The 54,814-nt window shown below is 45.3% G+C and overlaps 2 protein-coding genes across 2 annotated transcripts; one reads left to right on the top strand and one right to left on the bottom strand.

Moving 5' to 3' along the window:
- Nucleotides 1–3,470: 3,470 nt before the first annotated feature.
- CHMP1B (charged multivesicular body protein 1B) lies at nucleotides 3,471–12,722 on the bottom strand. Its single transcript, XM_075435471.1, has 8 exons — nucleotides 12,629–12,722; nucleotides 10,113–10,210; nucleotides 9,243–9,389; nucleotides 8,485–8,553; nucleotides 8,019–8,126; nucleotides 6,986–7,029; nucleotides 6,052–6,124; nucleotides 3,471–4,667 (listed from the first exon to the last, which is right to left on the bottom strand). The coding sequence occupies exons 1-8, from the start codon at nucleotides 12,642–12,644 to the stop codon at nucleotides 4,623–4,625; spliced, it is 600 nt and encodes a 199-aa protein (XP_075291586.1). The 5' UTR covers nucleotides 12,645–12,722; the 3' UTR covers nucleotides 3,471–4,622.
- A 22,483-nt stretch (nucleotides 12,723–35,205) lies between these two features.
- TENT5D (terminal nucleotidyltransferase 5D) lies at nucleotides 35,206–54,493 on the top strand. Its single transcript, XM_075435814.1, has 3 exons — nucleotides 35,206–35,290; nucleotides 41,902–42,024; nucleotides 49,134–54,493. The coding sequence occupies exon 3, from the start codon at nucleotides 49,153–49,155 to the stop codon at nucleotides 50,329–50,331; it is 1,179 nt and encodes a 392-aa protein (XP_075291929.1). The 5' UTR covers nucleotides 35,206–35,290; nucleotides 41,902–42,024; nucleotides 49,134–49,152; the 3' UTR covers nucleotides 50,332–54,493.
- Nucleotides 54,494–54,814: the final 321 nt, after the last annotated feature.

Genomic DNA, 54,814 nt, shown 5'->3' on the forward strand with positions numbered 1-54,814 from the left:
ATACAAAAAATACAGTAATTTATGTAGGACCTCTGCAGAAACAAAGCTCGGGGCTCCCTCTGCCGGTTCCCAGACAAGGGAGGGGGGAAAGGAAGGCAGAAGGTGTTTAGCTCTAGGGAGGACAAACTCAAAACCGCCCCATCTCCCGCCAGCTGTCCACACGACCCCAAGCTATCTATGGTAGGGACAGAGAACCCTCTCAGACGTTTAAGCACAAGGGATACACTTTGGCTTCTGTATCAGACCAAATATTAAAAAACCCATAAAGTTTTAAATATATTTTATGTTGTTATGCTTAACTAACCACTAAACCATTGTCCCAAATCTTTCTCAATAGTACCCACCTTACTTTCTGCTTATTTTGTCTCCATAAAGATTTAATTTTCTGATTGTCTTCTCATGGAAAAATACTGATGACATTCTGACATCTGCTTGGTTGTCCACGCACTGAGCGCCGCCAGCACACAGCCACATAACCTCGGAACGCAGCAGAAGTTGTCTGTACAATTTTATTTACCACTTGCTGTTACATTTACAAATTGTCCCATACGAGTAAAGCGGTTTTCAAAATTAACTCTACCGCAGCTACAAAAATTATTCTCTTCTCTATACACGTCACCAGCTTCAGAATTTACTTCTGTACACAGCTGCTGATTCTATTTAACAAAATTTCACTATTTTTTTGGCTCTGAGGATCTCCACAAAGGCAACTTGATCGCTTCATCTCCTTGCCATCACGAGAGTTAACGTTCTGGTTCTTCCTCTCCTCCCCTCTCCTTTCAGCTGAAGCTCTCCATGGCTTTCGGGTTTGGAATTCAAAGGAATGACGCCTAACGCTACCACACATGAACAGGTTTAACAACCAAGGGAAATCAACGCCGAGCAAAACCATCCTGCACCATTTCAAGCAATGTTGCACTTCAGATGTGTCTGCTCATAAGCATCAATATTGAAAGGCCGTCTGGCAATCAGGTTACATAAAAGCACATACAATTTACTTAACAGGAAATGAACTTTGAGGAAAACACACAGAGCCAGCTACCAGGAACACGAGCAGTGTCGAGCGCGGAGCCAGCGTCGCTCAGCAAAGGGCAAATGTTGTGAGGAGAGCCCCAATGGAAGAAAGAGACGAAACTCAAATATTGCTCTAAGAGTAACTTTCAGTTTTAAGTATTTCCAAAACACTTGAGAGAAATATATATACACTAAAAATGTAACTGTTGCAACTTTCTGAACGCCGGCTCTCACACAGAAGTGCTTCCAACAAGGACAGAAACCATCCTGCCCAGGAGAGGGCAGGCGATCTGCACACAGCAGCAACCAGCACCAAAACCCGGCCGGCCGAAACACGCAGCGATTCTCAGGGGGAAGTCCGTGGGGGGAATAAAAAAAAATAATGTCATTGTTTCAAACACGTATTTCTTCCCCAAGTCAGCTAAGCCTGCTGCCCACCTCTCTGCATCACAGTCCCACAGAGGTAACGCTAATTACGTCAGTCGAGCCTTTATGTTTACTTGTTAATGCCTTTAAAAAAAATGATACCGAAAACTATTCTGGTACTGGAGTTAGCGAGCCTGGGATGAGCTCAGAACTACGAAACAGGCTGTGTATAGCCAGGAGGCTAACAGAGCTTATTCCACATTTACCTTCCAGCATTCTCATCAGTCTCATCTCCATCTTCAAACTCCTCCAAAGCCCCAAGGCTCATGACAAGGCAACACACTCTGAAAATCAAACACGGGGGATCTCAGAACTGCTGCCTACCCCCTCACGCGGTTCAGCATGGCCAGGAACAGTTAAAAGCAGCTTAAGCTTTAACGTTAAAATCAGCCAGACGAGCAGGCTGAAGTCGCCTAACACTAAACTCCGAAAACCTCAGCAGTTTATGGCACAGCTCCGTCCACAAGCAACCGCAACGTGAAAGATCTGATGTGGATTTCTTACCCAGCAGCAGCTTCCCAGTCCTACCATCAGACATGAAGTAACGGAGTTATCAGCAAAGCTAAACGAGCTCAGCAAGGCGAAGGCACACAGGCGAGCAGCTACCACCGCTGCCGGTAACCCTGGCTGCACAGATTTACCACTGTAGTTTTGTTCTACCATTCCGGAGGAGACAAGGACAGAAAGTGCAGGGTATGGTCCTTTTCCAAGATGTTTTACTAATCATTTCAAAGGCTTGTACCAAGACCACAGTTGTGAGTACGTGGTTTTTAAACACTTTCCAACTTCTCCTGTTTACAGGAAGAACATTGAAGGTGTTCAGAAGAAAGCTGCATTGAAAATAAATGTAAACAAGTGCAAAGATCATGTTTTAAACATTTTAGTTTAGGCTGCCAGTGTGAGAGACAATTCCACAACGTTTTAGGTTGCTTTGTCTGTCTTATTTTCCTTATCTCATTTTTACTGTAGCCTCGAATACTTCACTACGTAACCTCCTGCTAAACCTTCAAAGTGATTTGAATAACACATTCAACATACAGTTTGGAACTGCTCTGAAATAATTGTTGCATGTTTTCACTGAAAAAATCCTGCTTGACTGAAAAAGCAAAGCATTTTATTTTCTTAAATATTTCCCCACCACTGGACAACCCACATGATCCTGAACACCAGTGAATCAAGAACTAATTCCAACTCTAGCGCTTCACACCTTCCCTCAGTCCTACAAAGACAAAACAAAGAAAGCAGCCCAAGAAGTCAGGAAGAGAATTTTAACTTCACTCTGTGCCACAACACTTCAGAAGCAGTCTCAGCTACAAGTCCTACAGCCATTCCTTTAGTTCACAACTGCAGCCAGAGTCTGAAGCTACCGAAAGCAGCCAGCGGATACTCCAACAGTGCACAAATGTAAAGGGATCACTAACACAAACTAGCTTCTCCATACGACTGCAACATTACAAATCATGTGATTTTATTTACAGAGAGCAATATTACACCTCAAAAAATAAGTAGCTGTTCTTAATCCCACATAACCCCCTTCGAGCGAGCTGGCCTAGGCTACTCATCCTCTTCTCGCCTGCTGCGAGGTGCAGAGGAGGACACGCTGACTGAAGGGAGTGCCCCAGCTCGGAGGCAGGGTTGGGACCTCAGCTCGTGGAGGACGACTGTGAAGATCAGAACCTGAGGAAGAGCACTTCTGCATTTTTCATATACAAAGAACACTCCGGTGTGGAATATGACCACAAGACTTGCCCTTACGTTAAAAAACAGTGACAAGATTAAAAGCCAAGAGAGTGAGAAGGAACATACAAAAGCAGGCTTCGGTTACTTCACATAAGGCTTCTCAGCTTGAACCAACAGAAATGGAGAGCACGAGGTCCCTATCAGCAGGGCTAGATGTGGTGTCGGTAGAAACCGAGGTGCGAGTGGCCTAAGTGGCTGCACCCCACGATACCGAGAAGAAAGCAAAATGGAGCACCTAAAGCACTTGACACTCAACACTGAGCAAGCTGCAACACTCAACAGAACTGACAAAGAGTTGAAAAATACATTTTATTCCTCCTGTACTACAGTGATGACATCGTACAAGTTCCCAGTTATATGAAAACAGCTTTTGGTAACTCGTTTTTGAACTACACCATTCATTTCACAATTACCCTAGCTTTAAAAGACTAAAAAACTCAGAATCACAGAATGGTCAGGGTTGGAAGGGACCTCTGTGGGTCATCCAGTCCAAACCCCCTGCCCAAGCAGGGTCACCCAGAGCAGGCTGCACAGCACCACGTCCAGGCGGGGCTGGAATATCTCCAGAGAAGGAGACTCCACAGCCTCCCTGGGCAGCCTGGGCCAGGGCTCCGTCACCCTCAGAGGGAAGAAGTTCTTCCTCGGGTTCAGCTGGAGCTTCCTCTGCTTCAGTTTGTGCCCGTTGCCCCTTGTCCTCTTGCTGGGCACCACTGGAAAGAGTCTGGCCCCGTCCTCCTGACACCCACCTTTGAGATATTTGTAAGCATATATTACGTCCCCTCGCAGTCTTCTCTTCTCCAGGCTGAACAAGCCCAGCTCCCTCAGCCTCTCCTCGTAGGAGAGATGCTCCAGTCCCCTCCTCATCCTCGTAGCCCTCCGCTGGACACTCTCCAGCAGCTCATCATCTTTCTTGAAGTGGGGAGCCCAGAACTGAATGAATGAAGTCCACTTACTTATTTTAAGAAGCATATTTTCCATGAAGTCCACGCTGTCCACCTCTGCATGTTCCAGGAGTTTGGCTGTGTAAGAAAGCTATCTACAACAATCATCTGAACCGAGTACATCAGTTCTCCAACCATAAACACTTCTCATAATTTAAAAAAATCACTTCATAATTTAAAATATATATCAATGACATTCTGCTTTTCTTTCAGCTAGCAGGTACCAACATTACCAGCTGACTTAGAATATCAACTTGATTTTGTGAAAAGCTTGCAAAAAATATATCAACTTCAAAATGTACAGAAAAAGACATTAGAGAGCTGACATTGTTGGGTTACTTAATGTATTTAGAAAGAGCAGCAAGCTAGGAGTGAAGTACCCTATATTACAAATATTCAAACACTTAAGCCATACTGTATACACCTTTCTAGTGTAGTGAAGGGTTAGTCACAGAAAAGGTACTTCAAAAGCATGTACAAAGAGCTGCAGCTTTGTTTAACTCAAACTTGATCACGTAGGCGGGCCAGCCTCTGCGACAGCTCATCCTGCAGAATTGTAAAGCACAAAGAAACCAGCTATCAGCAATCTGAAAATTCATTTTTGCAAAGTTCTGCAATGGTCAAGCAATCTCGTGTCCAGAGGATACAAAATGATCTCACGTACAAGTCTTAACAAGATTTGATTAAGACTTCGAGAATGGCTGCAGTGGGCGAGACCAGAGGTCCACAAAGCTACCTGAGCTCCAAGAGTGGATACCTAGGAAGGAGTTTCAGAATATAGCAAGTACAGATATGGTGGTTTGGGGTTTTTTAACGTGCCGTCTTTGCAAGCATTGATCAGCTTTTACAGAACCGCATCCTTATTTGGATGCGGGCTGGACAGACCAAGGCTGGTACCCAGCAGAACAGCTACAGCAGGGCAGCAGTGGGTCTGTTTGTTTTACAGGGCCTGGTACAAGGTGAAACGGGACTTCTCAAAGAACGTGGAATACTCGGGGCTTCCCAAATTCCGTCAGTTAAGATGAGGCTCCCCAAAGCCTTCTCCACAAAGACACGATGACAGAAATAAAGCGTTCTCTTTCCATTCCCTCAAATATATTCCCCGAGAACAGGAAAAGCAACTCACAGAATCACAGAATGTTCGGGGTTGGAAGGGGCCTCTGTGGGTCACCCAGCCCAACCGCCTGCCCAAGCAGGGTCACCCACAGCAGGCTGCACAGCACCGCGTCCAGGCGGGGCTGGAATATCTCCAGAGAAGGAGACTCCACAGCCTCCCTGGGCAGCCTGGGCCAGGGCTCCATCACCCTCAGAGTGAAGAAGTTCTTCCTCATCATCAGCTGGAACTTCCTCTGCTTCAGTTTGTGCCCATTGCCCCTGTCCTGTCACTGGGCACCACTGGAAAGAGTCTGGCCCCATCCTCCTGACACCCACCCTTGAGATATTTGTAAGCATTTATTAGGTCCCCTCGCAGTCTTCTCTTCTGCAGGCTGATCTGTGCAACCTTGACATCAGGATCTGCCCACACACAAGCAACTCTAAGCTACCCATCTAGAGCATGTACGGAATCCTTTGCACTAGTCCCATACGATCTTTCACACATTAGAGAGGAAAAATCCAAAGGCCTCATCTATGCTATAGGAGACGGCTGGATTAATCAAATTTCAAGTAGATAAGAATGTCAACTGTTTGGAACTCTATGAAATAACTATGCAAAAGTACATCTGAAACATCCAAACTTTCTGGATTTACTAAGCAGACAAATGTATTGCTAAAACTATGTCGACTGCAAGACTGTTTCAACTACACACTGTTTCTTTTGGACAGCTAAAATCTCGCTACAATTCAGCAAGCTTGTTTTGAGCGAGTGAAGCGTTAATTCTGCTATCGCATTTCTCTGGAAACAGCGATTTCAATCAAATCTAACGTTTACCTGTTCTGCTGAGGCAACGCTTGTACCAACAGAACCCGTCTGTCCTTGAGGTAGTTCCATGTTCAGATCAAGACTAATAGGAGAAAATAAAACAAAAAAACCCCGAAGTGAGGCATACACAGCGAAAGGAAGCAGCACAATAATTGACAAGCAGAGCAATACTGAGATAGCATGAGGCCACCAGCACCCCACAAACCTGGTGCTCCAGCTAATTAGACAACTTGATCAGTAAATTTGACTCATTGCCAAGAAGACAAGTCCTATATTACAACCAGCAATAGCTAAATAAATTCTGCTTAATTAGGACTGAGCAAGATTTCTGTTTAACAGAGGTATGTCAGACACGGCATATGTATGAATGACAAAAAATTCACTCATTAAAAAAAGAGTTTTACTGAAAGATCCGTCAGATGTACTTCTCCTCCAGCAAAAAGAGCGACAATTCCACCTTGTGTGTCACCAAGCAGGCAAGTATAATTCTCTGAAATATTTCAGTATACCCCAAAGGCTTAACTATGTCATGATGACCTGTTTTGTAACGTCTAGCTGTGAGAGCAGAACTACAGCAAGTTTTAATGTGGTAAGAGGGAAGAAAAAAAAAAAAAAAAAAAAAAAGAGGAAAAGCATGGAGAAACATGGCGAGGATTGCTAATGCTAAAGCCATTTCAAGTAAATAATAAAATCCTATCCTGACATGACTAGTGATAAGATTTTAGGCTTTTGCACAACCAGCCCTGCATGCTGACATTCACAGTAGCTTTGCATGAAAACAGAATGAAATTCCGGCAACTTAACTATTATGAGAACGATGCCCAGATATGAAAGGGAAGGGACAAACACATATAAAACAAGGGTATCTGACCTCCAAGTTAATCAGGAAGGGCTGCTGGAACCAAGATTTATTCAAGAAATAGTCACTCAAAGTTTTACCTACCCTGCTTCATCTGCCATTTCCTGTAGAAGCATATCCACTTGGTTCTAGGGAAAGAAAACAAAAGTGGTTGCTGCGTATTGCATACAACAAGCTGCTCTCATAAATCTTCAGAGAAAATACATTATTTTAATAAAACTGATATAAACGTCTTTTAGAGAACATTTTTGTGCTTGACCACCAGAGGGCCCTGTATGAACTCAAAAATAATAAGCAGAGGTGCTCAGCCTGTTAAAACTCCTGTTCATCGAACTCTAGCTTCTGAAATAATGCTTTTAAAGTATTAAACTTCTCCATAAAAAACGCAAGGATATACTTGAACATTTTAAGTATTACCAACTGCTGATTATTAGCTACTCAGACACTGTTTTGCACAACACAGAAAAAAGCATATCTCCCAACAGATTTGGTTTATTGGATTTGGGTTTAGGTTTATTTTACTCAAAGCACTATCTCCAGTAAATTTCTTTCTGTTGGGCCCCTTGTGGAATAGCACACGGGGACAGGTTAGGAATTCTTAACTATTTAAAGCACCTTTTAATAATTTCTTTTAGTAAACGCACATCCATGAATTGAAAGCCGGTAATTACAACCTTTCCATCCCACGCACTACCACTAACGCGATGGCGACTAATGTCATTTTGTTAGTACCAGTGAGTTAGAACTACCGATTTTCTTACAGCATATTCTGCTCTGATAATTCACGCTGCGGTGCCTTCTGGTTCAGAAGTTCGTTCAGAACTCATCAAAATGCTGCTTATTCAGCAGGAGGGTTAAAGTTTTCAAGATATAATATGAAATAAAGCCTGCTATATAGCAGTGAAACAGACTAAAATACATATATGTGATCCTCTGCATTGGTGACTAGAATTTGAAACAGTCCCTTCATCTAAAAGCAGCAGAAAGCAAAACTGAAAAGGTTCCAGCTGCTGCTTTGTCTCACAGTAGGCAAAAAGAAGAGAATCAGTCGTTTCCACACAGTTTCGAAACATAATTTAAGTTCACCTCTTAAAAAAAAAAAAATTACTGTTCTTACTTGTGGAGTGGTTAGCGTAGTAGTGTTGCTCATTGTGTCTTCCATCTGTTGTGTCTGTACATCTAGTGTTTCAAACTGATGCTCAAATTTATCCATCAGTGCAGAAATCTATTAAAAATAGGAATCAAATCAATGACCTGCAGGTAATGGAAGAGAAATGCATCTGAACCGGCAAAACCAGAATCACACTGCAAAGAAGGCGGCAAGCAGCTTCTGGAGAGGAGCAGCTTGCCCCCCTCCCAGCACCAACTCCGACGCTGATCTAGCCCTGCATTCAGGCAGCCTGGTTGGGCCCCGAGCATCCCCGTTTATGGGGACTTCATAGCCACACTGGGCAACCTATTCCAGGATCTACCAAGCCCACTGCAAAACCTCTTCTCTTGATATGAATTTCGCTTCTTAAAACGTGTGTCCTTGGCCCTTTCTGCTTTTGATGTGCACCTCCAACAAAAGTAAGCCTATTTACCTTTTCCAAGTTCATGCTCTTCAGCGTGGCATCCATAGACTTCACTACCCCTGCCATCGACTTTGTTACCTGAAATGAGGCAAAGGAAATTATTACAAAGAAAGAAAAACGAGCAGTTTCTTACCAAGCTCTCATATCTCTATCCAGAGAGTTTCTACAGTATCAGGTAGTAGGGCACACACCACTGCCACCTAGAACACCACTTTTTTTTTTCTTTTTTTACAGCTCCCACCATTTCAAATTCTATAAATTAACTCAACCGCTTGAAATACGCGGTCTGGGCTGAAATTCACTTAGAACTGAGATGTACATGGCCCTAACTTTTCTGGGTCTCGAGACTCGTCCAATGTTAAGAGATACATTTGGTATACAGACCACATGGCAGAATAAACTCTCTGGCTAACGAGCAGTCCATAGTGTACCTGAAAAAAACTACCTGAGCTAAAAAAAGATTTCTAGAATCTCAAGTCCTGCGTCATGACTTTATGTATTTGAAAGGGAGCACTATCTCTGCAAAGTAATCTTAAGTGTCACCTGAAAAACACACTGTATCCTCAGGAGAGCCAGTAGTAACAGCTAACAGAAGTTACGAGTTACAAAACACACTCAGGAGCAGCTGCCAGGAGGACTCCAGTACCCGATTTACTGCTGGCTACATCTCAAACCAAAACTTTTCAGCTCATTACAGAGAGAGTTAAGTCGCTTCTAAGAAGATCGGAGATCTCACCCTTGTGGGAGCTGTGTGAAAACAGACTTGCCTTGCCCATCGTCACTGCAGTCTGAACTCTTGCTGCTACAGCATCTACCCTGGCACTCATGCGCAAGAAATTGATGGCTTGATTCTTCTGGCGGATTGCGTTCTCTGCATGTATTCGTGCAACTTCCATGTTACCCTTCTGAATTGCCTGTTGAAAAAAGCAAAAGAAAAAACGAAACCCAAAAGCATTTTAACATCCCCTGCTCTTGCAAACATGATTGACAAATAGCCTATTTCATTTTTTAAATAAGTATCAATTCATCACAGTATCGTTTCTATTAAAAGAGAAAATAAAACCCTCCCTCCTTCCCCAAATTTCTCAGACTTTTTCAAGACGTGAACCCCTAACTTCTTTCCAAGGAAGGTATCCAGCACGTGCTCCAAGTAGGAGGTTTCACAGAGCTACAGAAACGTAATTATCTCCTTCCTAAAAATGTTTTTGGTATCAAGACCCAAACACAGAATACAGTTGGTTGCATGTCATGGACAAAAAGACAGTTAAATAAACTTAGTCTCTCTCTTTACTACTTCAAGGACTCAAAAACTATTTTGAAGTTCCTCTTCATAAGCCCTTCTAATACATGATGATAAACACTAAAGATTTTTGAGAACAACAGCCTCTAACAAAACACATACAAGATAATTTTCTCAGGAGGCAAATGCCACAAGCCATGCAAGAGGATGCACAAGAATGTACCCTCACATTTGTTAATAAGTACGGGAAGATTTACAGTCATAAATTTTAGATTACAAGCATCTATCACAATATTATTAACTTGCATACCAGGAAAATCATAAAAACACTAGATATTTTCCTGCTACAATACCTCAACAACAGATCTAAAGAGCTTGTTTCAGACCCACTGCTTACCTTCTTAATTTTAGCTTTCTCAGCCTTTTCTTCTTTGTCGCATTTTTTTGAGTTTCTGTTGAGTTCCTTCGCTGCAAACTTCAAATTAAACAAGTGTTCTGCAGTGCAAGTTAAGGGTTCAAGAACAGGAACAATCTTTGCATCCTCGTATTTTGCTCTCCAGTTTGAAATGCCACCAAGCCTAGTATACACTGTGTTTCCCTGTTAGCAGTACTAAAACTTGGAAAATGTTACTTAAGTAAGCCCTTGAAATTCACACAGTAAGATCTACCAAGCTGCTTTACAATTATAATGCCATTTATCACCTGGGTTCCAAAACGTAAGGCCATAAAAAATACAGATCCCAAACGGGCTCCATTTAGCATCAAAGCTCCTTCAGGCTGATAAATACAACTAACCACAGCTCCCCCAAGAAGAACTGAAAGTCTGACTCTGCCAGCTACTTTCACTCGCACACCCAGAGTCCCTGACTCTCGGTGAAATGGAAAGGCGGTTCAGTGGCCCGCCTCGAACCTCCCCATCCGAAAAAAAAGCCACTGTGGAACAACAGCCAGATCAGCAGTGTAACAGCAAACCGGCTTGGCTGACCATGCCCAGGTACAAAGCGGGAGGCAGGGCTGCCCTTCCCAGGCACAGCGTGATCTCGGGTTTAAATCGCTCAGGCAGCTCCTTTACAGAGCAGCCTCCTGGCCCTGGGTCATGTGAGCGATTCCCAGGTCCCCGGCAGCTCTGTCACCTGACTTTTGGGGAAAGAATACTTAAGTCAGCAAGAGAAACTTTTCTTTTTGAAAAGTTGAAGTCCTGCTTAAGCTGAAAGCTCTACAAATACAGTAGAACAAGCCTTCATAGTGACTTAGAATGATTGCATTAAACTGTTACCAGCAGAGGATAAAGTACGTGCTGTGAAAATAACAATTAAACACCCATACTCTTAAAATGCTGTTGTTGAAAGCTTCCAAATAATATCAGCCTTTCTCAAACAAAATGGAAGTACAAAGCTTTATAGGCTTCTTGCATGCCACCTTTTGATAAGCTAAGAGGAACATGCAGCAAGTACCAAGATGCTTCACAGTTAAGAACATAAAGCTAAACATTACGAGGTACTTGAGGCTTAATATTTCAAGTCTATAAATTATTCCAGAACTGTTGTGGGGTTTTTTTGCCTTTAAAGTCCAGCCACGCATCTTAGAGCTCTGACAGTGACCTGAAAACATCAGGAAATTTGCAGATGTATTTGTTCTCCTGTCCTATGAACATCACAAGCCGGCTACCAAAAGGTAACAGCGGTGCCTATGCACCTCAGATCTCTATTAAGGCAGCTACCAGTAACACTAAAATCGCTGCTTGTATTTCTATTTCTTTGCTTTAAAACCCAGGCCACCATTGCTTCCAGCAGCAGTAAGTGTATTGCACTGAGTCACACATTAGGTAACTCGCCAAACAGGGAAATACCTTTGGGTTGATCGTTCAAGTATACTCCAGGTCAGAGACCACAACAACCACGTAAAACATGATGTCACCTCTTAACACCAACTGCACCGACACAGCATTTCGGAGCAGTTTATTCTGCAGCAACTTCCTCAGCTGCTCACTCGGGGCATTTACCTTTGGCATTAAACCAGCTCACCCTGCCACCTCCCCAGATCTTCCACCCCACGACGAGCACAGACTGCCTCCTCCCTCGAAGCGTCACTCTCCGTGTGCCGTAACCCAAGAGCAACCCGATTTCCACCGCCAACCATGACGCACCGTCACCCGCCCCGGCACTCCCGTCAGGCCTCACCGCAGCCACCGGCGATGCCCCGCACAACCCAACCGCACCGGGACCTCTGCGAACTTTAAGACTTTTCCTTTGCCCCCTGCGTGTTAAGATAGTTTCACACAGGAGGGAAGTTCAGAGCGGCCCGTGAGGGTTTTCCCTGTGTGTAACGTCTTTCCGATGGCGGGGAACGCAGCCGGGTCGCTCAGCTGAGAGCAGTGGCCGATCTGGGGGCACGGCGGGCGAGCCGGCCTCGCCGCCATCGCTCCGGCTTTCACACAGCGCTGGACGGACGGCACAGACGTCCCCTCCACCCCGCCAAACCTCACCTTCCGCCCCTCCGCCCGCCGAAGCTCGGCTCATCTCGCCTTGGGAGCCGAGCTCCCCACTCCCCTCTCCATCCACGAAGGGAGGGCAACGCCCCAGCTCCTCCCAGCTCCCCCACGGCTCCTGGCAGCACCACACGACCACCACAGGCCCTCCTCCTCCTCCCCCTGGAAGAGGCCCGCCGAAGCCAGCCCCCGGCCCCGCCGCCGTGAGGGAAGGGACTCGCTTCCCCCTTCCCACCGCGCCCTGCCGCGGCCCGGGGGCTCCTCCCCGGCCTCAGCGGCCTGGCACGCCGCCCCCCCCCCCGGCCCACAGCCGGCCCCGCGGCCCCACCCTGCGCCCAGCCCAGGCCGCGGCCCCCAGCCCGGGAGGGCCGCCAAGCCGCGGGGCCTCCGCCGGTACCGGGCTCCGAGCCTCGCCCCGAGGATACTCTCCATGTTGGCCATGGCGGCGGGCGGCCCAGCGGAGCGGAGACGGGAAGGGGGGGGGGTAGGGGGGGTCCGGCCGGCGCTCGGTCCCCGCACCCGGCGCTGCGGCGGCTCCGGCTTCCGGCTGCCCCGCCCCGCTATGCGCAGGCGCGCGGGGGGCGGGGCGGGGGCGCGCGTGCGCGGGGCCATCGCTCCCCTCAGGGCGGGCCGGCAGCGCCGCCCCTTCCCTCAGGGGCGGGCGGGCGCCAAGGCCGCCTGCAGGGGGGTGAAGGCCCCGCTCAGCAGCGGGCCCGGCCGTACCAGGAGCCTCACAGATTCCCGGAGTGGCGGGGGGTGGCAGGGCCCTCTGGGGATCCCCCAGTCCAACCCTCCTGCCCAAGCAGGGTCACCCAGAGCAGGCTGCACAGCACCGCGGCCAGGCGGGGCTGGAATATCTCCAGAGAAGGAGACTCCACAGCCTCCCTGGGCAGCCTGGGCCATGGCTCCGTCACCCTCAGAGGGAAGAAGTTCTTCCTCGGGTTCAGCTGGAACTTCCTCTGCTTCAGTTTGTGCCCGTTGCCCCTTGTCCTGTCGCTGGGCACCACTGGAAAGAGTCTGGCCCCATCCTCCTGACACCCACCCTGCAGATATTTAGAGGCATTTCGAAGGTCCCCTCTCAGCCTTCTCTTCTCCAGGCTGAACAAAAACCTAGTGGAATTCCTTTTCAAAGGAAGCGGGGTGTAATTCCACGGAGCTAATTCGATGAACTATAAACCCCATGCACGATTTCTGTGAATCTCGCGTCGCTCCCCCGAACCCCCGCGGTGGGTCCTGGCTGCGGCTGGCGGCTGTGCCGGGAGGGAGCAACCGCCGGTCTTCCCTTTGCGGCTGAGCAGAGTAGAACTAGACGGAGTTGCGTAGTTGTAACACATTGTGAATAAGAGAAATAACATGAAAAAAGATACCCATTTCCCACCCACGGGAGTTACTAGAAGAACTTTCACTGACTTGTGGTTAGTGCAAAAGTTCGCAGGAACAAGGTTAATATTCTGAAGAAACGAGACCTTAACCTTCTGCAGAGCACCAGGCATGACCCATCTAAAGCCGTTAGTACAAGCATCTGATACCAAACTGTATTGTTATCGTATTCATCAGAAAGTTCCAAAATTCTGCAGTTTATTGTCGCCTGGACAAGGTCCTGTGCAGCCTGCTGTAGGTGACCCTGCTTCGGCAGGAGGGTTGGACTAGATGACCCACAGAGGTCCCTTCCAACCCCTACTATTCTGTGATTCTGTGATTCTGTGATATTCCAGTGTACCTGAGTAGAAGATACGCCACTAAACGTGCAACATTGCTCTTCGGGTCACTTGGAACACAAAGATCAAACGCGAGTTGTGCTCGCTGTTGAGCTGCGGGAGGTGACACTTCAGAAGCTCGTCACAGTCTGCTGTAAGAAGTGGTGATTCCTCCAGCAAGCTGAATTATTTTCTTGAGTCACCTTGCTGAGTCACTCCGATATCTTGAGATGCAGGTTTTTTCCTGGCGGTGTGTGTTTCAGACAGGAGTTGTTAACACAAGTGCTGCGGTGTCTAATTATTAAAAGATTGAGAGTCTGAACCAATTATTTTGAAAGCACTAAGGAGGGCTCTCATTTATTGAATTACGTTAGCAACAGCACAACTTCGTGCACAGAGCTCTTGTAAGGCAGAGACCCCCACCCAAACCCCACCTCTCCAAAAGAGAAAGAACAGAATGACAGCAGTCTTCATCATATCTAATAAACTGTTCAATGTTCAGAAAAGAGTGAAATAAGAAGATCTTCTGCCTTTGAATTTACTGCGAGATAGAGCAGAATTATTGGAACAGAACTTCCAGAAATAAAGTTCACAAGCGTAACGTTAGCTGAAGGGCTTTTTTCACCCTTCAGATCACTTTAAGAGAACGTATTTCGGATTGCCACCAGCTTATAATAAAATAACTATTTTTAACAGGATGAAGTAAAATGAATACTTTTGCTAAAAAGTTACACATACTAGTTGGATACAAAATGCAGATTATAGGTGTTAAGTTGTAGGGGTTTTTTTTCATTGCCTTTTATTTCTGCAGATAAATAGGGCTAGAGTCTCGCCTGCTGGCGTTCCAAACAGCAAGTCACCATTTACCACAACTGGGGGGTTGGACTCTAATCTTTTACAATCCTGTAAGACCTCTGGAGTCACCCATTTATTAACTTTCAGCTAGCCACACAGTAAATCTCCGTGTCTGTCGCTGTCCCAGAAGCACACTGGGGTAGTTCATAATCCTCTCTCTATCATTCCCAGGAGCACAGTTGCCGTCACTACTGTTTGACTCTCATCTCTTCTGGCAGTGGCAAACGGGCAGGATCTCAGCTATCTGGGGACTGAAAGTGATACAGTCTTGACATCCCACATCTGAGAAGTGTCACGAGCTTAATGTCTGAAAGCACTTGACTTCATTCAAAACCGACAGCTACTCAGTCTGAAAGCTAGAAGTATCGTTATTCGTATCGAACGCGTTCTGCTCCCGAAGTTCGAACCCTACGGTCTGCGTGGTCAGGCTTGGCTGGCTGCAGAGGGAGTGCAACAACGGCTCTCAGAGTGACGTGCGCCGTGTTTTGGAGGAGCATAGCTTGCAGCTAGACTCAGGCCAAGATATTCTTCTCTTCAAGACCTGGTCTTCCATGGAGGATTTTAGGTTTCATTCACCATTTAATTTAGATGAAATAAATGATCAGACTTGGGCTTTTTTTCTTTAACAAATCTTTCTAGCTAACATAACTAGATTAATCCTGCTAAAACCCAAAGAACATTCTTACTGGCCTATTGACTGGCTCGCTTTGGGTGCCATTAGCCTTCAGAACAGGGAAGCAACTGCATTTTTCAAATGGAACGTGTAGAACTCTTTATAGTGTACAAATAGTCCTCGTTAATGTGAAGTCGTCTGTTTGTTATACAAATAGATGCAAAGATTCTACTTTTTCTTCCAAACTGAGTATAGTCTTTTAATGTCTTAGGGCTGCTAATTGGAAGCTGTTAGAAGCAGTGAAAATCAGAGGATGCTAAGAAGGTTGATCTTCGCTACTTCCATCAGAGGAGGCTTTCTTCAGATACCAGAATGCTATGGAAAAAAATGCTGATTTGTTACTTCATAGCTGACTAAGCTTTCAAACATGAAATCGTGTTTTTTCTTTGTGAGAATGAACTTCTCTGTCAGTCCTAAACACGGGTATCTGTACTCCTCATAAACAGGGTGTTCAGAAAAAGAATTGGAATAGGAAATTTAATCCTGCTTTGAGATAATTCAAGTCTGTATTTATTTATTAGGATCAATCTGTATGCCTTTTAAATTCTCAATAAAGAGAACAGGATTTCTGAGATGTGCCTGTGAGCGTTATTTAGCTGTTGCTTTTTATGGGAAGGCAGCAGGAGTAAATCCCTTTCTTCATTTCGTTGCTTCTGAAAACACCGTATAAAAACATCTATAAAGGAAAACCTGTCATTCCTGGAGCTGGGGCCAGAACACAAAGTTTGAGGTGAGGTCAAGGAGTGCAGAGGACTTCCCTGCCCGCTGTCTGTGTGTGAAGCTGGGAACTTCTGGGTGGGCAGCGTAGGAGCGATGGCCCCGCGGCTGGTCATGGGCGCAGCAGCACTGGGAAAGGCCACTTGCTCGCTGCATTTTTAATTTTGTGTTCTGCTGAAGCAAAAAACCCCTGCCAGTAAAGTGATGTATCTGAACTGACAGCTTCCTTGTCTGCCCCCGCTACGTGAGGTTTGTCTGGCTAGCTTGTAGGTACGGTAATAACGGAGGAGTTCTTATAGCAAATGAACTGTAATAAGCGTGGCAGAAGACACTTTTGAGCAAAGCTAGTAACAGTAATTATTCTAGCTTGTGTCTCAGGGGTCTGAATTCGTGATGATAAAGATTGCTGAATCCTGGCTGTAAAAGCTTTGAAATGCCTGCCGGTGACAGGCGGGCAGCGAGCAGCAGCTGCACTCCTCTCCGTTTTTAAGGGCAGAGGTCTGTGTAAAGCACCGTTTCAGGAGATGGGAAAAGACGCAATTACAGTGTCGGATTTTCTGGATCTGATCCCCGCTGGTAGATAATCCTCAGTCTCACTGGTTCACAGAAGCAAGTAGTATTGTCTGCGGTTTTAAAACCAAATCTGCGGAGAGAAGCAGCAGAGATTGAACATATTTAATAGAGAACTAATGGTGAGCAGAGCTGCTCCTGCGGGAACAGTCCTACTGAAATCAGCCTCCTGGAAGCTTGCGCAGTAATTCTCATGAGTAATAGTAACTCAAATGAATAAGGGTTTCCAGGGTCAGAAACAGACACTAGATCATTGAATATCCACATTTTTTTCCTATAATATTACTGGAACTCATTAATTAGGACATGATTTGGAGATGGCAGCAACATTGAATAGGAACTATTAGAGTGATCATCTACTTTGAAAAAAGTGATTCATTTCAGTGATGTCAAAGAGAAGTAAAACTGACCTAATTATCCACAACAGTGCTGGAGAACAAAGCAGCAAAGCTGCTCGGAGAAAGGAGCATATGAGGTTTTACCTCAGTCAAACCCGAAGAAGTATAAATCAGATTCACACAGCTGACACAGGAGGGAGCCAGCTCAGCTACAACCTCTGCAGAGCCGCTCAGGACGTCAGCCAGCAGAGCCAAATTCCAACTGAAATCCCTCTTCCCTTTTGACCGCTGAAGAAGTATCCTACTGGTGACGGGCTCCTCTCCGTCTTTCCCGTGTTCCGGAGAACTCAAGCCTCCTGCAACGCTGAGCAGTTACAAACCAATGCGTGGTGACTGCTGTCTGTCCTGTTCTCTTACGTCATTCACAGCAGCAGAGGTACTTGGGCGCTATTTCATATCCTTCGTCTGACGTCCCGCCTGGCCATGAGAAGGAAAAACAAGGGCAGCAGGGAGAGGACTTTATGGACACCCCCAAGAAATCAGTCTGACCACCTCTGACTTGGTTGCTCGCTGCCTCCTCGAGCTCTCAATCAGTCGTTCCCCTGTTAAAGAGCCAGAGTAGATTTAGAAAGATATCACCAAGCTATGAAATCCTGACAGATCCAAAACCGTGTTAGTACCGGGACACCACGAGCAGCGAGGGATGTTCTTTAAAAGCTGGGTGTTTGTGCAAGTGAAATTGAACATCACAAAGGTCAGAGGGGTGGTGACTCCAACAGTCTGAAGAATAAGCTTAACCAGGTAGAGCACCTGTGAAAAATTGCAGATTATCGCTTCCTAATTTTAAAATAGCAAATGTCTAGAGAAAGTGGCCTGTTGGGGTTTTTTGACTCACACTATCATTTGTTCCATTTTTTGGGAAAAAACTTTAAATGGCTGGAGGATTGTAAATGAAATACTGCCAATGAAGCTCAATCATTGCCATGGCAACATTGTGGTTACGGTTGTGTCACAAGAAAAATAGATTTTATTGCTTTGCAATTACTTGGTCGGCTGTATGTCAGTGTACAGTATGTGAAGTACTGGGGTTTCTGGGGTCTCACTGGGAGGTGGATTTCTCCCCGAGCACCGCGTTGTTGGAGTAGAGTTATGCCAGAGTACAGCACTTCACTGCAAAAATGAACGCTGCAGGTGGTCTCCACACTTTCATCCACCTCTTATTTTTGAGCTTATCTGCGAATGGCGTGGCTTATTCTCTACAGAGTCCTGTTGCTTTTAAGAAGATTAAACTGCAGAGCAGATTTTAAAGATTATTGACCTGTTTATTATCAAATCCTATCAGTCTTGCAGTGATTAAGAGACAAGCAGCATTACTAGGGAAATACGGTTTGTATTTTTTTTTACTGACATATATCACTGAATTTTTATGACTAAAAAGCCGTAAAGAAATTTGGAAGAGACACATTACCCAGCACTTATCTTCAGCAACCTGAGTTAAATATCTCATCTACAGTGGGTGCAGATGTAGAGTCATGCCAGGACATTAGTAAAGATTGCAATGAAACTTAAGTATTTCATATATTTGCAAACATTTTCATTACAACCACATACTGAAAGTACATTAAAATATATAAATTGCATATTCTCTGCATGCTGTCATTTGAAATTTACTGCTTCATGGAGAAGGGAGTAAATATTGCAGGGCAAATGATGTCAGCTGAGACTTCTTAAGATGCTGATCTTGCAGGTCAGGGGAATCTGCAGGTACGCAGTCCATTGCCGTTGCCAGGAGCGTGGGGATAATTCAGCTCTCCGTCCCACCTGGACATTCCTGCAGGAGATTGCCCCTGGAAGAGGCAGAGTTTGAACCGTTTTGGTTCCATGCTGTAAAGGTCCAAGTGCAGGCATTGGCGTGAGGGGAGCACAACTCTTCACCGCATACGAGGACAGGGAGACTGCTTCCCCTGGTTCTTGCCAGCAGCTGCTGCCTCCCCTGCCCTCCTCCCTGGCTCCCGCGGAGGGAACCCCATCCAGTTTCAGCCTACGCTGATGGATACATTTTCCCTGAGCAAAAACGGAGCAACTTCTGTTTCTCCTTGCAATGCTGCCAAACAAAGGTAATTCCATCGCTGCCACTGTAATTTGGACAAAAGCTACAGAGCTGAGAATTTACTTCTGAATTTCATAACCGTTTAAGGTTTGGGTTTTGGGTTTTTTTACTTAATTGGAGATCCAAGTAAAAGCCCAGTGCCTAGAAGACAGTAACACCTCTTTGTCTTAGAAGGATAGCAGTGTGGTGCTGCTTTTCCAGATTAAAAGTTTGGAAGGGGACTGGAAGAAGCAAGTCTCTCTTAAAAGCCCAGTCACCCTTGAAAGATCCAGTGACCGCAAACTCTTTTAGTTGTGTTATCACTTTGGTTCGTTTTACTCCCTTGGCGCAGCCAGCCTGCACTGCAGACTGCTGCAAGAAGCCTCGTGGCTTCTCTTCCATCCCCTTAGCAGCATCCCTGGTGCCAGGGACACGACGACGGCCAGAGCCCAGAGCACCGCACGCGGAGGGTGGCGGGGAGCCCTCCTCGCGAGGTTTCACCCTGCTGCTGTCTGGAAGGCTGTAACATGGCCCTGGGCGTGGGAGGGAAATGGCCCTCCTCTCGCAAGGTTTGCCACAGTGTAAATGCCTCGTACATACCACACCGAAACAAAATACCAGTCCCACGCAGCTTTGGGCTTTTCCAGTTCAGCTCCATTTTAGTAGCTCCTCAGCTGGCCAGAAGCTGTGTTTTGGGGGCAGAATGGGACCTCGCTTGCGGCAACTCCAACAGTGCTAAGGCCCTCCAGACTGTCTCGGCTAGGAAAAAGGAACAGTGGTAATTTTGACATTTGAGTCACTGTTAGTCGGCATCTGAATGACCTCTGTGAAGTGAATAAAGCTGTTGACTAATCACTGGTCTGTCGGCACAGACCTTCGCCTCTGTAAAATGAGAAGGAGTTCGCTGTATCCTGTGTTTTTGAAAGATGAAGATGCAGTTGTTGGCTTTTTCCAACCAATAACATTTTAAACAAATTGGTTTACTTCAAACGAATCATAGATTTCCAGTATTGACTGCTTCCTTCTCATTTGGCTGAAATCACGCTGCACTACTTCTGCTTTTTTCATTTGAATTCCTGATATGTCCATTTTAGAACCTCAGCCATTTTGTCCTCAGACTTACCTGCTCTCAATTCTCAAACCTCTTCCAAAAGAAGCAATTTAGAGTCTGCCTCCTGCTTCCTTCCCTTCTCTTCCCTCCTACACAATCTCCATCTCATCTTTGATGCAGCAAACACGAGTTTTCTTTAAATTTTATGGAGTTGTGAATTATATGTTGCTCCCTCCATAGCACTTTGGAGAAATAAAACTGACAAACGAAGCTGCACAAGAGGATGAGCTAGAAAAGAAGTGAACTGAAAACATGAAAAAAAAAACCAGTATTATTAAGTAAGAGTGCTGAAGAACTACAGTGGAATTCAATTTCCAGACACGACGGAGCTGTATGGGCTAGCCATTTTAGTGCATACACTTACAGGTGGTGATGGCTTTTAGGACAGGAATGAGGCAACGAGGTTTGAAACATTCATTACCTAAACAAAATTCTCCCACTCTGTCCATGGTGGTTCAGCTCAATCTTTCTCTTGCTCTTATTCTTCTTTCATCGTGTCCCTTTTCTATTTTTTTCTTCCCTTGCCTGTGTTCTTCAACGTGCAGGTGTAGACCAATATAGTAGTTGTCACAGGTTGGTTGTTCCTGATGAGCTCATCGGTGCCGTGCGCATTTGTTTGATGCCTTTCAGCTAAGCCTACAGACAGAGGTGTTACTCTTCACGTGTGGTAAGAGGAAGCAAAAGTACATTTTATTTGCACGGTACCTGAGCAAAGGTTTAGGGTCCCATCCCTAAACATTTGCTCTTGCTATAAAATGGCTCATTTCTAAAATGCATTCCAAACCAAATACGACTTTACCACTAGGTATAACGTACATAAAGACAGCCTGCTTTTTATTCTCCTGGTGATCCAAGGCTGTAATTTTGACATAGCAACAATTCTGCTCTACTCGACGAAACTCTCGCCATGTGTGATGGTTGCCAGGCCAAGCCAAACGAGCTCATGTGCGTTGGTTTGTGAACTGTGACGCCAGGAGTGCGTTGCAGTGAGGATCAATTTTAATCATCATAATTGATCTGTACTCTTAGTCATTCATTCCCAATGTCAGTCACGCATGATGCGCAGAAGAAAGTAAATGTTAAAAACAAATTCAAGGGATAGAGCACCAGGAGAAGTAAATGTAGGTATGGTACAAACACTACTGAGAACTTTAAAAGTAGTGCTGTGGAGAACGCTGTTGTAATTAAAATGCAATTTTCCTACCAGATGCCAAGTAAAAGCAATACAACATTTTGACTCACGTTTTATTTAAAGTCTACACACAGCAGAAGGAAATTAAAGTGATAAAGACGTCAGGGAATGTGGGATCTCGGCTAGCCAATGCATCTCTACGCCTCTGAAGCCAAAGCAGTTGGCTACAGAAGGCCGAATGGTGCTAGCCGTTGGGGTGAGCCAGGCAGCTTGGCCTCCTCGCTCTGTTCTGGTGGAGGAAGCCTGGCACGGGAACGTGCACGCGTTGCCCGCTGTCTGCTCTGCTAGTGGCAGCAATGTTCGCTACAGCAGATGGACGCTGGAGCAGTGACAATTACTGATGGCCCGAGACGTTGGTGACACACCAGATTTCCATCGCAAATGGCTGGCAACTGCAGCGAGTTAAGGTCAAAGAGTTAACGACAAAGTGCAATTAGTCCTGGTTCAGTGTGGAGAGATGATGAGAAAATACAGGTCTGCCCACTTTCTGTACCTGGGCAAACGTAGACGTTCTGACTTTAAGGGGCCACGTACCTGTGGATGTACAAAGGCTTGTTAATCTAGGCAGGTTTTTTCACCACACACTGTGTGATCATAAATCACAAAAGCAGCTTTTCCATGATTCGATACAATCGCTGTTAGTGTGAGGTGGCAACAGGAGACAGTGCGGTTGGCAGTGACGGTGACTTAATGCGAGTGTCACTTCGTTCAGTACTGAAGCCTTATTACCAATTCTTCTTTCACAGAGGTACTTCTGGAATATTTTGACTTAAAAGATGCCATTGAAAGTGGACAAAACTAAGAGCTTCTGTTCCACAGAACATTCACCAAAAATTGTTTTCCCATTTAGAGTGAATACTGGAAATTGTGAAACTTTCCGTGGAGAGGAGAGTCCGACAATTCACGGTTTAGAAAAAGCTCATTTTCTGTTATTTTTAAATTTTAATTTCCCCCCCCAAAAAAACCCTCCTCTTAGTCATATTTCATGCTCTGAAAGCATCGTAGGCTTTCTCGTTGAGGGAAAGACAAAGCCAGCTGGCGTGCCTTTTGCACGCGTGGATGACGAGAGCGGAAGGGCGACCCTGAGACCTGGCGAGGAGGCAGCGCTCTGTTCCCCACAGAGCGGAGCTGTGCCGGATCGTGCTCAAGAGGAGAAAGAACTGTAGGCAGAGAGGTGCATAGAGGTCTTTTGTTGCTCTGCCTTGGCCTTTTCTCTGCCAGCTGAAGTAAAGAGTGGAAAGATGCAGCGCTGAAAATAACAAATTCAGGAACAGCAGAACTTTCTGTGTGTTATGAGCCAAACTGATCATGCAGCAGAGTTTTATTTTGTCACAGCTGGTATTAATTCAATAACAAGCTGCATAAATTTAATCAGAAGACCCTGGAGTACATAGCATCAGTGCTAAACAAACAAACAACCCCCCAGATCCCTGGATTGCTATTTAGTAGCTCTTCTAGAAGACCTGGTGACAACAAGCAGCTTTTCTTTTACAGAACACACTGTAAATACCTTCACATTTTCATCCCTAATTCACACACAACCAAACTGTATTTCTGTGGCTGAAGAGCAAATTACAGCATTACAGTCAGGAGACTCTAGAGATCTAAAGATTTTGTGCATGTAAGACTTGAGTCCTCTGAGCCTGCGAATATTGCCGGTCACAGACCCAGGCTGACCATTGCTCGGGTACTTTTCCCTTTGGGCTATGCCCAGCAGCCCTTGTGGGAGCCTGTGTGGGGTCTGCGATCTCTGGCTTTTCCTGAGAAATCCCCCCAGGGCACCGTTTGTTGGCATGAAGCGACGTGCAGCCAAGGATCGACACCAAGAAACAGAATTTGTCTACTTGTACTGCCCAGCTTGTGCCTTTACAGGCAGGTTTATACACATTATCTGTAACGCTGGGCTAGAGGAGGCAGAAAACGAGTGCTTGGACTGTTAATGGCCAGTGATTTCCTATCACTTCAATAATTCATGCAGGTGGTGGTCCAAGGACAGGAAAAAGCACGATATGGGGAACTTGCTTACGGTAGATGCGGACACAGCACCTCATGTTACTGGTTCCGGGGTGCCTGGTGTCCCTTCCCGACATCCTGCTGTGCCAGCCTCTCCCTCTCTTTCCGTCTGGCTCTCCTTTGAAGTGTCACCCTCTCCTTCAAAGTTCCGTTGAAAGAAATCTTCTTCCAATACAGGCATTATTTATATGAAGTAGCAGAGGGATTTCTCCTGTCTCTTCGGAGAACAGTGAAGGAGAGCCAGAGTGTAAAACCTCTGTAGCTGGATGGACTGTTTAGGTATTCAGACCTCACCTGCCAGGATCCGCGAAGCAGGCAGCCAGCGGGCGTGAAAGAATCCGTTCAATAAAACCATTTAGCTCTCTGATATTGGCATTAATTATCTGATTCTCTGCCTCCGAGGTCCACCAAAGAAAAGCACTTTATTTGAAAATGAAAACAGGTCACTTTTTCAAAATATAAAGAAGGTGAAATATAATGGGAAATTATCAGGGAACAACCCGCCTGCTAACATTTGAGAAGGCTGCTCAGGCCTGGAGAGCCTCTCGCTGTTCCCCAGAGCTCGTTCCACAGCTCCTTCCAGCCGCAGGAGCTTGCTCGTGGTCACTTCGGGGGTGTAATAAAATAAGCCATGCTTACGTGCAGCGTGCGTGATATGGGAAAGGCAATCAAGATTTTTCATGCCCCCAGATCCTGTAGTTTTCAGAAGAACTGGTGTAAATCTAAGCTCGAGCTTTCTGCAGGTCCGTGATACAGTGAAAACCAAAGGACCTTACATCATCAGGGTGATTTTTTTTTAATAATTTTTGCCACTGCTCTATTACCATGAATGTACTCAGTAAGCTTCATTTCCAGCTTATCTCTGCCAGTAAGACCGACACAACCCTCTACTGAGCTATAATGGTTGTGTTCCGTAATGGGATATTGATAGTCAATTTAAACTGAGGACATGAGGTTTCACTCAAGTCAAAACCAGATTGAAAAAAATGGACTGCTAGTTCTGAAAAAAATCTGAAAGTTCATTTTTTCCCCAAAATGCTTCAGTTCTTTTCTTAAATAGATTAATATTTAGACTTTGAAAATACTCTGTCAACCACTGAACAAATGAGAAGCCTGGGACAGATTTAAGGAGAAAATTAAACTCGGTTAATGTGCAGGGAAGTGATTTTTCTTCTGGAAAAAGACTAGAGGAGACAGGCAATTAAAAGAACCTGCACAGAAATAAAAAAACCAAAATTATTTATTTTAAAAAATGAATGCTCCTTTCAAGAATAAGTCAATACAGTGCCCAGGAATGGCCCGACCAGCTTAACAGGTTGTGTAGCTGGGATTAAATTCAGCCATTGCCTTGGAGGAAGCCAAGGGCCTCCAGAGGCTCATGGAGACTGTGGGACACAAAAGCGTTTATCTGGAATAGCTTATTTTTTCAAGGGAAAAAGATATTTTTATGTCCTTGCTTTACATTTTTGCATTTTATTTTGGGGCGCTTTTGAGAGATAATCATATACAACACTTTCAGGGTTTTTTCACTTTCTTCACAGCTGAAATTATGTTTTCTCAACTAGCTGTCTCCTCTGCGAGGCAAATGACCCTATAAAGCTAGGCTGCCTAACTTAGCCAAGGTTTTTGAATCTTCAGTAGATTTTAACTTGTTATTATTTGCTGAAGGGAAAAAAAAAACAAAGAATGTTATGTATTTCTAAAATCAATTTTAAAACAGCTAAAATTGGTTGCTTTAAAAAAAGAGCCATTGTTTTTGCCACAGAAATATGATTGACAGAGCAGAGGGTAGACGGGGAGAAGACCCAGAGGTCCTTCAGGACTGGCTTTTCAGAGGCAGTGATGTCCTCAGCTCCTCATGACGGCGAAACCTCAGAAGTCTCCGTCAGTGCCATCTTCAGACCCAGGTCCACAAGCCACCGCTGAGATTGGCAGGTGCGCTGTAGGGTATGGGGTTCCTCGTGTAACACTTTGACCTTGTGTTCTTTGTGGAAAGGCGTGGCCATTCCTCACCCGCACGGCACCACCGCTTCCTTGGACGTCCGGCCGCAGCGGGACAAGCAGCAGTTCCCGTCGGCGGAGGCACCGCGCGTGCGAGCCGGGTGTGTTGCAGGGCCTGTCTGCGTATCCGGGGCCGGGTCTGCTGCACGGCGACCTGTGCCTGGTAAGGCACCTCTCCATCCCAGGGGGTCCCATCGCCTGAGCAGGGCATGGAGAGCACCATTCATAGTTTGTTTGTCTTGTGCTCTCCCAGACTCCAGCATTACAAACCTGGCTTGTAACCACGGGGAGAGACCTCTGATCAGAGCTGTGCTCAGTGTCTCTCTCATCCTCGCGGCAGCCTTGATGTCACGGTAATGGAAAGAACAAACCAATGCAATCCAGCTTGCGTAAGCCTTTGATCCTTGCTTTCATCAGCCTTTCTGTTTACAGCTCCCCGATAGAAGAACATACCTATATGAAAAAAACAAAGTGTGCTTTGACAATGTCAGCGCAGCTGGTATTAATGTTAGTGGTTCCTTCCCGCATAATCAAATGCTGAGTGGTTTCAAACAAGGCTAGAAGTTCCTAACCGTACACAAGCCAGAAGTCCCAAGCCTTCCTTTTGCAGATTTATGATAAGCATAGCACCATTTAGTTGGACTCTTTTGGATTCTTTTAAGCAGCTTTTACGTTTGCTTTCTCTACAGATAAAAAGCAATATCTGGTGCTGATAAAAAACAAGTTCATTTTTATGTATAAAGTTAAGCACCAGGTGGTGTTTACCACTAGTTTTTGAAGAACAGCTTTCAAAACCTGAATTTTAAATGATTCCTGACTGATACTCCAAGGGCTTCAGCTTTCTATGAAGCATTGCCTGGTGGTCATCTGGTTTCTAGCTGGTTGTACCAAAAGATAAAAAATGTGTTCGATAGGTCACTGCTTTCCTGCTTCTGGTGAACAGCACAGAGGTGTCACACGGCTGTGGCTGCGAGGTAGATACGAGAACAGGGTTTAGCAAGGTGGGTGCCCTCCAGTGCAAGCTCTCAGCAAGCAAGCGTCGCTAAGGAGCTACTGTCACACCATTTCTCAGTGGCCCAAGCATTATGCTGTTGTGTTATGAGAAAGCTTGTGCTACAATTGTGCATCGTGAACTTTGGGAGGGTGCTTGCACTCTCCGAGCTTCTAAAGCTGCTATTTTGAGAAGTCAAACAGGTATTGCACACGATGCAGCTCACACCATCTACCTTCAGCTCCTTTGCCGAAAGTAATTTTCCTCCAAAGGAGTTTGTTTTTTTTGCAAGGAGTTCTGAAAACATGGAGGTGGAAGCAATATAAGAACAAATGAACAAATACTCCCGTTGCGTCCACCAGAACACAACATATTGCTCAGGAGCTGCTCGGGGCACGTGGTGGTATCGCATTCCCACTGATCAGCGATGCCTCACACGTCTGTTTAATGAAACAGCCCAGGTGCTTGTGCCAGCACCTCCTAAAATTCCTCACAGACGGCCTGATAACTTCGTCATTATCATCAGCCTTTTCCATTAGAAATAAGCATTGTTGTTTAACAGTCAGTTAATCATTTTTCTACTGATCCCAGCATTCTATTGTAGCCTCTTCGGATGATCTTTCTGCTTGTTAAAGGAAGCTGCAGATTTCTATTATGTGCAGACAGCCACCAGTGGGGATCGACAAAAAGCATGAATCTTTATGGCTGAATCAGATAAGAACATCCTAAGTCAACTTGCCAGCTCCCCGTAAAGCAATTGCTGTGTGATCCATCTCAGAAATCACATAGGAATTCTTACAGTGAAGGGATACAGCATCTGGACTTTTTTTCCCCTCTCGAACTCTTGAAGTTTCGGTGGTTGGGTTCTTTCCTGCTGAGTGAAGCAATAAACCTGTTTTACAGTTCTGTCAGCTTCACTGCAACAGGTTGCAACCTGTAAGAAGAAAGCTGTGAAAGTAGCTTGCGAGCATAACAGGTCTCTCATTTCTGCACAGGGCAATATTTCGAATTTGGAGGCCCTGGTGAGCAGGAAGCCCTGCTTAGACACCTCAGGGTTTGGGAAAAGACTGGAGAGGGTGAGGGGAGAAGAAGGCGTAGCCTGACTTGTGCTACAGCTGCCCCATCCTGCGGCTCAAAGTGCTCCGTTGAGCTGGAGGTAACTCCAGCTATCCCCTGCTGCCTTGGCACACGAGTTGGTGTTTGCTGCCCTTTTAGCCTGGTACCAGTTTTAACAGGTCCAAACTCTCCAGAAGATAGCTCTCCAAGGAGTTATGTAGGGGCTTGTCCTGATGCAAGAGGTCTCCTGAGTTCCCTGGTGCTCTCATGTTCAAGGGGGAGGTAGCTACATGGCTCAGAAAGAGGTTTGTTGTATCCCTGCAGGGCCGGCGCATGAATTCTGTGCAGGAAGGAGGAGGAGCAGACCCTTGTTTTCATTTCCTTTTCGTCTGCAGCAAGGAAAAGCCGGCGGGAAGCAGCAGGCCTAGAAGAGCCTCACCTTCTCTTCCAGCTTCCCCAGCAGAGCAGCAGGTCACAGCAGATGTGATCCTTGCTGCTCGACGCTACACATGCTAGATCTCTGCAGAAACCACCAAACTTGCCCCAGATGTAGGGCTGAGCTGGCAGTTTCCCTGTCCCGCACGGAGTCCCACCACAGCTGGCACGCCAGCTCCGATGCCGGGGGGAGCTGACAGCCGCGCGTTAGGGTGCTGTGGCAGGGGACGTGACGGCTCGCCTGCTCCGGGGATTAGGGGAGTTTTGCTACCAGGCCTGCCTGTGCTTTGCTGAGTATTTAAAAAATGTTTTCTCAGTGACGATCAAAACAAATCTTTAGTCTCTGTACGGTATTTATTGAAATGGTTTGTTCTCTAAAGGAATCGCTTTTGCTCTGTATTCGTCATTCTTTCCCATTGCTACAAGGTTGCCCAGCGTAGTAAATAGTAATATCAAGCTCCTATATAGCTCTTTTCACACAAAGCCGGTGAAACGATTCTTTGTAGCACATGAACACTACTGAAGAGCCTTGCTGCTTTGCGAAGCCATTTCTCTGTTAAAAATACCGTGAAATCTGATCTAAGCTTTTCCCACTTTGTAAACGTGGACACCACGAACGCTGTTCCTGCCTACCCGGGTGACTCACGCGCTGCTGGCGTCAGGCACCGGAGCGGCAGCTGAGCTGGGGAGTCAGGGCATCCAGCCCGGCTGCGTACCTGTCACCGCCGATTGACCGCGCGCTCCATCACGGCGCAGATGCTCGGGCTCGAGTGCCATCATCACCACGGGCCCCGCTCCGGGGCCGGGGCCAGGGCACGGGCTAGCCCCCAGCCTCTGCCCCGCTCCGGTGCTGCCTGCGGGGAGAGATGTGAAGGGCCATCACCACTCTGTGTGCTCAGACGGGAGCAGATTTTACTCCAAGTCGTCTTCTAAATCACCAAATCCTTCCTTCCTGGGCATTCACTCCCCTGAATTTCTTTGTATGTCTTCCTGTACTCCCTGCCTGTTTTTGCTTTGCAGAGGTAGCCTTTGGGGCAGTATCCTGTTCTCCTCCTCCGTCCCTCTGGTAGAAAGAAAAGTTTAGGAGGCTGCTTGACTCCAGAGTTGTGAGCCCACAGGTCCTGTGAAGTCACCATCGGTGCTTCAGAAGTTGTGGTCCTTGAGGGATTTTTACAGGACCTTTACTCGTTGTGCCAGAGGACAGACAAAGGCTGAGACGGTGTGACATCTTGTGATGCCCAAGGGTCATTTTTTTTGCAAAAGGCATCCTTCGGTGGATAATGTCAATTCACAGCCGGCTAATGAAGCACCAACGGGTAGAGGACGCTACAAAATGTACAGCAAGATGTGCAACCAGGTGTGACCCCATTCGGGGACGTGTTCTGCTTTCAGTCCGCAGCTGAAGTGCGTGGTCCAGGTTGCAGAGCGGTCCCCAGTGCAGGAGCAGCCTGTACGGAGGGATGCAGTGCTGCTGCGCTTCATGCCGTCCTCCCAGGAGCTCCGAGATGGCTGGAAAAGCCCTACGGCAGGAGAGCACCTGGCTCTGCGGGTGACCAGCAGAAATCTCGTGACGTGGTTTGAGTGCTGATGCAGGAAGGCATTTCAGCAGCGTCTCCGCTCGTCTACAGCGTGTAGGGAGGATTTCATTCCCATCCCTCAGGTGCTCCGAGTGCCCTACGCACACAATCAAATTATTTGAGCTTTACTAGGAGAGAAGACTGGATTAGCAGCTGAACAAGCCAGATCAGGTTATACATTTCTGTGCAGTTTTATTTTCCTCCCACCGCCACCGGGATACATACAAATGGGCGTATATATAAAACCACTGGCATTTGCCGTACAGCGAGATCTCGTTGTAATGGCCACGCGTTTCTTAAGTGTAAACATTTTTATTTGGGATCTGATAAAGGAGTCGGAGGTGAAAGGCACACACAGAGCTTGTCTTTCCTTCTGACAGGACAGTCAGGAAATGGCATTTTTCTGAGCTTCCCAGCTGTCCATCAATGACGAATTACTGCTTGTTTCCATTTAGCCAGGCTTCAGCTGGTCTGAATATATTAGTTCAAGTTGCTCCAGACTTCAGTGTGCTGACGTTGGAGGAGAAAAACAGAAGTAATTTGCTGATTCACCATAACAATTTTCATAAAATATGAGTCAGGATTTTCTTCTTTCATGTAACGATGAAATTCGGTTAGCGTGCTTTGCTGAGCACTTAGCTCTGCTATGTGTGTTCCCAGTAGCATCGAATGTTCCTGTGGTGTATTTTTGGAAGTATAACCAGATTTACGAAGCCACATTCTCTCCTGTTTCCCTCGGCTTCCCAATAAACTGACATTCACCACTCTGTGTCTTGAATTAGAAGCCTCTTGCTCACTCCCTTATACAGTCATGATACCAAGTGGATTTTCTCCAGGCTCTCACCTGTTGGACTATTAAATCTCCACTTAAATTCTGTGCTTACGTGAGCTTCTCCAAAACTGGACAGCTGGAGGAAGATTTGCTAAATGTCCCGGGTTCCCCCTCAAATTACCGAGCAGGGAGACGCCTCATTCCTCAGATTTCCCGTTCATCCTGGAGCAGGGTCGTCTGCACATCCCTTTGGCACAGGACCTTGCACGTGCGTTGCCCCTTCGACGTGTCTCACAGCGTGCCTGCCGTCGCACCGGCAAGCCTTCCTCTCCTCCCGAGTCTGACGCTGCCTTGGTAGTTTCCCACAGTTAGAGAAGCAATTCCACATTGAAGCAGTTGCTGTAGAAAATGACGTCAGCATTTAAATAGATTTCCTGAGGAAATGTTTTAATGGTTATTTTTACAGCTTATTTTGTGCTTTTTAACTTTATCCTCTCTGGCCAAAGGTCAAGAAATTATTTCATACAGACCAGAGCTTGAGCATCAGTACAGGAAAAGAGCTAATTCTGACTAATCTCGTGGGTTTGATTGTTTTGATTCGTTTTCATTCCGAGCACCGATGGCAGAAGAAAAGTGAATTGCACTCTGCCTTCAGAGAGACCTTTTTGGATGAAGGAAAGCATTCTTCACCTCTAGGTTCAGGCAATAAATAAACTTAACGAGTCTCTTCACGTTTAAGAGTAAAACTCCATAAAAGGCAGCAGGAGCTGTAAAAAGTCTGACTTCAGTGGATTTCTCTACTTCCCCTTCCTTTAAGAGAAATTTGCACATCAGGTAGCTCTCTACTTTTACTCAGTAAGATCCGATTTTCCCGCTATGGCTACCAAGTTGAAAAAAGAGGCAGGGGCAGTATAAATCCCTTCCGAAATCAGGCCGAGCACTCAATCTGAGGTGCCCGGTGATGAGAGGAAGAGCTTACAGTGCTCTGACATTCGTCTGCAATCTGCTGGCTTCACGGTGGCAGTCTGGAAAGGAAAAATTCTTACGGTTCTGCTTCCCTTTTTGTGCGTGCAGAAGTGCCTCATTAACCTGGAACGCGCACTTCCACCCCCGCCGTGTTGTCTCAGAAGCCTACGCTTAAAACTAAGGGATTTTTTTTTTTCTCAGATGATTTCCTTTGAGACAGAATATGCATCATTCATGACATGAAATTCTGGAGTTTTGGAAGGGAAACATGGTCCTGCGATGGAATTTTCCAAAGGTAAAGATGATTTTCTTCCATTTCGCTGAACCACAGAGCAGAGAGCTAAATGCGCAGGGTATCTCAGATCTAAATACGCTTGAGAATTGGGGAAGTGTAGAGCAGGATCTGACCTTTACAGTTTCAAGCTTGGTAATCTTCAGCATTTTGCAACGCCCGCTATTGCTATCACAGCTTGAACTTCTTCTGCACATCAAAATCCCTATGAAATTGGATAAAATCTGAAAGTAGGGCTGGGCCCCATCGTCGCAGTTGAAGATTTAGGTGCTCTTATTCTAGAAAAACATGACCTTGCATTAGGTTATCCACTGCATGCTAGGGACCTTGAGCTTTGCATTCATAAAACCCGATAAAGGGCACCGTTCCAAGCCACTGGGAAAAATTGGCTGTGCTGCTAAAATTTTATTCAGCAAGAAATCAGTGCTGTGCGTCACTGGTCATAGGATGACTAAGCTCTGGTTATAAGTGATAGAAATGATAAGGATTTACGGCTAGATTATCCCACTTTTTACTCTTATGGAGTAGTACCTTACTTCTTAACCAATGAATTACAGATAAGCGAATCTTTAAACTAGGTGTTTGCTCAAAAGCTTTGCTGATGAGAGATGTATTTATGTGAATGGTAAGTGCTTTCTTGAATTAAGGCCAAAGCAGGAGGAGGCAGCAAGAGTTCAGGCTTTAGAGAGTGTTTCTTGTGCATCACCTCGGGAGAGGAGACCTGGCCTCAGCGGTTGCCTTTAAAATCCTCATTTCCAAAACAAACAAAGTGCTCCGGGTGAAATCCCGGCTTTACTGAACTCAGTACCAGAAGTCCTGGCAACTCCAGGCTGTCGTCATGCAGACGTCTTTCTGCTTCAATCAGTCTCCTGCCACTTTTCGACTCATTGAAAAATCTATTGCTGCTGTGACCGTGTCCCCGGCCTGCCTGCCTGCAGCCATTCACGGCAGCCCGGTGGCATCGCGGTGGCACAGATTTACATCCGCCGCTCCGAAAATGCGCAGAGAGGTAAAGGCACACTTCCAAGAAAATCCAGCTCTCCCTGCCTGACATTCAGTTAGGCCGATCAGCCATCGGACGTAAGCTTTTCTCTATGTATTAAACACTATTCCCTCACCCCGCCGTGCCGCGGTGCTGGCAATTACCTAGTGATATAGCGTGGAAAAAAAAGAAAGATACGTAGCTTTTACTTAGTAATTCACTGTTTTCAAAGTGCAGCAGAACCATTAGCTAATTAATTTGCCCAATTAATCACTCAAGAGCTACGCACAATGGTTGGGCAGAGCCGTGGGTTCCATCCTGGCGCGGGCCGGGCGTGCCGCTCGTGCAGGGCCACCGGCCTCCAGCTCGGTCCACAACCCTCCAACGGGAAAATGCGGTCGTCAGAGCTGAGAATTGAGTCCTACTTGGAGTTTGGGAGGGTTTAGGAAGTTACAAAAGTCTCCCGACCTTTTTTTTTAATTATTTTGACAACGAGAAAGATAAACTGACATAAGAATAAATGATAAGTAATAAATAATAAACTATTATAATAATGTAAATGCATTTAAATATAAATACTTTTGACAACTAGTAGTATAAACTAATACAAATTAACTTAGTGCCTATGATATAATATAGTTGGCTCATGAGCGGGATTCTTTAATTACAAAGCGCTTTGTAATTGCTGCAGTTGCTTTATCACTGGAGTCATAAAACTGTTCTCAAGAGGACGGAGGCGTTGAAGACGTTTTTAAGGGCCCTAAAGAATAACAGCTCATGTGGAGATTTTTGTGTTTAACGAGGGTCTTACTTCATTGCTGCGGATTCTTGTGAGAGAAAAGGTTAAAATCTTGCTTTGGCGTAATACCCAAGAGCCAGCCTGGAAGTGTCTGGGTGCTGCAAGTTAAAGTACAGGCACGGTTATTTAAGGTTATTGTATACATTTGTCTATGATAAAATGCGTCTTAAAATACTTTCATAACCTTTTTTTGCCAAGGTGTGCTCGTCGTTATGAGTCACCGCGGTACTAAATCTGCGCTTTTCTCCAAAAGAATCATAGCTTACCCATTTGGCATAGTTTCTCAGAACAGTAAAGTAAATTAGTTCTCATTTTCGTTCCGTGTACTTAGACACCGCGCAGCAGCAAATGTGCGGGGTTTGGCATTACAGCAGCACGAAAGGGACCAAAAAAGGCACAAATGCCATACCCTCACCCATGCAGGGGTTTATTCTGTCCAGCCAGTTACGTGAGGGATCAAAGGCAGCAAATGCAGGGGTTTATTCCACCCAGCCAGCTGAGGGAGCGATCGGAGATGGGAGGTTTTAGAGGGAAAGCCTGGGCTTCTACATCAGCTGTTTAGAACTAGAATGGAGTCAGTGACATCACGCATTGCACACAAAGGGGCTGGCATGGGGGACCCTCTCCTGGCAGAGCTGGGGCCCGGGGAGGGCTGAGCTGGGCAACCGAGTGACCAAACTGTGGGGGCTGCCGCTCAGGTCACCGATTTCTCACGTGAGTCCTCCTGTTCGCGTCCCTGAAACTTCTGTTTTCCTTGCTGGGATTCCCTCGCCAACTTCATGTCCTCTAGCTGTGCATGTAGTGATAGGACAAGGGGGAGCGGCTCTGAACTAAAAGAGGGCAGATTTAGATGAGATATTAGGAAGAAATTCTTCCCCATGAGGGTGGTGAGGCCCTGGCCCAGGTTGCCCAGAGAAGCTGTGGCTGCCCCCTCCCTGGCAGTGCTCAAGGCCAGGTTGGATGGAGCTCTGAGCACCCTGGGCTGGTGGAAGATGTCCCTGCTCATGGCAGGGGGGGTGGAACCAGACGATCTTTAAGGTCCCTTCCAACCCAAACCATTCTACGATTCTATGATATGTATGCGCAGTACGTGTGTATATATCCATATACAGATATATAGATATTTTGGTCAGGCGTTGGCCCAGGCTGCCCAGGGCGGTGGTGGAGTCCCCATCCCTGGAGGGGTTCAAAAAGCGTGTGGATGTGGCACTTGGGGACATGGTTTAGCAGGTGTGGTGGGGTTGGGTGGATGGTTGGACTCCATGATCTCAGAGGTCTTTTCCAACCTTAATGATTCTGTGATATAGAGTACCCCCAGCGAGTTCCGACCTCGGCCGATCCTTCCTCGCGCTCCTGGGGTACGAGCACCGGGGCGGAACCCACCGGCTCTCCGTGCGGGGAGGACCCCACGGCAGTTTTGTTCTGCCATCCGTCGGGGTTAGCGGGCCGAGGAACGGCTCACCGGAGGCCGAAGCCGCCTGCCGTCTGGGGTGACGTGGCCGTCGAGGCCCGGGCGGCCTTCTCGGCTGTTGGCGGGGCAACGGGTGAGGGCCGGTGGCGATCCCGCCGCTCTTAAACCCGCCGAGACCCCCGCGGGAAGCCGTTCAACGCAACGGCCCCCGCTTCCCCGGCGGTGTCCGGGGCCCTGCTCGGCCCCGGGGCTGCGGGAGGCCCGGCGGGACCCGGGACGCTCCGTACCGCTGCGGGGGGGGGGGGCGCTCTCCTGAGGCGGCGGCGCGCGGCCTCCCCCGCGAGGCGGCGGGCGGGAGCCCCACCTCGGGCTTTGTGACGCGCGTTGCCATGGCGACCGGTTTACGCGCCGAGGGCCGGCGGGGGCGGGCGGGAGGGGCGGGCCGGGCCGCTTCAGCACCGGGGCGGCCGCGGACAGCGGCGGCGGCGGTGGAGGAGCCTCTCCCGCCTCCGGCCCTGAGGAGGAGCGGGCGGGCGGCCCGGCCCGCGCGGTGAGTGCCCCGCGCCGCCGGCCTGAGGGGCTCCCGCGGCTCCCGCGGGGGGGGTCCGGTGGCCGAGCGCCCGTGAGGCGGCGGGGGGGGGGGGGGGGGGGGCTGTACGGCGGCACGGCGCGGGTGTCGGCGCGGCTCGGCCGCGCTGCGGGTCCGTTGGTGGCGGTTGGGCCGAGTTGCAGAACTTTGCCGTAACCTGGGACGGCTGCCTGGCGTTCGGCGCTTCCAGGGCGTTTTCATGAGGAAAAACTTTTAGCAGCTGGTGAGAAGGGCGGTTGGGCAAATGGGCAGCGCTTGGGGGGGTGGGGGGTGTCTCACTGCCTTACCGTGGGCTTCCGTGAATGCTAAAAACTTCTTGAATTTTGGGCGCGACCCGCCTCGGCACGGTGATGGCAGGAGCTGTGGGAGCGTGGTGCTCGCGGCCAGGTTGGACGAGAGCGGTACCGGCTCGTCCAGACGGTGTGAGGCAGCCCCGGTGTCCCGGGCCTTTCCCAGGTCCTCGGACAGGGCCAGCCGTGCTCCCCAGGGGGTCAGAGCCTGGAGGTGACGGGCAGCGAGCTGGGCTTCTCTGCCCTAAACTGCCTGGAAGTGCTCCTCGTGCCTGCGTGCCAAGCAGCGCCGGCTTCCAGCAGCTCGGGGCCAGGGCTCTGGGTCTTCCCAGCCAGGAGATCGCTCTCCTGCGCTCGCTGCCTGCTCCCATCCCCAAGCGCGTTGAGCCCCTGCATGTCTTTAACCATGTTTGTTATTCCATCAAAACGAGCACGGTTGACTAAACTGGCATACACGCTGTCTTCCGCGTGCTGCATTAACAGTTTGTTCATGGCTCCCATAAAAAGCAGCCAGGTATGTATGAATAGTGATGTAGATCGCTGTGAAAGGCCAAGAAATTAATAATAAATGAAAGAGCATCGAGAGCGGGGACTCTCCCACGCTTTATGCTCTTGTGTTCTGCTTAAACTTAGAGAGTCAGCTGTGAATCGTGTGTGCGTCCCATTCAGAAACGCAGAAACCATCCCCTTGCCCTCTTGTCCTCCTGCGTGCTGTGGCTGCAGCATCCAGGAGTAAGGAATAACGGCTGGATGTGTGGAAGGGAGGGAAGCAGAGTCTGGGTTATACCTTCTGCTCCTTTTTATCTTAGCCCTTTTGCATTCCCACAGCCGAGTTTAAGGAGAACTGTAATCATTCCTGTAATTTGCAGTTGCTGCAGACCTTTGACCTCATGGTGGTGTTGCTTGCGTGCTGTCCCTGCTCGGCTATGCATTAGAGACGTAACTTTACGGTGAATTTGGTTGTGGTGCCTCATTAGGCACCAGACGTACCGCACTGTAGTAAGGTCTATGTGCTCTGTAACGATGCAGCTGCCAGAAAGAGAGATGTCTAACGTCAACCCTTGTGAGCAAAGGCCTGGGTTTAAATCCCTGCCCCAGAGAGCATGTCAACATCTCCTGCTTAAGCTCGGAAGTAACTGCTGACGCAGTAGGGTCCAATAATTTATGAATCCACTATAAATCAGGGAGAGATAAGTGGACCAAGTTCCTTGAAAGGTCACATTGGAATCACATGGAGATTGAGTTATTTTGGAGAGTAAATTAAGCAGCATTTAGGCTGGCAGTGGAAATTCATTCATTAATTAACACTGCTTGCAGGAATGAAATTCTACCCGTATTTTCAAAATGCTCCTATTCCAGATTGGTCTCATGGCCTTCCTAGTTCTGGGCTCTGATGACCAGACGCCATCCTCAACTGCAGCTCTGGGACCCCCAGGCGAGCATCAGGGATCCAGGACAGGTTTGATCTGTGCCATCAGTGCTTGGCCATAGTGAAGGGTGAAAATGTTGGTGGCCTGTGCTCTGCTTTGCCTCTTTCAGTCATGCTGAGCAGCCCGTGGTGGGTCACCCCAAGGTCATTGACAATGCTTGTTGAGTTCCCGGTAGCTTCACAGTCATCTGCGTATGGAGATAGAATTTGTCTTGTGGATTTAAGACATATATGTGTCTTACATGTCATGTGTATGTCTTACATGTCATGTGTATGTCTTACATGTCATGTGTATGTCTTACATGTCTATGTTTAATACCCGCTGGTTTTAATGAATGAAGCTCGATGAACAGTTACAGGATTTGTAGGCAAACCCCAAGTCAAATTTCGCCATCGAACTGCAGGTAGCCTGGAGTGAGGGATGGTCCTCTCACTGAATTCAGATGCCCAGCCATGCACATACTGGGCCAGGTCTGCTCTCATTTACACCAGAGCAATTTCTGGTGTGAGAACTGAATTTATGCCATTGGGATTCAAACAAAAAGAAGAAATCTTTTGAAAGTTAAAGTCTGTCTTTTTCCCTTTGCCACCATGATCTTCGTGCAAAAATAATTATTCATAGCATCAGTACAGAATCTCAGATATCACAGGGAATCTGCAATGTACCTATTGTCTACTGCCATGTGGAATTAGAGCGCAGGGCATAAAAAGAGAACATAGATAGCTGTCAAATTTGAGCATAGTACTGAACATGGTTTCTTCATGTTGCAGAATTGCTTACAGATGAACCATCATTTCAGGTTTTTCCTGGCCAAGAAATTTTTGTGGCCCTAAAACCTGTTTGTTTCAGCCCATATTAACAAAGGAATGGTTTTCCTCCGTAAAGCACTGCAAACTCTTACAGCAGATGTCAATTTATGTCAACATCAGCTGATTTTCTTCTCCATTACCCTTTCTGCTGGATCTTTGCTTATCTAGCAGGTCGTCTCTTCTTGACATCCAATGTCATGTTGAATGTTTTCTCACATTTGGTGGTAGAAAACTTGACTCAGTCTTTCTCAAAAATTGGTGTCATCATCCGCATGATGGTCATTATGCATTATTGATAGTGATGGAAAAGTCACGAATACACACATCTTTGCTGCGGGGCCTTAGCCTTTTTCTTTGGCTTATTGTTGCTTTATCGTCTCTCTGCATTTTAGTAATAATGTCAACTGAGATATTTCATGCTGCCTTCTCCACGAAGGAGTAGCAGTACCCTGGTCCTGGTGCTGCAGCCATAATCCTTTTTCCTGCTGTAGTTTGAGTGGAGTTATGCGGGTTTTTACTTTATCACAGAACTCTAGGAAACATTTCAGATATCAAAAAGCTATTTTCTAGGGGAATCCTGGCTCTTACTGACGCAGAATTAAGAATAAAGTCTTGTACAGCAAGTACTTTGAAGTTAATAAATAACTCATACGTTTTCCCCCACTTTTACAATGTAACTCATAAAATTGGGAAAATAGCATTAAAAGGAAGTCCCAGTACTGTATCATGTAGTCAGGCGAATAACTTTTTAATATAAATATGGAAATTAATTCATATAAATATGAATTATAAATATGAATTATATGTTAGCATTATGAACACAAAGAGTAGTGTAAACAAACAGTGGAAGACCCAGTCACCTTTGAACAGGAGCCCAGCTTGCTCTCTTACCAGTTCTGTGGGCCACGCTTCTGGGAAGGGTGCCAGCCAAGCCTGGTCCAGGGTACAGAAGATTTTCCCAACTCAATTTAAACTCGCCACTTGCTGCAGCAGTCGTGGAGAGTCTTTATTTGGAGGGATCCTAGACTGCTTAACAAATCAACCTGGAGCCTGTGCCCAGAGTTCCTGTCTTCTGCCAGAAAATGAAAATACTTCTGGAGTGAAACAGGATAATTGCTTAATAGCGAATACTTTTATAAAGCATGCAGAGCAGAGCAGGAGTGATGCAGAGAGGGCTTTATGGAACAGGAGTGCATTTGTCTTCAGCTTTCTGGCTCATGCCAAGGAAAACTCTCCAAATCCTTTCTGCTACCGTATATACTATCAAAACCCACCCTCGATACTTTGATGGCTCAGTACTGATTGGGGGGGGGGGGGGGGGGGGGCGGGGAGGAAGCGTTGCATTGATTGAATGAACTAAATGCAGCTTCTAGCAAGGTACAGCAGGTTTTGGTATGACCAGTAAAAAAATAAATCTGTGCAATTTACTCTGTGTGTTGTGTCAGAACCCTCTCAAAACAGACACGACTGCAAACCTGGCCATCTTCTCTAATGCTTCCATGGCCAAAGCCACCCCACAAGACAGGTTCTTGGGGACATTCTGCCACTTTTGTAACTCGCTGGGTCTCCCTTGGTGTCGATGAGGGGAGGAAGCCTCCGGAGAGTTTCTGAGGAGAGCCTTGGCTTTGTATCACCCTCTGTCCCCTGAAAACAGCCAAGAACTGGGACTGTAATGGCACGCTGCATTGCTAATCACTCTTCCTCTGGCATTTGAAGAGGAGAGGTAATTATGGAGATGGTTAATAGATGGAAAAGGAGGATTGTTTCATTCTTTACCTTGCCTGCTTTTGATGCGATTTAGTCATAATGAGAGTTTTTGATAAGTGAGCTTCGGATTGAGTCACTGGTATCTCGAGTGAGTAAATAGATTTTGGTATTAGTCCGAGGAGCAAAGCAGAGCTGCTCTTGGAAGCTGGCAGGTGGAAAGGGGGAGGCAAGCATCTCTGGAGAGGGGAGAGGATCCTTGGCTCTCGGTCTTGCCGGCTCGGTGGAATCACCTTGAATGGCCCTGGGGCAGCTGATGAGGCGTCCGAGCAACCTCCGCGCTCGCTGAAGCCCGTGGAGATGCAGACACCCGATAGGTTTGAGGGCCAACATGCCTCAAGCGGTATTTGTGGCACAGTGTGTTGGAGGGGTGAAACCCAAGGCGCAGAGACACGCGTTAGCGCCTAGATCCTGCTGGTTCTCATTAGAGTCTTTTGCTCGTTATGCACAGAGACACCAGGGTAAAAGACTTTGAAATGAGTTTGTTGGTGCATAACATCACAATTCTGAATTCAGGAATAGGGAAATATTATCTTTGAGACACAAGGTAATTGTTGACATAGTTGTCTTAATGTTTGTTTTTATTTCCGTTAGAAAAATCCTGGAAACCATGAGTGCAGAATAATGAAATGATGCACTTTTTCTGGTAATGATGGAGCCAATAAAAGGCAGCCATTGAGAATAACGTCCCAACAGCCAAAGCACTTCATCAATCTCAGCTGCTGCTTCTACGAACATATTGTATAATAACGGGTGTTCTTCTACAAAACAATATAAAAGTCTCTCTCTCCTTCCCCTAAATATCACCAGGGGAAGCCATTAATTCTACTCTAGTGTTAATCTATTCTATTATGATGATATATCCATTAGTGGGTATCATGTATCCATTAAACTTTCCACCCTCACACATAAAGAAATAACAATTGTTCATTGTTAGAAAGGCTAAATGATGGGGGGTTTTTTAAGTAACTGATTATATACTTATCTGACTTTTCCTCCAGGAGGCCAGCCTCCACATGCTGAGACTTTTTTACCTAAGCAGTCCAGACCCTCTTTCCCTTGCTGCTGAAGACATAACTGGCTTCTTGCTTTCAGACTCACCAGACCTCAGCCCTTGCCAGACTTAACCCCATATTCCCAGCTGCAAACACGAGCCAACACTGCATGGATTTGGGGATCTAGCTGGGGAACATCCCTTCATTCAATTAGTAGCCCATCATGAGCTGGAACGCAAATAAAAGCCGCAGGCAGGTCCTGGCTCAGCAGGGCACAGAGTGAGGAAACCAAGCACTGGGCTTCTGGCAGCAGTGAAAACAGTGCATTCAGTGATAAATATCTGACTGCTGTAGCATGGGGGAAAAATCGATAATATTCTTAATAAAATGAATAACACATTCCATAGCTCCTTGGGCTATTATTTCAGCTTTCCCTGCAGATTATGCATATATTGACACTCAAGTCATGCTTGCAAAATTATCTTTACTCAGAAGCATATGTACTTCCAGCAGAAAAGTTGAGATTGTGGAGCACAACTGCAACAAGGAGTAAATTCACATGTATTTCAAATCATGATGGACAGGACCCTACTCAGGCTAGTTTAAGAAACCTTATGTAGGTGTTATGAACTTTGTGGGATGAGGTGCTGGAATGCAGGGCTTTGAAGGAAAGCCTAAAATAGGCTACCTAGCTGTCAGCACATCTTTGAAATGAGACCCAAATGTAAAAAAGTGCCTTTGTGAGAGCATACAGATATTTACAAACATAGTTGTAATTCCTGTGTAGCCAGTCAATGGGCCACTCGGTGCCTGGAAATCCCAGCAACAGGCTGAATCCTGGGCTTACTGCAAACGACCCAAAACAGCCTCATCTGCCAGGAAACGAGAACGTTCCTGTCATCTGCATGCACTTTTAGACACAATTCATAGTACTTAATTTTGCTGAGTTGTTATTAGTTCTGGGTTTTGTATGATTCCACTATGTCCCTGCTAATTTGCATGTCTATTAATAATATTAAATTCTTACTCAAAATCCCATAGAGAAAATAGCAAGTTTCCTAACATCCTTGCAGAGGATTAAGTGTAACCCAGAGTCTTTATGAGCACTCCTGTGTCTTTCCACTGCTTTTACCTTATCATTTCCAACTTAAAAGGCTATTGATAAGACTGCAGGACTGCCAAGGTATAATGCATGATTTATTATGTACAGTAGGTGACCGGTAGTTAACTTTTATCTCAAAATGAATGTTATTTTGTTGTTGTGTTTTTTTCTTCCCCCTGCAGCTTTCCCTGGGAGATTCGTGTTTTTGTCAGTGACAAGATGACAACTCGTATTTTTACCAAAGGAACCAGTGAGTCATCCTGTTAACTCTGCTGAAATACATGCTTGCCCATCGTCCTGCCACGGTAAGTCTGTGGGCTTTTGCGTTCTCTCTGGAAACATTATTCAGGACTTAGTCCGTATGTATTTGGTAGTACAAATAATCTTTAGGTAAAGCAGTAACTTCTCAGTGACGACCACAGACCAAAATAGACCAAATATTGCATATCACACCTTTTTTTTTTAAATTTATTAAAGTATTTGAGAGCAAATGAGAAGACTGACTGTGCCTCATACCATGCCATTTACAAGGGCTTGGTGTGTTTGAACCTGGAGGCCGTGTACAAAGGAACATCGTGTGTTGTGGGGACCGATACAAAGGAATAATATATCTGGCCTTGAAAACGTTGCCCTTGTGAGGGGATCCACATGCAGCTGAGAACAAACGTGCCGTGAGTCATGGTGGAAAAAGTTTGACATCCATAAAATCCCAGATCTGCAGGATGACATTACATGGATTATGTATTTGTACCGGTTGCCCGAAGTAAACTCCCTGTTCGTTTTGTCCCTCCTGAGAACTCCCAGCTCATTGAGCCAGTGTCCCGTAACGTTTCGGCAGACGCATAGGCTGCTCGGTTCCTTTCCCAGCTTTGTGCTACAGGAGGGTATGGCTGCCCTTGGGTTGTACTGCTCCGCAAACCGTTTTCGCCTGGGAGAAGGGCCGGTGCAGGCTGGTACACAGCTCTGTTGTATTTCCTTGTTCCTTGGGTTGGGTTGGAGAAAAGGTAGGACACTTTTTTGTTGATAAAGTCTCTCCTTTTCTGCTTACTCGTTCTGTCCTTGAAGGTGATGTTCTGTGACATAGTCCAAGCAAATTGCTTTCTGCTTAAGCGTTTTTTGCACAACACGCAACGTTATCTCACAGGAGAAGAGCATATGGCCTTGAGTTATTATTTGTTCTTTCAGGGTAACTAGACGGTAACTGTGCTGAAAACTCATGGCAAGTCACCCGTTATCTCATGATAACAGAATAAATAAACTGTATCTTCACTGCCTGTATTAACATTAATGGAAGGAAAAACTCATGAAAAACACTGTCAAACCGGTTTAAGTATGTCCCCATTTAGGATACCCCAGATGCTTTACTGCTTTGCTTGTGTCATACACATTTAAATTATGGATGGGACTCCTTCCGCACTTGACATTCCTCGCTTCAGAACTAATGCCAGCTGCAGTCCTTAAGTCAGTGGGCATGGAAAGTGCTTTAAAATGACCAGCTTAATAGAGAAATGTATCTTTGGATTAAACTAAAGCTTTAGCAAGGTATCATGGAAATCATTAGTGATGTGTATGATGTGTACGCAGCAAAGCCAATACAGAGACCTAAGGGGAGAATTGCAATGGTTACTCTGAGCATCTCCAGTGTAACCTCAAAAGCAAGGCTACTGCAGCAGCTGACAAGGTACTTTGCTTGATCTGTAAAAGGTCCCTTCACAACTGATTTCAAGTGCAAAATAAAGACAATTGGAGCATTAAAGTATTCCACATAATTGCTGTAAAACAGAGAACTAGGGGAGCAGATAAAAGCGAAGGGGAGAGAATGGAGCTATCACAGCTGCACAAAACCTATTTCAGATGCACTCTGCTTGAGAAGGGCTGCACATTGCAAACCCTTTGAAAGTACACTGAAGCAACATTATAGCGTATATAAAAAGAGAATCTGAAAACGGTGGGTAAAATGTGAGCTAAATTTGATGAGACTGTCCTCTAGACTGTGTCTGTTTCTATGAAAGCTGTGTGGAACATGAAAGCTATCATTAGTGTGGCAAATTTTCTTCATTCAGATGTAAAGCCAGATCTGCTTTTGGTTTTTTGATGAAGCTGTTGTATGGCAGAGTGCTGAGGTGGTTGACTAAATCTGTCAGCTGAGGGTGACGGAGCCCTGGCCCAGGCTGCCCAGGGAGGTTGTGGAGTCTCCTTCTCTGGAGATATTCCAGACCCGCATGGACAAGGTCCTGTGCAGCCTGCTCTGGGTGACCCTGCTTCGGTAGGGGGGTTGGACTAGATGACCCACAGAGGTCCCTTCCAACCCCTAACATTCCGTGATTCTGTGATTCTGTGATTCTGTGATTCTGTGATTGTAAAACCAAACTTATGGTTGTTTGGTCCAAACCCTGCTGAAGAAAATTAAAGCCTCTAATTTCAATACAAAAATAATCAATAAAAATTAGCAAAACTATGTTTAATGATCCCACAGTAACTAAACAGTTTTCCACATTGCAATCACTCCATCAGCTGAAGGTGACAACTCAAGGACAAGTTGGAACTTGAATCAGGGAAATATTTTTCTAACCTTACAATAAGGATAATATATCACGAAACTTCACTAGGTGTGATCCATCTTATTCTGTGCTTCTTTAGACAGCACATGTGAAAGAAAACACCCTGAAAACTACTTTTCCTCGTTGCTTTATGTGGCAGAGACCTTAAATCAGGCAGGATTCAGAGTCCATTGCAGTTCATAGTAACATTTTAAATCCCATAAACAAATAACTACGAAAAATCACTAGGAGAGAGTCTCTGGAAGTTACAAATCCTGATGGAGTGACGAAAACCCCCTCTTTTCCAAACACAGTTTCAAAGGCTGTTTGTTCCTTTCTCTGCCACGGTGCTAGCGTTTATGCAGCCTTTCATTTGTCAATGTACAGACTTTCAGATAGGGAAACGCTGATGGTAAAACATGAAATGCTTTTAGGTATTTGTGTAGGAGAAGATACAGAGGCTGAGTTCTTTGACAGGGTGCAGCAGGGCAGACCGAGGGAAGGCTGGGAGTGTGGGTGCCGGCGAGCGAGAGGTCTCAAAGTCTGTGTCACCTGTATGGTTACCCTAATTGGCATAATGCTGCTGCGGACAAAGGGGCAGTGAGATATAGCTGCCTCCAGGAATCATCCTCCATTGCAAACGTCACCAGCTTCCAAAGAACGAAGCGATTTTCCAGCCTCTTTTCCCATTAAGCGACCCGACCCTAGCACTTGCTTTGTTGGCTTCATCTGGCTGCTGTGGTCATGTGCAGTGAGTTGCCTTCCCTTCATCCCTTGACCTCTCTTGGTTTATGCAGTGCTTTGGCTGATTATAGCCTCAATACTGCTCATTTATTGTAACGGAGGCTTGCTTGCGTTAGTAATAACTCCCGATGTTAGCCTGAGCACCTCCGTAAATAAATTTGCCACTGTTGGAAGAAATAAGGTTCCCAATGACTGTAAAATTGCCTGGAAATTGTTTTTGTTGCCAGACAAGGTTAAGGAAAAGAACAAGAGAAAGTCTTTCTAGGAAGGTGCAGTGTTATGTACTGGATTGCAAACTGGAAGCAAGTTAGTAAATAATTTTAAAAAGTTTATTTAGGTCTACCTGTAAATTAATTCTATTCTGGACAACTTAATACCTGTTTTTCCTGGGACATTTTCCTTACTTGTCAAAGTTGAAGGCATCATCTCAGCACAGAATTCTTAATATTTATTATAAGACATTTCTCAGGCATTCATGCTGAGGCTCTGAACTCACAAAGGATCCCCAGATTCACCAGGAATCACTTTAGAGAAATGACGTGTTGAGGAACGACTCTTCAACACAAAAGAGATATTTGGTGACATTACCTTTTCCTGTCATTTTTAAATCTTAGCATATTGTAATAAAATCTAAAACAACTATAACCATGTAGCAATAAAGGAAGGATTTCAAAGCTTATTTAGGGATACTTTCTTCTTCTGACTTTCTAAAGTGATTGAAGAGGGTCCCTCTGCTAAAAAAGGGGGTTGAATTTCAACATTCCCTTCTTTAAGCCCTTTCTTTTATGTCACAGCATTGACCTTGAAAAGCTCTCTCAAAGTTTTGCAATATCAGACAAATCACATAACAAAAACTACTGCCTGTACAGCAGCTCTGACAACTGGAAGGTTGCTAGCAGATCGTTGGAGCTGGCCCACCGTGATCTGATGTATCGATAACACAGATGACAAACATGGCAGCAAAAAGTTTATACAGAAACCTCTCCTCCCAGCCTTCTTGCTCCACCCAGTGTTGTGCTGCTTCCAAGAATCACATTGGCTTTCTGTAACAGCTGGTTTTTAGGACAAACATGCACTGGGATGTCTTAAAGGCTATGAAGGATGGATAGAAGTTTTTCATAATAATAGTTTGTGGTATTCAAGGAATAAGCTTGGAATCATAACAGTAAGTAGCTAATGGTAAAGTCATAAGCGTGTAAAATAGGCAGTGCTATGGATGGCAAGTTCCCTCCCTTTCAGTTCAAATGTTATATCCTCTAAATGCCTGCAGGAACCTGTGCGTTTCTGAGTCTGTATGCAAACATATATACATTTGCATGTTATGTATACAGAGCTATATGCTACCTAAACAATGCCAGAAACTGCATGGTTGTGCCAGAACTACAGAGCTGAACCCAAGACCTTCACACCGTCAATTCAGTGGCAGCTGAAATCCCAGCTTTGGTTCTGATTTAGCCAATTTTTAAAGCATGCATTTAACTTGAGTCATAGGGTTAGCTCCATTCTTTGTAATGAGGCCACAAAGGTGCTTGAAATTTCATATACTCTTGAGTAGCTCACTTGGGAGCTGAAACTATAGTAGAAGTATGCAAAAAATAGTGCCGTAATATCCCCAAGCCATTTGTCAGTTCGCAAGGTAGTTGAAACTACTAAAAATACAGAATGTGGAATCTGAAGGCGAGCGAAGAAAAATATATGACAATGTGCATATGTAGTCGCTACTGATTAAGAAACAACAGTGTAGACTTTTCGTTACTGTTATTACTCAGTGTGATTTTATTTTTACTCTTGAGCTTTAGCTGAAAAAAATATGGTTTAGCCATCTGTCTGCAGAAAGATTTCTCGACGCTGCAGCAGTACAATTGCAGCGTTGGCAGATCCCCGCCAGTCGCTGCTTTTGCACGGCTGGGGAGTCACTGAGCTCTTCCAGATCCCACCTGAGTTTCACATCTCCAGCCACTTTTCTGCCGTCCCTCCAAACTCCAGCTTGGCGTCAGCCTGGCTGGGAGACACAGCTTCGTCTGGGCAGCAGACCCAGCTGCTGCCTTCTGAGAAACAGCCGTCTACCTGCGAGGGATTTCATAGTTTTTCCGTGACAAATAGATTTTTAAGTTCAGTGTCATTCCCATTCTGTGTGTAAGCAGTATTAAGGAATACAGTGATCTTTATATTCTTTTGAAGTGCTCAAGCAGTGTTTCAGCAGCAGCAATCTAAACCCTGTGTTATGGAACAAATAATTTATGGCAACTATTTAAAAATTATTTTCAGTTTCTCTGAGTTCTCTCTGAACAAAGCTTGCACAAATCCAGCAGACATATTCTTAAACCAAGCCTTAGCTAACACATGCAACAGTAAAGGAGAAAGCAAAATTACAGTGTTTGTGCAGAAACAAGAAATTCCTTTCAGTAACTGAAGTCTTTTTCAGTATCTGTACCTCCACCTAGAAACTGTCTAAACAGCAGCTTCCCGTGGGTTGAGGATATCACAGAATCACACGTTTGATGAGAGAGAGTAAAGAAGTGCCCAAAATAACTGTATTGACTGAAGAACTTTTGCTCCCTTGAGCGATGAAGAAAGGTCCTGCTATGTCCAGAAATGTTCTTTTCCTTCACCTGTAGCTCAGAGCAGCAAACACAGCTTCACGCTCCAGGCGCTGAGGCACAGCAGCCCGGCGCTGGGGTGAATCAGAAAGTTATTGGCAAATCACAACACCTGCCTGTGAGTTACGAAAGTGTGTTGAGAAAAGGGATGACGGATTTCAGCAGTAAAACTTTCTGGCTAACTGCCTGAGCTTTAACTACCCCAAAAGAAGTGAGGAAGTGTAAGCAGGCAAGAGGAGACACAGCCTGAAGTGATGCCCGTGGATTCTGGGAGGTTTTTGGCCCTCCAAAGTTTCTGTTCTGTAACACTGACATTAATGTCAGGAGACAGTGACGTGAAGATCTGCATCTTTCGTTATACCTTGGACACCTAACGCCCAACCATGTTTTTCTTCTTTGTACTTCCTTAGATGCACTTCTTAGTGTAGTCACACCTAATTATATAATTGTATGATTGAGTTTGATTATATTCAAAGTATACATAAATAAAATTTAAAAAATAAAGCATTCTAATTCCCGCTACAAAAATGTAACTAAAATTAAGTTTATAGATGGTCAGTTAGAAAACCTAAAGCCGATGTCCTGGGGTTTGCAGCTTTTTGTTTCTCATTGTAAAATGTAAAAATATTATCCATGCTAAAGTCTATTTGCTTGCTGTCGATGATGATAGGAAGACAAGATATAATTTTAACCTGAGGAATTCCAGAGTCTGAGATTTATCCCATGTATTCTGTAGATGCTTCTTTACAGGCTTCCTTGTGAGGTTGTATGGTATCAGTGCAGACTGGAAGGGGTTTTCTTCTCGGTTCTGCAAACCATAACTCACAGCATTGGTACATTGATGTGGGAACACGGTTAATGGATTAGGAGGAAAAGACTTTGCCTCAGAAATGTAGCGGAAACAGCTTAACAATTATCGGGTATCCAGTTCTTAAACCATGAGAAGTGGAATTAAAGGATGCATGCAGTAGATGATCCACAGAGGCTGAGGTACATCCAAGGCGCATGGCTACATAAACAGTGAGCGAGTTGCGTCATTCCTACTTTTTAAAAAAACTTCCTGGTCTGTCAGTAGTTTTAAGTATGCAGGTCACTGAAGATAGAGGGAGATTTCTAGGCAGGACAGAAAGAATCAAATTTGCTCTTTTTGCTCATTTCAGCTCATCACAGTGAAATTTATTTGGACTTTCATTATAACCACCAAGTATTTCACATTATTAACCTTTAAGTAGTTTAAATGAAGTCTATATAGTTTACTGCATTTACTTTGAGTCATGGATTATACAATAACACAATGGTTTCTCAGCAGGATTAAAACCTGAGTACATTAAAATTCAATTAAAAGCCTGTGACAAGTGCAGTGGTTGACTCAGACCGTTAACAGGGATTGTGTCTCTATAAAATGAACTGCTTTGTTGCTGCGCCGGGGAAGGCAGACATATGTTTGTTATAACCTCGTGGCGTGTCAGGATCTCCTGTATTTGAGAAAGTGCTGACATTGGTTTTTTCTTGATTTCTGTTTCTTCCTAGTTAGCCAACCAACATCACAATGACTACTGAGAATTTAGACCACAGATTCAGTAGTCTCACCTGGGATCAGATTAAAATCCTGGATCAAGTTTTAGCTGAGGTCATACCTATTCATGGGAGAGGAAATTTTCCAACGCTGGATGTAAAGCCGAAGCATATCATTCACGTCGTAAAGGAACAGCTCATTGAAAAGCAGATCAATGTGAGAGATATCCGTCTGAACGGTTCGACAGCCAGTCACATCCTAGTAAAGCAGAACGGAACCAGTTATAAGGACCTAGACATCATTTTTGGGGTGGAACTTCCAAGTGAGCTTGAATTCCAAGTTGTTAAGGAAGCAGTTCTTAATTGCCTATTGGACTTCTTGCCAAAATGTGTTAACAAGGAAAAAATCACTGCTCAGACCATGAAAGATGCCTACGTACAGAAGATGGTCAAAGTCTCCACCAACCACGATCGCTGGAGTCTCATCTCACTGTCAAACAACAGCGGCAAGAACGTAGAGCTAAAGTTTGTCAACTCACTCAGACGGCAGTTTGAGTTTAGCGTGGACTCCTTCCAGATCATACTGGACTCCATACTGAATGTTTACAGAGCAACAGACTGTAAACTGACAGAAGACTCTCACCCCACTGTCATCGCCGAGAGTATGTACGGAGACTTCGACAAAGCAATGGACCACTTGAAATACAAACTGATTTCCACCAGGAACCCAGAGGAAATCAGAGGAGGCGGCCTCCTGAAGTACAGCAATCTGCTGGTTCGTGACTTTAAGCCAGCGGATGAGGCTGAAATTAAATCTCTGGAGCGTTACATGTGCTCCAGGTTCTTCATTGATTTTCCAGATGTTGCCGAGCAGCAAAGGAAAATTGAGTCATATCTGCGCTACCACTTCATCGGGGAAGAGAAAAGCAAGTATGACTACTTGATGACTCTGCGCAGAGTTGTAAACAAGAGCACAGTCTGTCTCATGGGACATGAACGAAGACAAACTCTGAATATGATCACAGTTCTGGCTTTAAAAGTACTCGGAGAACAAAATATCATCCCAAATGCAGCCAACGTAACGTGCTATTATCAGCCTGCTCCATATATCAGTGACAGAAACTTCAGCAATTACTACGTTCCTCACGGACAACCACCTATCATCTACCAGCCATACCCATTTCACATGCAAATGCAAAGCGGCATGGTTTAGAAACGTGATAACGTCCTCAGCACTTACACTTCTCTCTCTTTCCAGTTCTCTCCATAATAAAGGCCTCATTAAAGCAAGTTTTATCATCACTTTTTATTTAAGGACATATTTTTGTGCAAGTTGCCAAAGCTCTTCGGTTTGTCAGTGTCTAAATCACCATTAGGCAGATCGTAAAATAAGTGAAACGGTTGTCATTGCTCATGATGTGTTTATACCCCTACATGTGTTTTGGCTATACTTTTTTTTCAATGAAAAAAGAAGGATATAAATTATTCTAATTTTATAAAATGAAATGCACTAAGTTCTGGGTTCTAAAAAATTCTTAAGCAAAATTTAAATAGTGTAAATGAAAAATTAAGCCAATAAAATACCTCTCAGTAGAAATGCCTGATTTTACAAGTGATAGTGTTCTGGGTACAGTAGGTCATCCATTAGTTCTATCTGTGCAATTCCAGCAACATTTATTTGCAGCACCTTTTGAAAATATGCATTGATGGGCTGTCTCTTGGTGGTTTGAGGTCTGCTTTGTAGCAGAACTGGTCTGATCACTGTTCAGCTCCCACGAGAGACGCGAGGTCCCTCTGCTCGCTGGAGTACTGTTTAGTCACGGCTAGCAGGAAACACTCCTACCAAGAGCAGACTCAGCATTTTTGTGTATCCAAAATTTCCAATGATCTGAGTGAGAGATTTGGCTGCTTAAGTAGTGCAGCATTGGACAGCAGGATCTGCCTCACAGATAATGAAAGTTGTAAGAGATACAACTATTCTGATTAAATTGGTCTTGAAAAACGAGATAATAGAATAAGAAAGAAGGTGAAAATTGAGGACACAGGGCTTGCTTTCTATTGCTAATCTGTTATTGATCAGAGATGCTTTGATGCATAACAGAGTCAGGAAAAAAACAAAAAAGCCCAGGACTGTGCTGTTTTTAGGTGAATTAACATAAATCCTTGGCAGTGGCATTTGAAAAAATATTTTATACTAGCTATGTCCAGTACATGTTTAGATACCTGCACACATACAGTAGTAGCAAACGAAGATTTCTCTTATGATTGGGAAGTAAAACATTAGTTACAAGTTTTTGTGTGTGTGAGTGTTTACCAAAGAGAAGTTTTAAACATGTCACTTAAGTGCCTCCCCCCTGTGCCAGTTGCTCCGTGGAAGTCGTAATGCTGTTGGGCAATCGTGCTAGAGAGCTCCTGGATTGCAGAACGGGAGACCTGCGCTTGGTGCTCCACCGCCGGGTCGCAAAGCGCTCGTAGCACTGAAGGTGAGAGGTGTGCGCCCTTTGCTTCGGCACGAGCAGGTCCGGGACAGATGGAGCTGAGGGGTTCTCACCAAAACTCCTTCGGTTTAGGTGCTGGATGTGGTCCGAGAAGGAAGAGTAATGAGAAGGAGATTTAGAATGGGCGTGGTTGTAAAGTTGGAACAGCCAACTGGAAATGCAGGCGGTAGAGTTTCTTACGTCCGATGCTCAACACGTCACTGTGTCATACTGCGAGCTCGCTGCGGGTGCATCGCTGTGTGTCCTCCTCGTCATCTTTAAAAACATGGACTACGTTTTACCGATTTACAATGGGTGTCAGGTCTTGGAAACTTCTGTTACTTGGGAATGAGTGTTTATTTTACACAGAAATACGCTACATGCCACTCTTTTAAATCAAACATTGCTAAAATTTTGAAGGTCTGTGAAGTCCTATTGCCAGTGAAATGTAGCTTTGCTTTTTCCCATTATATGCCCGTACAGCACAACAAAGAGCTTTTAAGACAACTGTGCTGACCATCATCACTAAAGTCAACTTTTTTCTGTAAAATCTAGTGCAAAAAACCATGTTTCTGCAACATGAGCAGGGTATACTAATCTACTTGGAAGCTAATTAATTTTGTGATGTCTTTCATTAATATAGCACTATTAATTTTGCTTATTTTTCAAGTATGTCCGAATCTGTGTCTAAAAACACACTTTATTTCACTTCCACCAGTATCTTTCCATTGGCTGATCTGTATTAATAAAATTCTGATTGCTATGTTATCAACTGTGATAACACTGTATTTGCATGTAAGCACTTCTAGGGAATTCCCCCTGTCAGAAGCAAAATGGAGTGAAACATTGTGGATTTTTTTTTTGTTTTCTAATTGAACTGTTTAGATTACAAAGGGAACCTTTAAATTTAGTTTGGTTTTTGCCAAATTAAATAGCACTGTGAAATTCTGTAAGAGCCTTATGTATGTTATGTCCCTGCTAACGCTTCTGCTGCAACACACAGCACGTGTGATCTGCAGGCGCAGGCGGGACTTTCCGATGAATCTGTGCGTGTTAGGCATCCAAATGCCTGGAGTTTCAGGAGCAACCAGGCTCCTAAACTCCCTAAATCTGTTTGAAAATCTCAGTCCATCTCCATTGGCCTGTGACCTTAAGGTGATGCAGCCACATCAACTTATTACTCCTCCACTGCTGGTTTCGTTGCTTGCTGGGTGGAGAAATGGGTTGATCTTCTCAAGAACCAGGGGACAGGTCAGCCAAGCAGGAGCATTTCCAGCACGTCGTGTATAGCCAGTGATCCATTACCTAGAGGTGTATTTTAAAGAGTTGTTTTCAACCAACAAGTAGAAACATGTATTACCCTGTATAAAGGACTACAATTATTTTTTGAACCAGGCATGGTGAAAAGTGTCAGGAATGGTGAACTAGCTCTGGATTAGTATAAACCAGCCTGTCTGCTTGGACAGCAACTGTTTTTTTAAATATACATATTTAATTCTGTTACATCTCTGTTTATACATCCAGGTTAGGTAAGGAAGGACTCAGCCAAAGTCCACGGAGTTAGTGGGAAGAATCCACCTAACTCTAACAGGCTTTGTGTGAGACCCCAGAAAAGAGGAAAGGACTTATGTGAGTACCTAGAGGTAAAGGTACAAAGACATCAATATGCAAAAATGTCTCAGGTATAAACCCTTTAAACTTACTGAAAAAGGTCTTGTATTTCTTACCTAGAGGTGGTTCAATTTTGAAGGTTAAGTGAGGTTTATGATTTTATATATGCATACATATATAAAATCTTACATATCTACACATATGCGGGCAATTAACAAAACCTGATGGTTTTAAATATTTCCTTCCAAAAGTTACACTGATACCTGGCAGCAGTATTTGACCTGGAGATTTCTTTTTCAAGGTAGTACTGATTCTGCAAAACAGAAAATTTACAAAATTAAAAAAAGATGATGCATAGACTGCTGCTTGCGAAACATTGACATCGATATGTATGATGAAATATTGTAACACTTTCTCCAGTTGTTACTGATTTTACTATGTGCAGATATAAATCTACAAAGAGTTGAGAGAATTTTCTCAGTTCCGGTCTCCTGAGCTTCATGTTTACATTATAATTATATCTTGTTGTTATAATCTGTTCAATAATTATAATACATGGAAATTGTAATGCTGATTTTATTGAATCACATCAAACTTCTGAAGGTTTACAGCTTATAGTAATCTACTGTTGTCAGGACCTAAGTGTTAAAGTTTCAAGTGCTTTCCTAAAAAATGTCATTTGAAGTTTGTGTTCTATTGTAAAAGGTCCGTTTGAAGCATATACTTTATGGTAGTTCCTTTAAAATGTAATTTGTGAGCTTTCTACTCGACACATTACAAAGGTTTTTGTGAGGGATAAATGAAACATGAAATTGTCCTCAGACGAGATGTTTTGTTGTCCGTTGTTGTGTTACACGGAGCCAGCAGATCTGTGAAATAATGGATCCGATTGACCACCGCGTCACTTCGGTTTTCTAGCTGTGCAATTTTACTGATGTCAGAGAAGTTACGTCAACACAAACTGGGAGTTACACAGGGGTGTATCCAATATGACTTGTAGGAGGATCTTGAGAAGGGACAGCAGAGAGAGTCTGGCAGGTCAGCACGGTTCCCACAGCTCAGTTTTCCTTCGGTACGTTTTTCCGTTAAACTCAACAAATGAAAGGGTATTCAGGACAAAGCTGTTGCCGATGAAGGAGGTATTATTTCACTCAATGTGCCATCTGAAGCTGTTGAAAAAGTATTGTAATGCTAAAAATGTGTACTAATCACACGAATTTGTAGGTCATTAGTCCACAGTGTTGACTAGTGCCTTTGGGTATTTGGGGAGCGATCATTAAAACAACTTTCTTGGTTAACGTGTGGTTTGCTTGTAAGACCTTCATTATTCTGCGTGGACGTGAACTCTAGCACGCAGACTTCTGCTAGCAGCCAAACTGGCATATTGCAACTACACGAGTGCGAAAGGTTCGGTCGCGGTCTGTTAGGTCAGTAAACCCCAAACTCCGACCTACAGCTGATCCAGCGTCGGACCCACACTGCGGGTTACAGAACGACCGGATCCTCATCCATGTAGTTGAGACGTTCCAATGGCTCCACGTTAGCTGTCAAATGGGCTGGTGTCAAATTCTCACATTTTTTGAAGTGCCTAGATATATATTTATATCA

This window comes from Opisthocomus hoazin, chromosome 14 (assembly GCF_030867145.1).
Source record: "Opisthocomus hoazin isolate bOpiHoa1 chromosome 14, bOpiHoa1.hap1, whole genome shotgun sequence".
In the NCBI taxonomy this organism is placed as follows: Eukaryota; Metazoa; Chordata; class Aves; order Opisthocomiformes; family Opisthocomidae; genus Opisthocomus; species Opisthocomus hoazin.

What these genes read in the sequence shown, in the direction of transcription:
- TENT5D (XM_075435814.1), top strand. Translation starts at nt 49,153, where the DNA reads ATGACTACTGAGAATTTAGACCACAGATTCAGTAGTCTCACCTGGGAT.
- CHMP1B (XM_075435471.1), bottom strand. An exon ending in AGAGCATGAACTTGGAAAAG is followed by an intron (nt 8,127 to 8,484) that starts GTAAATAGGCTT and finishes TATTTTTAATAG; the next exon opens with ATTTCTGCACTGATGGATAA. An exon ending in GAAATGGCAGATGAAGCAGG is followed by an intron (nt 6,125 to 6,985) that starts GTAGGTAAAACT and finishes TTCTCCTATTAG; the next exon opens with TCTTGATCTGAACATGGAAC.